This window comes from Notolepis coatsorum (assembly GCF_963971535.1).
Source record: "Notolepis coatsorum genome assembly, chromosome: 19".
Classification (NCBI taxonomy): domain Eukaryota; kingdom Metazoa; phylum Chordata; class Actinopteri; order Aulopiformes; family Paralepididae; genus Notolepis; species Notolepis coatsorum.
Window position 1 is genome coordinate 46,916,092 of NC_140183.1, and position 72,089 is coordinate 46,988,180.

A 72,089-nucleotide genomic window follows, 5' to 3' on the forward strand; every position below is an offset into this window, starting at 1 on the left:
AAATCAATCCGTTTTCAGTTTTAATCCGGGTTCAGTGTCTCAGAGCTGCACAAAGCCTTCAAACTTTTAGACACTAGAAAATTGGCAGGTCCTGATAACCTCGGGCCTTACTAAAGCTAGCAGCTTTTATCTCACACTGATAATGACAAATCTTTTTTATAATAATAATAATGCATTTTATTTAAAGGCGCCTTTCTGCGCACCCAAGGTCGCCTTACAGGGAGGGTTAAAAAAAAATTACACAGTAAAACACAGTATTACAGAGTTACATAGTTACATAGGGGAGCAGTTATAATAAACTTAAAATGAAAGTGAATATGCCAGAATGAACAGATGTGTTTTGAGATGGGAAACAAAGGTGGTAGGGAATTCCAGAGGCGGGGGGCACAGCGGGAGAAGGCTCTGGATCCCATGGTAGTCAGACAGGAAGGGGGAGTGACAAGTTGGAAGGAAGAGGAGGATCTGAGTGACCGAGAGGGAGTGTACTAATCTGGAGCTCCAAGGTAATCAGTCAGCTGGAGCTCCAAGGTAATCAGTCAGCAGACAAAGATCAGACTATTCAAATCCAACATCAAGCCAGTACTCTTATACGGATCAGAGACGTGGAGGACAACCAAGATCACAATGACTAGAGTGCAGTCATTCATCAACAGATGCCTGAGGCGGATCCTGAACACCCACTGGCCAGATACCATCAGTAACAATGATATCTGGCAGAGAACGGGCGAACAACCAGTGGAAGAACAAATCAAGAGAAGAAAGTGGGAATGGATCGGCCACACACTACGCAAACCAAACACCAGCACCACCAGACAGGCCCTTAGATGGAACCCCCAAGGCAAAAGGAAGAGAGGCCGGCCCAAGAACACCTGGCGCAGGGACTTGGAGACAGACATCACACAGAGCGGACTGACATGGAAACAGCTGGAAAGCAAAGCACAGGACAGAGGACCCTGGCGAACTGTTGTCGACATTGAATAGAATAGAATATACTTTTAATTGTCATTGCACAGTATACAACGAAATTTCGGGGGAGCTCCCCACAGACCGTAGTACAATGTATACATACATGAAACACATAACACATATAACACTGTACATAACAGAATATTTTAAATAATAAAGTGCATGATGAGTTGTAACAGTGATTATCAAGTCCAGGTAAGTGCATGGTGCACGTGAGGGGACAGTCAATGAGCGTTTAACAGTCTGACTGCTTGGGGGGAAAAGCTGTTCATAAATCTTGAACTCTTGGCATGTATGGACCGGTATCTCCTCCCTGAGGGAAGGAGCTGAAAGAGGTGATGTGCTGGGTGAGACTGGTCCTTGATGATACACTTGGAGCGGTGGAGGCAGCGGGAGGTGAAGACGGAGGTGATGTTTGTTAGAGTTAAATTATTCCAGTAGAAGGTGGCAATGCAACAATTATGGATGCCAGCCTCTGTTAAACTACAAAAAGAAGATGAAGAAGAAGTACATCCTGTATTTCTTACTTTTGTGCAGTGCCTGAGCCAACTGACACAACACAGACTTGATTTGATTTGACCTGTAGGCCTAGGGGAGTTTGTGGTTACAGTGTAGTAAAGGCCCTCTGTGCGCACTTTGTCTGAGCAGAAGACTTCAAATATAGTTTTGAACGTGTCCCTGGAAAATGACCAGTGTTAATGCATCTAAAAAGGTTAGGTGTAAAGGTGAGTCATATTAAATCTGAAGGTTACTGTGCAAATACTAAGATGATAGATCTGCAGTGGAGAGCCCACGCTGTTTTGCCTACAGTGAGAAGTGCTGTCTGTGAATGAATGAATGAATGAAAACTTTATTTAACAGATTGCAGAATGGGTACAATACAGTACGGCTCAATACATACAATTGTTAAGGGGATGCAGACCTGAGAAAGACGTTTGTCTTGTTTCCATCAGGGTCCCCCATTTTCAATTCATATAGACATTTATGACATACACAACATATATGACATTTATGGCATAGGGACATATAGGTATTTAGTACTGATACATTTGTGACATAAGCGGTATTCAAATATACAGTACTGTTACCCCTAGATCCTAGACAGAGTATATACATATGATGGGGAGGGGACTGTACATTAGGAGGGGGTGGGTGGGTGGGAGGGAAATATACATACGGCGGGGAGGGAATATATACATGCGGTGGGGAGGAGACTGTCTATTAGGAGGTGGTGGGGGTTTTGGGCATTTACGGTGGCCAGTTTCGAATTGCAGCCTCCCGTAGGTGCTCTTTAAGAGCGGTTTTGAATGTGGGCAGGGATTCACATTCCTTTACAGCTTTGGGTAGGGCGTTCCACATTGTTGTGGCATAATTGCGAAACGTGTTTAGTCCCTTGTTTGAGCCGAATCTGGGTTTAACATGATTTGTTGAGCTTCCTCTGGTGTAGTGGTTGTGGTATTCACTGACCTTTGGGAAGTATTTTGACATGTACATGGGCACCCCGTCGTATAGTGCATCTTGTAGACCAGGCCCATTGCAAGTTGCTGTACTCTGTCGTCTACTCTAAGCCATCCTAGGTTGTCAAAGTGGGCAGGGGTGAGGTGGGTTCTGGGGTTGTTTGTGCTTGTTTGTGCTTGTTTAAGACACAGATTACCCATCACAAAGAATGGAGTGTAAGCTATTTCATTTATGTTCTATTCTGTTATTGACACTGAAGTTATTAGATGGAGTTGAGCGCCCTCTTGGGGGTTGTTTTGGGGGGAAACGTGTGTGCACACCTGTCCCTGTTCCTGTTGTGATATTTTGGAGTAGAAGAAGAAGGGCGGAGAAACCGTTATGTTGATGATATCTCAAGTCTCCCGTGTTATTATTTGATTATAGATAAAATTATAGGCGGACTATTCCTCGGATACAGGAGTATTGATTACTTTTTTTTTTTTGTTGTTGTTGTGACAAACGTTCAATATACTGTAAAGATACGTCATTACTGTGATTACCCATCCACCAATGTCCCTACGTAACACGTCATAACGTCAGTGACAGTTCGTACGTAGAAAAATCAACATGGAGGACATCGTAGCTGTAGAAAAGAACCCGGTATGAATTACTAAGATTGTGTCGAACTTTACAATTGAAATAATTGTGTTTTCTAAGATGTCATTATTTAAGATATAGAGTCATAAGAGTGGTCTTGTGTAGTGGTCTTCTGGTATTTGTTCGCTATTATTAGCTTACGCCTCTCAAATCCAAACGTGCCAATTCATTCTCACTTCAAATGCTATGTCATGCAAGCTAATGGACGCTAGCTGCTGGTATTAGCTTGTTGCTAACAAGGGTCAAGGAAAATATTTGTTCCAAAGCTACATTAACATTCAAAGGTTGAATGATTTGACCAATGGTTATTTATCTCCTGCTTGTTTACGTGTTAAATGTTTGCAGTGTGCGTAATGTTGGCCAGTTTAGAAACGGCTAATCTCTTGTTTTTGGTTAACGTTTGTTTAGATAACGCCAGCTAACAAGCTACGAGTCAGCAGACATTCGTTTTTATTTGTAGTTTTGTTTGTATATATATTCGTTATTTTGGTAATTTGTCAACCTCAATCACGGGAATTTTACTCTTTAACGCTCTTACTGTACTTGATTTTGCTCAAGACTGGTGAATGAACTAACCTCGTTCCCAGTTTGATCTCCTCCGTGAGATAAATGAATGAACTAATAAATCGAACGTTGATTGGTCGTTAAATCAGTCATATGACATAGCTACGTGTTTGTTGAAGTAATGTAATCTTGTATGCAGGACGACGCGCCAGCCATGCTGATTTCCAGGCCTCAGACAGGTCTGTCCTTCCTGGCACCAGAACCAGAAGATCAAGAAGACCTTTACAGCAGATACAAGGTTTGATGCCAGTAATTGATTGATTGATTGAAAACTTTATTAACAGATTGCAGAATGGGTACAATACAGTACAGCTCAATACTTTACACAATTGTTAAGATGCAGACCAGAGAGAGACTTTCATCTTGTTTACATCAGGGTCCCCCATTTTCAATTAATCATATAACATATATGACATACACGACATACAGATAGACAGTACTACTACATCTATACATTTGACATACCAGATTTATAAATACAGTACCGTTTGTGATACAAAAAAAAGTATACATTTGACGTAGAAACTGTACATTGGAGGTGGTTTGGTGGGTGGGGCGGGGGTTGGGTAGACTGGGTGGGGGAAACTGTACAACTGTACAAGCAAAACTGTACATTGGAATATCAACAACCTTACTTGGTCCCAAGAAGAGGGTCTCATGTATTATTGGGTTAGGACATTTACTGTACATTTACAGGGGCCAGTTTCGAATTGCAGTCTCCCGTAGGTGCTCTTTGAGAGTGGTTTTGAAAGGGGGTAGTGATTCACATTCCTTTACAGCTTTGGGTAGGGCGTTCCACATTGATGTGGCATAATTGCGAAACGTGTTTAGTCCCTTGTTTGAGACGAATCTGGGTTTAACATGATTTAACATGGTGTTGTGGTCGTGGTATTCACTGACCTTTGGGAAGTATTTTGACATGTACATGGGTACCTTAGTCGTGTAGTGTATCTTGTAGACCAGGCCCAATGCAAGTTGCTGTACTCTGTCGTCTACTCTAAGCCATCCTAGGTAGTCAAAGTGGGCAGGGGTGAGGTGGGTTCTAGGAGTCAAGTTAAAAATAAACTCTAACCCTAACTAACCTTACTGTCATGCACTTGTCCTAATAAACTAACATACACTGTAACACGCAACACTTTGATGAACATTGTTACTCAGCTGATAGAGTTGTACCCTTCCTGATGACTTGTCGTACAGAACTTGTAAGTCGCTTTGGATAAAAGCGTCAGCTAAATGTAAATGTAGGTAGTATTCTGACCAGTTTGTTTTGTGATGTTTGTAATCTTGTTTGTAGTGCCTTTGAGGTGCTTTGGTACCATGAGGTGCAAGCATAGTCGTAGTACCCTTGAATGAGTGCTCCTGCCAGAGTCTTCAGGGTATTCTTGTTTACCAGAGAAGAGATCCGGTACAAGAATCTAGTTTGTTTTGACTTTTTTTGATTATATTGGATGCCATTTTGTCACAGGAAAGATTTGCCTCTAGGATGGAACCTAGGTATGTAATTTCATCTTTCCTTGTGACAATATTGTCACCCACTGTAACTGAGAAGCCGCCGGTCTTGCTGAGTTTGTTATTTGATCCGAAGAGAATGGACTCTGTTTTACCCAGGTGATAGTTTGTTATCAGCGAGCCAGGTGCAGATTCTGCCTAGTTCAGAGCTGAGGGTTTTTTCAACCTGTAACTTGTTCTTGTCAGAGACCAGCAGGGCTGAGTCGTCCGCGAACAAGAACAAGTTGCAGTCCCAAGCTGACGACATCTATTTGCATAAATTAGGAACAGTAGTGGTCTTAGTATGCCTCCTTGTGGAACACAACAGCTCACTTTTTAAGGGTGGGGGGGTAGGGTACCGTTACCTCCACCATCTGTTCTCTCCCCTCAAGGTAGGATTGCATCCAGCTCACTGATAGACTATCAAAACCAATTGCTTTTAGCTTGTCAATCAGAATGGAGTGATTGACAGTGTTGAAGGCCTTTTGTAGGTCCAGCATGACCATGCCGCAGTATTTGCCTGCATCCACCTCTTGTTTGATGTGGTCGTTCAAATAGAGAAGGCATGTGTCAGTGGAGTGATGTTCTGAAGCCAGATTGGAATTCGTAGATTCGATTTTTTCCCGCTAGGTACTTTTCGACCTGTTCGTATACTATTTTTTCCATGACTTTCGAGATGGAGGTAAGAATACAAACAGGGCGGTAGTTGCCTGGGTCTAATTTGCTCCCCTTTTTGTGCAGGGGGGGTTACTCTCGCAATTTTGAAGTCTTTGGGTACGTAATCCCTGTTTTATGGAGAGGTTTATTATTAGAGTTGTACCGATACCAGTATCGGAAATGCCGCCGATACTGCCTAAAATGCTGGTATCGGTATCGGCGAGTACCCTCTAATGTTGCGCTCCGATACCATATGACGTAATTTATCAACAACACTGCGGACGTTGGGCTCTGTAGATATACCCTACTCGCTGAGTGAGCATTATAAAACAAACGTGTGCTTAATCGACCGTGAATTAAAGTGTCAATTGCCATTTGTCATTTTAACAGCAGAGCAGATACTTTCTTAAAATGCCATTGTCCCGACAGAGCGCTGTTGACAGGGAGCTCTGATGAGTTCGCTTGGTGGCTGGTGTTATTAGCATTGAACAGCTAACCGAAAGCTAGCTTTGACGTTACCTTGGCTAAAGTTGGGGCTATTCATAATCCAGCAATAATGGCTGCAGACCTGCAAGCAAAGTACAGCAAGTTGGCAAAGGAGTATTCCAAGTTAAATCACAATGTCACCAGTAACGTTACAGTCTTCTATGGTCTTCCCATATACCGGTAGCTCATGCTAGCTAGCCTAGCTCACGGTAACGTCGTCATTGCACAATTGCACGTCGCGTACACAATTAATGACATGTTGCGGACAGCCATATCGGCGACAATGTTTAGCTTTTAGTGCCAAATGATAAGAGTCTGAGGCGGAGTCTCAAAAGAGAATGTTGAATATTTATTGTGCAAAAATCACAACAGTTCCTCTGCTACTTCAACGGAGCCTTGTAGACTGAGTAGGGTATATCTGCAGAGCCACTGGGTAGCGAGTGCAAAGCGAGTGGATCATTGGAGTAGGGTATATCTGCAGTGCTGCAGCCCCATACTCATTGATTAATGATACTAATACAAATCTATACAATCACCTGTTGAATAAATACCATTACTTTCTAGTTATTACTAAAAAACAGTATATATAAAACAGTATCTGTAAAAAAAAATATATATATATATATAATTTATATAATTTTTTTTATTTATTTTTTTATGTATGCACTGGTATCGGATAAGTATCGGTATCGGCCGATACCCAAAGCTTAGGTATCGGAATCGGATCGGAAAGGAAAAAATGGTATCGGAACATCTCTATTTATTATGTGTGTGATGATGACTGGGGTGATGGCGGCTGCTGAGTCTCTGAGGAATTTGGAGGGGATGTTGTCATGGCCTGTGGCCTTGTTAGGTTGGAGGGCGCTCAGTTTTTTGAGTACCTCATCTGTTGTTACCATTTCCAGTTTGAAGTCGTCTTTGCGGACCCCTAGGTTTTTGTAGTATGCTACTATGTGTTTTACCCCATAATGCCCTGAGTGGGAGGGTAGTTTATTAACCAGTGTTGTGGCAGGGCTCTACGCTAACCTTTTTCCCAAGGAGCACATGTGCTCCTAAATGAAAAAATTTAGGAGCACACAAAGAAATTTAGGAGCACCCAAAAATATTTAGGAGCACAGTGAAAATATTTCAAGTAACAGTTTTTATTTTTTATTTTTTAAATAAATGTATATTTGTACTGTGCGTGCATGTGTGTAAATTAGCTCTTGCTACAACCCTGCATGTTTACATTTTGTATTTTGTACTTGATGTACATGTGCTGTCCCTATCAAATCAAACTACTGCTACAAAAGGTTCAGTCACTTAACTTTAGCTTTTGCCCCTTTTATGCATACAATGCCTATGTTTTGGCTGTGTTGCTCTTCTAGAAAAATAATCCTTTCAGGGTTGCCTATTGAAATACTGTACACCTCCAGTACAGAAACATTGTTTATGAGTTTGCGTGTCAGGTAGACCATTGATTGACAGTCGAGTCTGCCAATTACATCACACCGACCGCTTGCACTCCAGCCGTCCGGCGCTGCAGCTGGACCCTAGCCCATCTCTGCTGTTGATAACGCTAGCCAAGTTATTATACACACAGATACACAGTGGGCCAGTGACTTTGGTGTAGGGGTGTAACAATGCATCGATCCTAAGGGGGAAATTCAACTGCATCGATTTGAAAATGTTAGAATAGATTATCGCAATTTTAATGTGTACACGTTATGTTATTGTCATGTCCGTTACAGCCAACACACCGACATACGCTACTGCATCAACGTTATGATTAACAAAGCCAGGCATTCGTTTTGTTGCATTAACGTTATATTACTATTGCTATCGATAAATCTAGGTGTTCTAAAATCTATTGCTATTGGTAAGAGAGATACTATATAATAAGTTAGTGTCTCGGAAAACGAGAGCCCTGATCGCAATGGCGGAGTTTCAGGAAGTAAACAAGCAAAATGAGAGCTTCCGATTGGTCATTTGCTTTATTTCCCATGAAACCAGTCACTTCACTCTACTGTGATTTGACCGTTGGCTTGAGTGCAATGTGGGACTTGTAGTTTTTTAACGATTCTCAGCGGAGAAATAAAAAGTACTACTGAGGGCTGTAATCTGCAGTCACACACCGTGCGCCTAATTGACTTTTGAGGTTCGCACACAAATATTGTTAGGGGCATATGCAAGCAATATGGTCACACTGTAGAGCCCTGTGTGGCTATGTTTGTAAAGAATATGTTTAGGTATTTGGCCACATCGTTTGTCTGTGATGAGAATGTTTTCTGTCTTTATGTTTATGTTTGTAAATCTGGTTTTTAGTTTTTTGCTGCAGCCTAGTTGGTTGTTGAGTAATTTCCAAAGTTCGCAGGGTTTATTTGTGTTTTCCTCAGTTTTGTCATTGATGAAATCTTTTTTTGCGGTTCTGATCATGGTGTTTACGTCATTTCTTAGTCTGTGTCTTTGAGTTTTTAGTTCAACCATGTGGGCTTGGAGTTCACTGTTTGAGCTTTTGGTAAGCTTTGTCTGACTTTTATGAAGTTCAGAGCATTTTTTGTCTCTGGTTTTCATAGCGGTCAGTATTTCAGTGTGCATCCATAGCTCAGCGTGATTTTTAACCCTGGTGGTTCTTAGGGGTGCCATATTGTTAAGCATTGTTGTGAATTTGGTTTTGAATCCATGCCATGTTTCTTCAACCAGTGTACCACTGAGCTCATCTGACCAGTCCATGCTCTCCAGTTCTTGGTTAAAGGCCTCTAGAGTAGGTTTTGAGGTCCCTAGATGTGACTGTTTTGTGACAGCCAGCCTTTTGTTAATTCATCCACATCCTGTGCTTATCATTAATTGCGCTGTTTTCATCATTTGAAAGCCAATGGCTTATGCTTCAGTTTAAGTGCAGGGCTGTAAGTTAACTTTTTTTGCACATAGCACTGGTGCTACAGAGGTTGATTTTTGTAGCACAGGCCAAAATCTAGTATAAAACGTGTTATATTTGTAACCGTCACAAATGTGCCTATTGTATTTGTGTTATTTAGTTGCAGTGCCATGTTTGGCTGTCATTTTCATGCTGACAAGTTGACGTCACACAGCCAGACACGTTACGTGTAAGGAATTATGGGATTTGGTCTTGGGTGTATGGACTCTACTAGGGGTGGGAATCACCAGTTTCATCACGATACGATATTGATTCTTTGGACAATGATACGATATTTGCCGATATCTGCCACGATACGATACAATGCAGGTGCCTGCAATCGATATGAGATGATATCATAAGCCCATTTAACACAATCGGTAACATTTAGATCAACTCAAAAGGTAACAAATATAATTTGGAAAATTGTTTTTTAGCTCTTCCAGACATTTAAATGAAAAACGATTTATTGTTTTTAATACAAATAGACCTGTTCACTATAAGTATAAAGTGCCACGTTTTGATATATTGAGCTTTAAACTTTAAGTAAAAAAAAATTGGAACACGCAACCTAAAATCCCTTCCTCTCCCAAACCGTTCCTGCAATTGTTTTATGTTGCATGATGATAATGCATACATTTATTATTATGTATTGTATCTGTCCACCCTCAGTACATTTACTATCAATATAATATACTCGTCTGACTTCATGATCATATCTTTTCAAATGCGCACACACACAGAAGGGAGAATGCCCACGTCAAACAGCCTGCAAACTACCTGGCGTTCTATCGCCATGCTCTAAGACAAACTCTAACCTTAACCAACTTCGAAAGAGTGCCTAAGCTTAACCAGTGTAGAAACAGGCGTCGGCCAATCAGAGAGCGTCTTGCCAGAAATGCGGCTAGGTTTAGAAATAAAGCTGCTGTTCTCTGTCACTCTGAACAGGGTTTTAGCTTGTTGTTAGCTTATGCTAACGGGACGTTAATTCCGGTCTTAAACACGACGTGGTCATAAAGGAATGGCGAGGATTGCAAAGCATGTTATATGCATTTGACCCGTTGCGGAATAAAACGGCAGGGATTTGTTTTGGGTCGCGAAATAAGCACACTAGCCCTGCTCTGTTGCAATGTCTGCGTTCCAGACGCTACTGAGACGAGTACTGTTGTGTGCTGTGGAGCGGATATGAGTCACGAGTACGACACACAGGATTTTCAAAATAAGAGTATCGAAACGAACTGAGCGTTGCTAGCTGTCGGAGCCATAGTTATTATAGCTGGAGCTGCGCTTAGGCGGAAATGAGACCCGCAACAGGATTTTCAAAATAAGAGTATCGATATGAACCGAATGCCTATCGCACCGGCACCAGTGCTACTGAAGTAAATCCATTCATCGCACAGACCGCTGTTGCTGTAGCATGTGCGATATATATCTTGCACTTAGGGGTGGACGGTATGGTCTAAAATTTATATCACGGTATAATTTGAAGCATAGACGGTAACGGTATATATCACGGTATCAGTGTTTCCGTTAGAATAATTTCTTTTGCCTGATAGGCAGGCTATATAAAGAATGACATCCTCAAGGCATGTAGATTTATAATATTTTAACTTAAAACTAGGTTACTTTTGCGTATAAAGTCATTATATTCCAAATAAAATAAGTCCCGAGTCGAGACTCCGTGCTGCTCCCATTGCAAACAGCAGGGCTGGATGCTGGATTTTGCTAGAAGCATATGTAGCTGCAGAGCCGCAGAGCCAGTGGCTCTTTCAGGTCAATTCAGCCGTTGGGTGGGGGGGCGCTGTTGAGCGGCCTGTGACCAGACCTGAAAGAGTCCCTGGCTCTGCGGCTCTGCAGCTGCATGCTATTTCGCAAATCCACTGCTGCAGCCTTCCTCCCGCTGCAGCCGTCGTTATCATAACACTACACACGTATCATAATGTTTACAGCAAACTGTAGTTGATCACCAGGTATGTTTTATTAACGTAGAATAATTCATATAAGAAAAACGATAGGTAAGATCTCTTACCTTTCTCCACTGGTTAAAAATGCCAGGAACTGAAATTGAAACTTGCTGTGCGCCGCGGTGATATGTGTTTATTATGAAATGACAATTGCGTGTTGCCCACTGCGCGAAGCCTCCTAAATAACTTTTTCCAGTTTGCACATATCTATTATCTATGACTAATTCTATCTATTTTTAGGGGCAAATGCGATTGATATAGTCGCGCTGTGGTTACATGACGACGACGTCATTGCTATTTTAGAGCTGCTCTACCGGTTACACGGTATAGTCAAAATCCATACCGTAGAGCAAATTCATACCGTTTATCGTTTATACCGTCCACCCCTACTTGCACTGTACAGCCCTGAAGTGGACTGGCCTCGGTGATCAATCCATTAGAGCAGGCTACTTTCAGAGAAATTTCAAAGGTACTCACAGTTGCACAAGGGTTTCGGACAGAGATACGTGATGGTTTGAAAGCTTGGCGTTACTAATAAACATTTTAAATAATTTTTATAAACGTGTAAACATCACAGAGTTGCATCAGAATGGCTTCTTCTCTTATTCTGCATTTGTGACATGCCTGGTGCACCCAGCATGCAACGCTGCCTCTTAGGGCTGTACCGAATGTCATTTAACATTTGAAGCTTCGATTGAAGTATTCGAACGAAGCTTTGAATGTCTATAAAAAAATAAAAAAATAAAAAAAAATATATATATTTTTTTATAAACTAAATCCTCAATTTGAATAAAGTGATTAATCTGATTAAATTTGTATTTTTCTTTTATTAAATCAACTTTCTTTAATGAATATAACTCATCAGTTTCGTCAACATAAATAATCCAATAAGGGCACGGTTGGTATGAAAGTGATGGTGATGTCTTATAGTATAATATTAGTGTGTAGCCTAATATTTAACTGCAACTGTGAAGAAAACCCCCATTGGTTTAAACAGATTGAATAGACACAAAAAAAAATTATTAAAAATAAAAAATTCGAATGTTGATTTAGAATTTGAATGTCAACATTATGATCGAAGCTTCGAAGCATTCGGTACAGCCCTACTGCCTCTGGGATGTTTACACGTTTATAAAAATTATTTTAAATGTTTATTAGCAACACCAAGCTTTCAAACCATCACGTATCTCTGTCCGAAACCCTCGTGCAACTGTGAGTACCTTTGAAATGTCTCTGTGATACTTGTATAATGAACGGTTCGGGCAGAACCAGTCCTTCATGGTAACTCTAGGTTGGTTTGCTACGGACTAGGAAGTGACTGTGGATTCACTCTGCGCATCACAGTCACAAAAGGGGCTAATCCAGGGCTGTACAGTGCAACATATATATCGCACGTGCTACAGCAACAGCGGTCTGTGCGATGAATGGATTTACTTCAGTAGCACTGGTGCGATAGGGATTCGGTTCATATAGATACTCTTATTTTGAAAATCCTGTAGCGGGTCTCATTTCTGCCCACGCGCAGCTCCAGCTATAATAACTAGGCTCCGACAGCTAGCAACGTTCAGGTGCATATGATACTCTTATTTTGAAAAAACTCCGTGACAACTCGACGAGTCATATCCGCCCTATCCGTGCTTCTGCAAGCAGAGCAGCGCGTTGGTCGGTTGGTGCGCACTGCTGCGTTAACACAGCAGTGCGCCTACACGTCCCGAAATAAGTCTGTGGTGTTTTTTTTCTTCTCGCAACGGGTCAAATGCATCTACATGCTTTGCACCGTCGCCATTCCTTTATGCGCACATCGCCCGAAATTAACGTTTATGTACCATTACAATCACTACAACGTTAACAAGCTAATCCTGATCAGAGGCAGAGGCGCAGAGCCAGCAGACAGTGTGGACTGGGGAAAGGGAAATGGGGGGGCACTCTCTCCCCTTCCTTGTGTGTGTGCGTGCGTTTGGAAAGACGATGAAGTCACTAGTCAGGAGTATATTATAGTAAACTGAGGATTACTGAGGATGGACAGATAATGTTGATATTCAAATATAAAAAAGTTTCGAGAGGAGTGGAAGTTTGAAGACAGACTAGACTACAATATGATGCGGGGGTGGTGAGTTGAAACAGTGTGTGTGAATGAATGAAAAACTTTATTTAACAGATTGCAGAATGGGTACAGTACGGCTCAATACACACAATTGTTAATGGGATGCAGACCAGAGAAAGACGTTTGTCTTGTTTACATCAGGGTCCCCCATTGTGTGTGTGTGTGTGTGTGTGTCCCAACCGACCTCACTTCTATGTTTCAATAAATTATTTGCATTTAAAACTATTAACGCTGACTCATTCCTTCAGTCCACTCAAAATTATGCTAATATTCCTTATGTTGTTTATGATATTAATTGAAAATAGCATATGAGAGTATTATAGTAATAATAACACATGGCGATATACTAAATGACAGCCAAACATGGCACTGCAACTAAATAACACAAATACAATAGGCACATTTGTGACTGTTACAAATATAACACGTTTTATACTTGTGCTACAAGATTTTGGCCTGTGCTACAAAACTATCAACCTCTGTAGCACCAGTGCTATGTGCAAAAAAAGTTAACGTACAGCCCTGGGCTAATCTGTTTGTTGCAGCCACCTTTACCTCTGCCTCATACACATTTCTCCTTGTGTTTTGTGGCTGTAGAAGCTGCAGCAGGAGCTGGAGTTCCTGGAGGTGCAGGAGGAGTACATCAAAGATGAACAGAAGAACCTGAAGAAGGAGTTCCTCCACGCCCAGGAGGAGGTCAAGAGGATACAGAGCATCCCGCTGGTCATTGGCCAGTTCCTGGAGGCCGTGGATCAGAACACGGCCATCGTTGGTTCCACCACAGGTATGATTCAAATCAACATCAAATCTGCTAAAGATGATTATTTCCTACTTTTTTTTTTTTTTTTTTATATATATTTTTGCACAAATCTTACAAATATTCAAGAGACATCTTTCAACAGCATACTATGCAAAGTTGTTTTTTTCTTTTTCGTATTGACATATAAAACATACAAAAGACTTATACAGACATACCAAAAACAGACATGGAAATTAAAAAAGTACTTACAAAAAAAAACAAAAAAAATTACTATATGTGCATATATAACCAAGATGCATATACGTTAATGCATATACATACATAATACAATATAAAGTATAGGTACCATCAGGTCGGATCCCATTTTTCACCTTCATCATTGATAATACTGAAACCCCACCTTAATCATTCGTCCCCAAACCGTTCAGTCAGGTGTAGAAAACTGTCCCATACCTCAGCAAAGATATCCTCTCTCCCTGCGACTCTATATGTTACCCTTTCATATGATGCTGTCCGAAACATTAGTTCCATCCATTCTTTAAAAGTAATATCAATGGGTGATTTCCAATGTCGTAAGGCAATTCTACACCCTGATATCATGGCCATTCTATACCACATTCCCTGGTATTTAGGCAGTTTAATCTCTTTCGGTACTATACCCAAAACACATGCCATTGGGGAGTTATTCACCTTTACATTCAAAACTTTACTTAGGAATATCACAATTTGATCCCACATTTTCCGGACTTTCTCACATTCGTATAACATAGTAAAGTGCCTGTCTCCTTCTCACATCTCCAGCAGATGTCACTGTCCCTTAACTTTAGTCTGGCCAGTTTACTAGGCGTCCAATAGCTTCTGTTTAAAACTTTGTAAAAGATAAGTTGTGATTGTGCCTCCCATGAGAATTTACCCCATTTGGATACCAGCTTCTACCATATTTCCTCAGTAATATCCTCACGTACATCGTTCTCCCAGCTCAACCTCAGACCCGCCAACTTGGGTGCATTGTGTTCCCTTATAACATCATAGAATCTTGACGCACCGCCTTTCCTACGCCATCCTTTATAAAATATTTCTTGAATTGCAGTAATCGGGCCACATTTTGGCCCTTCCATTGTTGACGATATACAATGTCTAATCTGTAGGAATTTATAGACGTTTTTATTATCTATACCAAAGTCCTCTCTAATATCCTCAAAAGGTAATGCCCCATCTTCCCCGGCTATATCACCTAGTACATGTATCCCCCTTTTAATCCAGTCATCCCATATGACTGATTTCTTACCAATCTTTAGTTTTTTATTATACCATATAGAGGCTCTTGTAGTCAGATATGGGCTATCACCAGTCAGCCTGTGCGACTGATTCCAAGTTTCCCTGGCAAACGCCATTAGAGGGTTCTTAAAAGGTATAGGTCTGTCTGATTGTGTCAGGAAGGATTCCAGAGATGAGGGATATACCATTTCCTCCTCTATCTTGACCCAAGCAGGTGCCTCCTCAGTCGAGTGATTCAATTTGGAGAGCTGGGAGAGCGAAAACGCATAGTGATACCAGTCTAGCTTAGGCAGGGATAAGCCGCCATTTTCCTTTGCTGCATACATTTTGGCCCGACCAAATAGTGGCCTTTTGCCCCCCCACAAATATACATTAATGACTTTGTCATACTGTTTGAGTAACTGAGTCGGGAGAGTCAGCGGCAGCATATATAGGATATAATTTAATTTGGGAGCCAATATAATTTTTACTAAGTTTATCTTCCCAAGGAGGGACATATAGCGGCACGGTGGTGTAGTGGTTAACACTGTCGCCTCACAGCAAGAAGGTCCAGGGTTCGATTCCCGCTTGGGGACCAGGTTTCCATGATGCCAGTTACCCAGGTGGGGTATCTCCCAGGCCTTTCTGTGTGGAGTTTGCATGTTCTCCCCGTGCTCGCAAGGGTTTCCCCCCGATAAGATAAACCCAATGGAAAAACATGCACAACAACAAGATCGCTAACGCTGTGGCGTCCTTGACGAAGACGGACAGGAGCACTTGGATTGGTTCCCTGGCGCGGCTCACGTTGACGCCTGTCTGCTCCCGGCTGCCCTTGGGGGGGAAGGACGACGGGATGGGTTAATCGCAGATACGAATTGCATGCATGCATCGCATGTGTGCCAATTGATGACCTCGGAGCAGGTCCTAAATTATCCTAAATTATTATTATATTCGATTATTTCCTACTTATATTATTTCTTGAATCAAGAGTATATCACCATCTCAGGGAACAAAATAACTAAGACCCCATCGCCAAATGCGTGTAGATTTACCGTCTGGCATCTGAAAATAATAGTCTGCCCGCCAGCTGGCGTGTAATTCATATCGATACTCTTATTTTGAAAATCCTGTGCGGGTCTCATTGCCGCCCCAAGCGCAGCTCCAGTCATAATATCTGGGCTCCGGCAGCTAGAAACTTTCCGTTCATATGATACTCTTATTTTGAAAAACCCTGTAGCAACTTCGCGAGTCATATCCGCCCCAGTCCGTGCTTCTGCTCCATTAAAGCCGAGCAGAGCAGCGATACACAGCATGCAGCCATAGAGCAGACTATTTGATTCCTTAAGGGCTCGAAGTTGCCTGGGTTTTGGTCATATGCTCCCGAAATGCTAACGCTGCTCCGCATAAACACAGAGAGAGAGAGAGAGAGAGAAAGAGACCGAGAACAGCAGGCTGACTAGAAGAGGGTGGGGGCTAGCGGGGGAGGAGCCGTCTGTGTGTGTGGTGTGTGCGCGCTGACAGAGAGGAAAGACAGAGGAATAACGACCAGTTGACTGACTCATTCCTTCAGTCTACTCAAAATTATGCTAATATTCCTTATGTTGTTTATGATATTAATTGAAAATAGCATATGAGAGTATTATATAGTAATAATAACACATGGCGATATACTAAAAAGCTATTTATAATTTTTGGCTAGTAAAAAATCTGCCCGGCTGGTAGTTTTTTTTAAATCTACCAGCCAAATGGCTGGTAAGTCAAAAAGTTAAGTTTGTTCCCTGTTCTCCCCAGGGTTTTGTTATTAGAATGTGCTAAGACGCTGTTGACAGTTTCACACGGTGGTGGAGCACCACCACCACCAGTGGTGCCTTGGCGATTTCATACCTGGTTGCACTGTGTTTTAATGACGTCGCGTGCACGCATGCTCCCGGGCACATCCGTGCATGTGCGTGCGCATGCTCCTGTGTGCTCCTGCTCACAGACCTGGTTGAACGGCGTGCAACTCCGTCCCATGACCAACGCACCACTGACCACCACCACTGTGAACTCTGTTTGGAGTAGGGATAGGTGTTATTACCTCTTATGACCTCTATTAGGCCTGGTGAAGGTGAAGCCTGTTATCGTTTCATCCCGTTCCCACCTCAGGGGACTATGCTATTTTCACTCTGGGTGAAAGATCTATTGGTGTAGATTTAGGAATAAAAAGTTCTCCATTTAGAATAGGGCTGGGCGTTATGGCCAAAAATTTTATCACGATAACTATATGATAATGTTATCATATCACTCGATATCGATAATTATCGATATTGTTATAAGTATTAAAAAAACAACAGATGTATGTTTATTTTGCAGCAATTCTTTGTCGTTGCCGCCATCTTTAGTCTTACAGCCCCTCACACTCCAGTTCTCAGGCTGCAGCTGGTTTGAAAGCGAAAGTAAACAGGCTTCTCTGCTGGCTGTGGCTCCAGGGGAGTTGAATAGTTCTGGCTCTGCTAGTTTCTTTTCTATCTTCTGGTGCTTTTTTGGTGGACAAACCACTGCACATGTGCACGTGACTCGGGACTGGAGACTAGCTCTGCTAGCATACATAGCCTACTGTGTACAGACGGTTTCAAACTGTATTTTAAATTAGAAAGCAAACAAAATAAATGGACAAGAGAAAAATAAATCTCAATTTGATCAGTATTGTCATTTAGACAAGCAAAGCCATTACTTTAAGTTGCAGGCAAGAAAGACAAGTCTGTCCACTGTCCCTGTTGCAGGTAAAAAAAAAGAAAAAAAATTATCGTTATCGTTTTATCGATCAGGGCATCCCTAGTAACATGTCATCTGTTCTCTAGTCTTTAGTCTCGGCTTCACGTGCAGTTAAAATCCTCTCTACAAGTGAAACAAGTTGTTAAGGGGGCAGTAGGCAATTAATTTACTCAGTGGATGCCTGAACACAGAATGACACCAGTATCACTGACTACCACGGCAAGCCTATAGAAAATTATTCTATTTAATAATAATAATAATTATAAATATTTTTTTCCTGTTGTACCGAACCGTGACCCCAATACCGAGGTACACTGAACCGTGGCTTCTGTGTACCGTTACACCCCTACTGTACAGTGCCTGCAACCCTCTGACAATCTGACAATGATATTTTGTTGAAAATTCTCTTTGTGGTAGCTGTTGTTACCCTAACCCTATATTTAAAAATTTTGTAAATTGAAAAGACAGTTTTCAGGGCACAAGACCAATGGTTTGTTGATATTTACAAATCAAGACTTGATGACCTTAAAATCAAAAGTAAAATTTAATCGTGCATTTGGAGAATCGTGACACCCCAAATTAGTGATTTTCCGATACAATGGAAGCCTATGGCAGAGGTGAATCGGCTGAAAATAATTTAGTCGAAAATATTTTAGTAACGGTAAACGATTATGAAAAAAGAATGGGTGCTTTTTTTGTATGTAGGCAAAGACTTGGAACCCACATGTCAAAAAGACTATGGTCCTTTAATTTGGTTAAACAATCCTTTTACAGTTTATGTAGGCCGTTATTAAAAAACCTGGCTATTGTGCACACTCAAGTGTATTGAAGCTATTTCCTTGGACATTGAGTTTTTAGACACAAGTTCCATAGACCAACGTCTTGCGTCTCAAAACAATTTCACAATATCTATGCAGCATCTGCAACTTATGTTAGTCCTCCTTGGAAACAACCGGTATGACGGGTCAGAGTAGGGTTGAAGCGGTTGCTGGGCACCGATAGTGTCCTGTTATATCGTTGACTTCTGCAATCCATGGCATACTTTTGATTTTGAATTGCGAGTCTGAAAGAATAGCCTACCTCTATGTATCCACATCCTCATGACCCCCCCCCCCCCCCCCAAATTAATTAAGATTATTTTAGTTGATATTTATTTGAACTGTGTTGCCATCAGTGTCGTCGTGTGTTTCAAGTAGTGTTGTTAATTCTCTGGTATAATTATCTGAAAGGTGCACTATTCACAGAAGGTGCACCGGTCATAGAAGTTAAAACATTCATGAGCTATATATCCTCCGTGGAAAATTGGGTCCCTGGAACACTGAAGCTAGAAAGCCATCAGAAAAGTTGTCGTTTCACTCTTGTTGTTCTTATTATTGTTGTTTTATAATTTTTATTGCAATTTTCTTTGCAAATATATTCTAGGCTTCTTTGTTTCACAGTACCTATAATTTATAATGTCACAAGATAGAATAATTGTAAGAATTACACAAATATTAAATGTTTTATAAACAAATTGCAGGCTCTGCAAAGTGTAAACAAATCATCCACCTCTGAAATTGCTCAGTACACCATTTTAATGCCTATTATGTATGAAATGGGTATTTAATCTATCGTGCATTAATTTCCCCCCTTTGTCCTCTTTCCTTTTCTCAGGGTCCAACTACTATGTGCGCATCCTGAGCACCATAGACAGAGAGCTGCTGAAGCCCAATGCCTCTGTAGCCTTGCACAAGCACAGCAACGCCCTGGTTGACGTGCTCCCTCCAGAGGCCGACAGTAGCATCATGATGCTCACATCAGGTAGCACTCGCACAAATTCTGTAGATTTACTTGACATTATTCATTAATTGGTTACTTTCCTACTATTCCCTCATATGCCTGTGGTTTTATTGCTGGCTACACTGTCTCTTTTAGTGCCTTATGTGTTTAGTTTTATGTAAACCACTGAATCTGTCTTTAAAAAATGGATTCTGACATCAACACGGATTGACATGGACTTGCATCCAAAGCTCTTGTTCTTTTATGAGTTGTTAATACTATGAGTAGATGAACGGAAAGATATTCTAACACTGAACGGCCATGTGAAATGATAGCGGCGCTATGATGCTGTGTGCGTGTAATTTGTAGGGCTGACCTTCGAAGCTTTTTTGGCAATCGAAGCTTCGGGGCTGAGCTTCGATTTTAATTCGAAGCTTCGAGATTTTTTTTTAATTAAAACATTTATTATATTATTTTTTATTATAATAATTTTTTTATCTTATGTTGTGGGACCTGTACAGCACGTCCATCCCGTCGCATTATCAATGACCTATTTCCAGTCAACATTGTCGAGGCAGATTGTTTTTTTTATCGTTTCATTTCCATTTCATAGCATTTAGAAAACCCCTCGTTTTCACGGAGAAAAAAGAGGTTTCCATGATAATCGCCTTTTACTGGAATATTATAGAACGTTGTCATTGTTCGGCCTATTTATGAATCGTTTTCAAATAAACGCTAGATTATCGATAGTATATGTGTACGCATGCACGCTCGTGGCGCGCGCTGAAAATCGATTCTCCTATTTCCTGACGGCGCGCATAGTCAAACAGCGATATCACATAATCACATAAAAGCTTATATATCCGTGAAAACGGGTCTGATTATCCTTAGACTTGTAACATAAATTCCTTACCTGAGATCAGATGGTATCCAAATGGATTATTCCAATTCCTGATCGCCATTCGAAAAAAATCGATATTTTTATTGATTCACCGTGTATACAGTAAAACACATATTCCCCGCGGCTCCGAGAGTCCAGCATGAAGCTGGTAGATGCCGGCTGCGTGAGTGAGAAGTAAAATGTGGAGTGCAGGGTTTTTTTTCTCAATCATTTGCATTGAGTTCAATCCAAAAGGGTGAATTACCACCTGGGAGATGATAGGGGGCGCTTTTTTCACATCTGAGCGCCTGAGGTAGCTGAATTTCCAACGGTAGACATGGTTGATGAAATATGATTTCAGATCGCTAAAAAAAAAATACAAGAATTCTCGTGAGTGGGCATTCAACCCGCGGGGGGGTAAACCCGAGAAATCTCGGGCGTGGCATGCAAAGTGTTAAGAGCGGTTTTGAATGTGGGTAGGGTCGTAGGGATTCACATTCCTTTACAGCTTTGGGTAGGGCGTTCCACATTGATGTGGCATAATTGCTAAACGTGTTTAGTCCCTTGTTTGAGCTGAATCTGAGTTTAACATGATTTGTTGAGCTCCCTCTGGTGTTGTGGTCGTGGTATTCACTGACCTTTGGGAAGTATTTTGACATGTACATGGGTACAGGGTACAAAATAGTTACACGCCCAGCGCCACAGGCGTGTAGATTTCATGTTTGGCCGTCATAAATTAAGGCCTGGGCGCCATCTGGCGGCCAACAAAATCCACTGCATGAGTCGGCATTAATATGATGCAGGGAGTAGCCTCCAGCTGAGCGAGAGAAATGTCGTGGGAGCGGGTGGAAGTTGCCCAATCTGGAACAATCTCCGGGGCTGCAGCTGGACCCTATTGGATGCGGGCGTGGTGAGTTGAAACGAAAGTGAAACTGTGTGTGTGTGTGTGAGATGCGCTCTGCTCACGAGATCAAGTTTGTAACATGAGACGCACATGAGATCTGTCTTCATCCGTTCTTTAGCCTACAAAAAAAAACCTGCAATCGCGTTTTTGATTGTGCTCTGATATTTAATTTTGCATTTGATTTGACCAAATATGTGGAGGCATATTCCCGGAGTAGCTCCCCCGGGTCCCCCCTCAAAATTAAGAAAAACAGGCGACAACATTAACGTTGACGAGTCCGTTGCTACCACCAGCTTGGCTTAAATTTGAGGGGGGGGGTAATGTTTTGTATACCATGTCGTGCCAAAGCAACGGATAAAAGAAAACGAATTTTATTTGTCATCGGGACGTCAGTGATGAAACTGGAAGCCATCAAAAGCCACGAGACGTCACGCTGTCACAGGGACTGCTCTGTTAGATGCAAAGCACAGTCTACTCCGCTCCTGGCTGCTCCGACTGTACGACTGTTGACCAAGCTGTCAGAGTCGACTCTGGCTAAAATGCGGATACTATTCCGTAACGCCCACGCTATAGCGAAAAAATCAAGACCATACAGGGACTTCGCCTGGATGTGCGAGTAAGTTTATTGTGTTTTTTTTATAACGTTAGTCCAGCATGTTCATATAGGTGTGTCGGCTTTCACTTTCAGCTAATTATTTATTGTTGTAAAGCCTACCCAGTGGAATGCATGATCACCAAGACAAAAACATTTCTCAATTAAATTATGTTGTTTATGATATTAATTGAAAATAGCATACAAGAGTATTATATAGTAATAATAACACATGGCGATATACTAAAAAGCTATTTATAATTTTTGGCTGGTAAAAAATCTGGATGGCTAGTAGTTTTTAAAATCTACCAGCCAAATGGCTGGTAAGTCAAAAAGTTAAGTTTGTTCCCTGCATGGGTACCTTAGTCGTATAGTGTATCTTGTAGACCAGGCCCATTGCAAGTTGCTGTACTCTGTCGTCTACTCTAAGCCATCCTAGGTAGCCAAAGTGGGCAGGGGTGATGAGGTGGGTTCTAGGAGTGAGGTCAAGTAGTACTCTGACCAGTTTGTTTTGTGATGTTTGTAATTTTGTTTTTAGCGCCTTTGAGGTGCTTTGGTACCATGAGGTGCAAGCATAGTCATTAGGGATGTCCCGATAAATTTCTTTTGCTCCCGATCATGTGATTTTGAGTATCTACCGATACCGATCTTTCACATTAGTAACTGATTAAAAATAATAATAATTTATTAAAAAATGATTTATTTTTCTCCCATCCCAATTTCACCTCGCCAATTCTTCCTTCAATTCTCCCCTCCCCTGTCTCGAACGTTGCTAGACTATGCCTCCCACTGATTCTGCTGTACAGGCGCACCAACCGACCTGTAGGAGTAGCTGGTCACAACGTCCAATCCCCACCCACTGGCTTTCCCACCCCTAACACTGCCAATTGTGTTAGTATGAATGACCAGCCAAGCCAGTAGCAACGCTGAGAGCTGGGCTCGAACCCAGCATCTCCTGCATTAGTGGCGAGCGCCTTGCCATTAGTAACCGATTTGACGCATTTGTCAGAAACTGGCAAAGCGAGACTGTTGCCTCAATAGTCCCTCGAGGGGCTTGAGGTGGCTCGAGCGCCGGTGGCTCACATTACATTCACCCTGAATGTTGACGTTATCCAGGTGAAAAGTTAACTTCATTCAAGCGAGGCATTGCAACCGGAGTAATCTAAAAACTCCGCCTCCAACCTGCTGCTTCATGAGAGCAATGGCGCCATCGTCTGTAAAAATCAGTTGACTGCAAGTTCTGCAACTAGTGGATGTCCCTCATCCTTGACATAAATCATTTGATGTATAATTAAATCAAAGGAAATGCGTTTGTTTTGGCTAAATTCTTCTGCTCTGTGTGACAATAAATAAATGAATGATGATATGCAATTTAAAACCAAAACTAAGGCTTCAGTATGAGTTTAAAACGTGAACATGGTCATGTTTGTTGAATAAAAAGCAATTTTTTTTTTTTTTATCCCGATCTTCTGAAAATCACGATCGGATCGTGACATCCCTAATAGTCGTAGTACCCTTGAATGAGTGCTCCTGCCAGAGTCTTCAGGGTATTCTTGTTTACCAGAGAGGAGATCCGGTACAAGAATCGAGTTCGTTGGTTGACTTTTTTTATTACCTTGGATGCCATTTTGTCACAGGAAAGATTTGCCTCTAGGATGGAACCTAGGTATGTAATTTCATCTTTCCTTGTGACAATATTGTCACCCACTGTAACTGAGAAGCCGTCGGTCTTGCCGAGTTTGTTATTTGATCCGAAGAGAATGTACTCTGTTTTACCCATGTGTAATGATAGTTTGTTATCAGCGAGCCAGGTGCAGAGTTCTGAGCTGAGGGTTTTTTCAACCTGTAACTTGTTCTTGTCAGAGACCAGCAGGGCTGAGTCGTCCGCGAACAGGAACAAGTTGCAGTCACAAGCTGACGACATTTGCATAAATTAGGAACAGTAGCGGTCCTAGTATGCTTCCTTGTGGAACACCACAGCTCACTGTGAGGGGGGGGGGGCGATAGGGTACCGTTTACTTCCACCATCTGTTCTCTCCCCTCAAGGTAGGATTGCATCCAGCTCACTGATAAGCTCAAAACCAATTGCTTTTAGCTTGTCAATCAGAATGGAGTGATTGACCGTGTCGAAGGCCTTTTGTAGGTCCAGCATGACCATGCCGCAGTATTTGCCCACGTCCACCTCTTGTTTGATGTGGTCGTTCAAATAGAGAAGGCATGTGTCAGTTAGTGTTGTCACGATACTGGAATTTCGATACGATACCTTGAAAAGTATTGATACTTCGATATTATTTCGATATAAAAAAAAAATATATATATATATATAATTTTTTTCTTTTCTTTTTTAAACAAATTTAGCTTCAAATTTAGCTTCTCTCTGGTATTGATTGATTGAAAAGTTTATTAACAGATTTCAGAATGGGTACAGTACAGCTCAATACATACAATTGTTAAGGGGATGCAGACCAGAGAAAGACTTTCGTCTTGTTTACATCAGGGTCCCCCATTTTCAATTCATCATAGTATACTATAAGATACAATAAGAGAAGATAAATATAACTATTTTAAAACCCTTTGTTTATCTTTAGATCACACATTTAAAAATAACTGTTCATCTCACTTCAGAGAGAGAGAGAGAGAGAGAGAGAGAGAGAGAGAATATGCTCGGAGCATTTTAGTAACGTTACATTTTCAACAAGATTGCTGCTATTTAAACACTTGATGGAAACGGGGTAACGTTAACCTTATGTCGACTGTAGTATTGTATGACCTCGACATAACGTGTTAACGTTACTCCGTTACCATGCAGTAATTATACAAGTAGCCAGCTAAGCTAACGGAGCTAGCAGTAGCTAACGTTAGCTGGTAGCTGTAACGTTACAACGATTCAGCTGTTGATATTATGCGCCATCAGTAGACAACGTATCATGTATTAAACTAGAGTTAATGCTTCAGTCACAGTGACACAGCAGCTGTCACAAACCTCTTTCATTTCTTTATGGAGATCGGCGCTGGCACTGCTCTAACACCGCTTGCAAATAGCATTGGGGCATTTGTAGCTTGTCCTTCGTTGTTTACTTGAAACCCGAAGTACCTCCAAACAGCACTTCTGCTGTTTTCTTTATCCACAAGCACAAGTTGCGGAGGCTCTGCATTTACCATCTTCAGCTAAAATGTTTGTTTACTAACTGAAGAAGACGGCTCTCTGTGAGTGGGAGGGCTGGACTCGGAGGAGCCGGGGGGCAAGCGTGCTCTGAACAGCGAGTCAACAACTTGCGGTAGAACACTCGCCAGCTGGTACCGATACTGCAGAAAGTATCGGTACTTCGGGAAATGAGTATCGAAGCCGTTTTAAATATTCAGTATCGATATGTATCGATACTTCGATATTTTTGACAACACTAGTGTCAGTGGAGTGGGATGTTCTGAAGCCAGATTGGAATTCGTAGATTCGATTTTTCTCCGCTAGGTACTTTTCGACCTGTTCGTAGACTATTTTTTCCATGACTTTCGAGATGGAGGTAAGAATAGAAACAGGGCGGTAGTTGCCTGGGTCTAATTTGCTGCCCTTTTTGTGCAGAGGGGTTACTCGCAATTTTGAAGTCCTTGGGGACGTGTTTATGGAGATGTTTATTATGTCCCCTCCATACTCATAGCCAAGCTCAGGGACCTGGGCTTGGGCTATGACCTCTGCCAGTGGGTCTTGGACTTCCTGACTGGCAGACCCCAGGTGGTGAGAGCAGGCAACTGCACCTCCTCATCCATCACCCTCAACATAGGGGCCCCCCAGGGCTGTGTTCTGAGTCCCCTCCTCTACTCCCTGTACACACACGACTGTGTGGCTCAGCGGAGTAGCAATACAATCGTCAAATTTGCTGACGACACAGTGGTGGTGGGCCTGATCTCTGCCAACGACGAGAGGGCCTACCTGGAAGAGGTCAAGGTCCTGGCGGGATGGTGCCAGGAAAACAGCCTCTCCCTGAACGTCAGCAAAACAAAGGAGATGATTGTGGACTTCAGGAGGTCGGGGGTCAAGGACTACAGCCCCCTCAGCATCGACGGGGCACCGGTTGAGAGAGTCAACAGCTTCAAGTACCTCGGAGCCTACATATCCGAGGACTTGACATGGACCACACACATTGACAGTGTTGTGAAGAAGGCACGACAACGCCTCTACTTCCTCAGGCGCCTAAGGAAGTTCCAAGTCAGCCAGAAGATCCTTAAGAACTTCTACTCATGTACAATAGAGAGCATCTTGACCGGCAACATCACCTCCTGGTTTGGGAATAGCACTGCACAAGACCGAAGCAGACTACAAAGAGTGACACGTTCAGCCGAACGCACAATTGGAGGGGGGCTCCCCACCCTCCAGAACATTTACTACAAGCGTTGCAAGGGCAAGGCTAAGAGAATCATTAAAGACTCCAGTCACCCGAACAACTGCCTCTTTGAACTGCTGCGGTCAGGCAAGCGATACCGGAGTCTCAAGGCGAGCACAGAAAGACTCAGAAGAAGCTTCTATCCCTAGGCCATCAGGCTGCTAAACGAACAATGAATGAACACTACACAACAACAACCACCAAACGCACATAGCACACACATCCACACGCACACACCCACTTTAAACAAACACACTGTAGCACCCACTCCACACACTTTATAGCACACACCCACTTTAAACAAACACACTGTAGCACCCACTCCCCACACTTTATATTTATATTTATGGATGAAGGATTGCACTACAACTCGTACACCTTACTGTAAATTGTACCTAAAATTGTACCTCATCCCATTTCTGCTTTGCACTAGATAGTACTGTACATTAGTACACTGCATAGTATTGTGTATTGTATATTATATGGTAACTCAGAACATTGTACATATGTCTATACCGAACACTGTGACCTCATTTTCTTCTTCTAAATTCATGCTATATTATGTTATTATGTTATTTGATACTATCTTGTCTAGCACAGTCTCTGGAGCGTAACAGTAAGAAGCATTTTGTATGAAAGTATTATGTACTTCTGTATGACAACTATTAAAGAACTTGAACTTGAACTTGGGGTGATGGCGGCTGCTGAGTCTCTGAGGAATTTGGAGGGGATGTTGTCATGGCCAGTGGCCTTGTTAGGTTGGAGGGCGCTCAGTTTTTTGAGTACCTCATCTGTTGTTACCATTTCCAGTTTGAAGTCGTCTTTGCGGACCCTTAGGTTTTTGTAGTATGCTACTATGTGTTCTACCCCATACTGCCCTGAGTGGGTATGGGTATATATTCAGATTCTAAGTGTTATTGACCATATTTATAACGTATAACTGATGGGGCATACAGACCCTCATCTGCACCTTTGATCACACTACCTACTTGCTCATATGCTTATATTCAGAGTTAATTATATTGTTTACACTGCTTATTTTTATGTGTACTATAATTGTATTGCCTATATTTATGTCTTCTACTATTACCATGCCCATACCTGTACCCCCCCCCCCCCCCATGCTGCTATGACGCCTGAATTTCCCCAAGAGGATCAATAAAGGAATGTCTTATCTTATGCTGATTCAGATAATCGTTCATTGTGGAACTATGAATCCAAAATGCCAAAGTGAAGCTAAATGGGGAAAAGAAAAATACTAAAGAAGGCTGACTTGCGAACAAGAGGCGCTGTTGTAAAGGATAGGTCTACTTGTAATTATCAAGTCCAAACAACACATCAAAAACTAAGAAAAGTTTAGTTGCTTTATCAACTTAATTTCCATACTTACTGATAGTAAAAACAAAACCTTCAATTCAAATTCATAGGTTTGTTCTGTTTGTGAGCAGTAATATCCTGTTTATGCTGGGTGTTTATTGGGGGTGGGGGGGAAAAATCGATACGTAGTAGTATCGCGATACTTTGCGTGGCGATACTTTATCGATACAGGGATGCCAAGTATTGATATTTAATTATTAATAAATTATTATTTCTTTTAATAATTTTTTTATTATAAGGACGTTGCATTGTAAGGAAGTTGCATTGTTCATTTCAATACCTGTAATAGTACAGTAGTCCACACACGCACACATGTGCATTCAGTTAAGTTGGAATATGACTGTAATACAAACAGTTCAGTTTGTCAGGTACATGCAACACAGATTACAGTGTTTACATCTGTCTGCTTGAGAAAATACCATGTTCTGCAATAAAAATGATTGAAGTGAGATGAACAGACTGAACTTTATTTTATTAGATAAAACATGTTGACAGTTTTACTTTGCAGTTGAAAAAAGGTAATATATCGCAATATATCACAATATTAATATCGCAATACTCAGCATATCGCAATATATTTAGTATCGCAATACTATCGTATCGTGACTCAAGTATCGTGATAGTATCGTATGTATCGTGAGGCCTCTGGTGATTCCCACCCCTAGTGTTTATAATTCCCCTGTGCTCCTTCTTCCAGACCAGAAACCAGATGTGATGTATGCTGACATCGGAGGGATGGACATCCAGAAGCAGGAAGTTAGGGAAGCTGTGGAGCTGCCCCTCACACACTTTGAGCTCTATAAACAGGTGTGTTCAAGTTACCGTAGCCCTTTCTTTGTTAACTAGAACTAGAACATTTGCAAAGTACCATACCATAAATACATTGTCGTGATGAACCAACTGTCAATTTGAGTTATTTTCACCTATTTGGTCCTCAGATTGGCATTGACCCACCCAGGGGTGTCCTCATGTATGGACCTCCAGGCTGCGGCAAGACCATGTTGGCCAAGGCTGTTGCTCACCACACCACCGGTAGGCTCAGTGCTCCACAGAGGCACTGGAATATGTACAGTCATGAATTAAATCTATGCTTATTTCTAGGGTTGGGCACCGAAAACCGGTTCTAATCTAACATATTTGCATTTCGATTCTTAATTTCTATTCTAATTTATTATTATTATTATTTTTTTTACTTTGTTAATTAATACCCTAGTTACAGTACAGCAACCAAATTAAACTGTATCAAGTCAACTGACAATGTGAATAGTATGACATTTTCAAAAATAAATAATCCTGCGAAATAATCTGTGACCTGTTTTGACCTGCACCTCAAATAATCTGAATCGAGAATAGTTTAGAACAGGAATCGAAATGGAGAATCGGAACCGGAATAGTTTAGATCCAAACGATGCCCAACCCTACTTATTTCCTAAGTGAGATTTGGGAGCACAAGCGGATCAGTGATGATTTGATTAGTGATGTCAACCGTAGTTTATGTATTGATTTCTTTATTGTCTTTCCCTTCCTCTCCCAGCGGCGTTCATTCGGGTCGTAGGCTCTGAGTTTGTTCAGAAGTACTTGGGCGAGGGCCCTCGTATGGTGCGTGATGTCTTCAGGCTGGCGAAGGAGAATGCGCCTGCCATCATCTTCATTGATGAGATTGACGCCATCGCCACCAAGCGTTTTGACGCACAGACTGGAGGTACTAATTCATCACATTGCAGCTCTGTGTGTGTGTGTGCGCACATCAATGACCTCCCACAAGTAGACTGTAATACTGTACACTGACTCTGTAAAGCAAGCCGTAATCATCGTCTGAAAACTATTTAGTGGCAAATGTTTTTAAAGAGACAAAATAAACATTCTTTCCCCTAGGCTGATGGATGTTGTCTCCAATGGGGCACATTCCATTAATTGTTTGCTTTCACAGTGGGCAAGCCAAGTTAAATAGTGCTCAACTTCCTTGGGTGACAAGTTAAGAGTTGAATCGTGTAATTGATTAATGTACAAACAAGGACCCAACTGGCTTGATGTCCTTGTGTTTGTCAGCTTGTTTAGAGGGATGGAAGCGAGCAGCCATGGGGTTTTCTTCTCTGTTGCTCGTCTATGCCAGGGGTTCTCAAACTTGTTCATACCGCAACCCCATTTTATTTAGGAATTTTTTTGGCGACCCCCGCCCCACACGTGTATCGCGTAATTTCAACATGGAAATAATAAATATCAAAATAAAAGCACACGTTGGAACTTGATCATTTATTAGCAAATGAAATTGCAGCACAATGTTATTAATGAAATTAATGAATATGATCAAACGGAATTGTTTCTGTATACACATTTATAAAACGATCGAGGCATATTTAGCCAAAATATGTTTGCAGAACTTTTTTTTTTTCATAAATGTGTTCACATTTGCTTTTCAAGAATAAACAAAAACGAGACTTTCAGAGCCCAAGCTTAATTCCTTTTTACCCCCTTGAATGCCCAGCACCACTTCAATGTTGGCGTTAATATCGCCTAATCTATGTTTTAAATTATGGTTATGTGTCTAATCTACCCGTCGCTTATCAAAGACTCATTTTCCAGTCAACATTGTCAAAGCGGATCATCGGATTATCGGTTAATTTCCGTTTTCTAGCATTTTGAAAAGCACTCGTTTTCACGGAAAAAATAAGACTTTCTATGATAATCGCCCTTTACTGGAATATTCTAGAACGTTGTAATTTTTCGGCCTATTTATTAATCGTTTTCAAATAAACGCTGATTATCGATAGTATATGTGTACGCATACACGCTCGTGCCGCGAGCTGAAAATCGATTCTCCTAGTTCCTGACCGCTCGCACAGTCAAACAGCCTGGGGGACACATATGGGAAACGCTTACCGTATATCTCCGTGAAAACGAGTCTGATTATCCTAAGACTGGTAACATAGATTCCTTACCTGAGATCAGATGGTATCCAAATAGATTATTCCAATTCCTGATCGCCATTCGAAAAAATCGATCCTTTTATTGATCCGCGTATACTGTAAAAACACATAATCCCCGCTGCTCTGAGGCTCCAGAGTGAAGCGATCGACGCCGGTTGCATGAGTGAGAAGTAAAATGTGGAGTCCGTTTTTTTTTTTCATTGAGTTCAATCCAAAAGGGTGAATTACCATCTGGGAGACGATAGGGGGCACTTTTTTCACATCTGAGCACCTGGGGTAGCTGAATTTCCAACGGTAGACTCGGTTGATTCTCCTCAGCTTCTCTCTGGTACTATAAGAGAAGATAAATATAACACTTTTAAAACCATTTGTTTATCTTTAGATCAGACATTTAAAAATAACTAAATTATTTAATCTAAATCAAACTCCTCTTAATAACAAAAACCTGTTTAACCTAGCCATCTATAAAACATCATGCTAAAACTGTGAAACAAACTCTCCTAAAGAAAGAAATACATAGCAAACATGACTCAGTTATGCAATAGTGCTGCTGCTTTTTATTTGGTTAAAACAACAACTACAACCATTTTCATGACGGCGAGAGAGCGAGAGAGAGATCTCCGGAGCTATGCTCGGACTCGGAGCATTTATTAACGTTACATTTTCAACAAGATTTCTGCTAATTAAACACTTCATGGAAACGGGGTAACGTTATGTCGAGTTCATACGTGTACTAGTGTAGTATGAATGAACTCGACTTAACGTTACTCCGTTTCCATGAAGTAATTATAAAGGTGGCCAGCTAGCTAGCATAAGCTAATGGAGGAATGACTAGCTAACGTTAGCTAATAGTAGGGCTGTCTTAAATACTTCGAAGCTTCGAAGCTTCGTTCGATGGCACAAGCTTCGAACATTATAAAATAAATCGAAGTTAAAAAAATAATAATAATAATTTTTTTCAAAGATTTTTATTTTTTATTTTTATTTTTATATTTACTTCTGTGTGTGTGCATGGGGCCATTGGGTGGGGCCGGGGGACAAATACATTGGAGGAAAGGAACCCAGCTCAGCACTGCCCAAATTATATCATCACTATTGCCTGTTTGAAGGATATCATCCTCAAACACATATACACCACCTACACGCCTATTCTCAGTCCTTGCCCCACAATGGTGGAATGAACTACCCACCCCAGTTAGGACAGCCGAATCCCGTCCAATCTTTCGCCGTCGACTAAAGACGCACTTCTTCAACCATTATCTGAAATAAAATAAAAAAAATCTCACCCTAACTAACCTTATTTATTGCACTTGTCCTAATAAACTAACCTACACTGTAACACGCAACACTTTGATGAATATTGTTACTCAGCTGATAGAGTTGTATCCTTCCTGATGACCTGTCGTACAGAACTTGTAAGTCGCTTTGGATAAAAGCGTCAGCTAAATGACTAAATGTAAATGTGAATGTAAATGCCTTGTAGAATTCCACACATAAGAAAGAAAGATCCTGGGATGAATAAACAAAATAGGAAATAAAATGTAGAAATGCATGCAATACATAAATAAATATGAATCTCCATATATGAAATAGAACATTTAGATAAGGTGCTACTGAGATGTTTTGGTGAGTTCTTTGTTTTTTTGTGGAAGTAGCCCTTCTTAAAAATGCATGAACATTCACTGATAATTGGTCTGTAGTGGAGTCTACAAGGTCTACATTGCCGGACCATGTAGAATCCGGACCTTGTAGACTGACTTAATTCTGTGCATAGTTTAGTCTACACAGGCCATATTTCAAATAATCAAAATCTTACTTCATTCATCTTAAACATTCTTGATTTGGGGGATTGGTAGTTCCCATGAAATCTGAAGTTGTTCAAACGACAACAGCGGTCCACCTTGAATTAAATCACACAGCCGTGTTGGCTGTGTCACAGTCACGAAAGGGGCTACTTAATTCATTAATCCAATCCACTTTATTTATAGAGCACATTTAAAAACAACAAAGTTTACCAAAGTGCTGTACAAGTCCCACAACATAAGATAAAAAAAAAAAAAAAAGATTATATATAAAAAAAAAAAGATTAATAGATTTTTTTTTAATTCGAAGCTTCGAATTAAAATCGAAGCTCGGCCCCGAAGCTTCGATTGCCAAAAAAAAATTCGAAGGTCAGCCCTAGCTAATAGCTGTATCGTTGGCACTGCTCTGTAACAACGCTTGCAAATGGGCATCGTGGCATCTTTAGCTTTTCCTTCGTCATTTACTTCAAACCCGAAGTACTTCCAAACAGCACTTCTGCTGTTTTCTTTATCCACAAGCACAAGTTGCAGAGGCTCTGCACTTGCCATATTCGGAGCTAAAATCTTTGTTGATAAAACTGAGGTCTGTGAGGGGGAGGGCTGCAGCAGCGTGTGTCTGTTGGTCTCTGAGGGGGAGGAGGAGGAGGGGCAAGTGTGCTCTGAAACAGCGTGTGTCTGTCTGTCAACAACTTGCGGTACAACACTGCGAGCAAGCCAGCTGGTATCGATACTGCAGAAAGTATAGATATTTCGGGAAATGAGTATTGAAACCGTTTTAAATATTCAGAATCGATATGTATAGATTTTTCGATATTTTTGACAACACTACTGGGTAGTCATTCCGGACTGATATCCAAAACTTCGCGAGGGCCTGTCCAGTGAACTTGACTTTCAGTAGCTCGTCACAAGAAAGATCGATCAACGCCTCCTGCTCAGACAGTGGGAGGCCTGTTGCGTCATGCGCAATGAACGGATCTTGGATCCAGTTGTTAAAATTGTCCGTGCTCTTTCTTTCGGGGAAATAATTCCGAAATGTATCAATGAGCCCTTCTATGTGGCTACAGATGATGGGCTTCAAATCACCGTTTTAAATTCAGGATGCTTAGTTTCCAAGTGCCGCTGTAATTTACTTGGTTTAAAGCTCTCATTAGCAAGGATCTCATGTACATATACCGATATGCCCTACTTTGTTTACTTGTTTTATTGCACAATGTCGTTCTATTGGATTCTTATTATATATTACTATTGTATTATGCACATCATTGCGGGCAAGACCCCCCACATTTCATTGTATACTTGTATGCCGTGACAAATAAAACTCTTGACTTGACTCTTGTAACACAAAACGCGCTGTGGTGTCGGGTCATCTTTTTGACCAGTCCAAGTAAATCCATATGCCAAGTATTTAGGATCATAACTTCTTTTACTCCGTTTCATAGTAGTGCTGGTATCGCTACTACTAAATTCTGCCTTTCTCTTGCCAGCATTTGGAACACACGCACGTGACGCGCCGCTTCTGACAACAAACCTATCCATTGCGAGTGTCCAGGTTAAATTAATCAAATCGGCTTTATATGCTTGGCCTGGAAAGTGTGGGACTTATCAATTTGAACGTGTGCTTGAGATTGTACATATATCTACGCACAGCTCAGACCGTGCGTATATGGCGCCAAGCGGTAGAATAAGAAAACTGCAAGCTTACGCGCATTAGTTTCAACACTGACGTGTTCGGTATGACCTGTAATTCATTATAGTTAATTGTAAAATAGCGACATTAGTGTAATTATTGTCAAACCCTATAAATAGCATTTGGAATAGGTTTTTCCGAATGAATGCATCATGGTTTATCGTTGCATTTGGCTGATAAGTCATTGCCGGTGGCCGGGAGGAACGCACGGCCCAGGCCTAATTTTATTTAATTAAATTGTAATGTTATTGCGGTCAGGTGGCGTAGCGGAGATTGCGCTCGTCACCAACGCGGGAGACACTGGGTTCGAGCCCAGCTCTCGGCGTTGCTACCAGCTTGGCTGGCCGTTCATACTAATACAATTGGCAGTATTAGGGGGTGGGAAAGCTGGCGGGTGGAAATCTGGCATTGTGGACAGCAACGCCTACAGGTCAGGTCTCGGCGCTTGCTAAGCGGGGCAGGACTTGGTGGAGATAGCGTGCCCTTCCACGCGTTACACTCCACCAATGAGAGTCCTCGCTGCCAAGTGAAAAGAGCGTCACTGGCTTGACGGCGCACGTCTCGGAGGAAGCGTGCGTTCGACATCAGGACACCCTTGTACCGACTCGTGGGAGAACATGCGTACAACAACCAGGTAGGGGAGGGGGGGAATTGGCACAACGACAAAATTGGGACGGAGAGAAAATCGGAGAAAAATAGGAGAAAGAGGTTAAAAAAAAAATAAAAAATTGTAATGTTATTACTGGGGTATCTGCAATTAAAATATCACTTAAATGCAGTGGATCGGGGCTATCTACTGAAGCCATGGATGACTCCTCTGATCAACCCCAACAGGAGCGCATCTACACCGGGCACACTCGCGCACAAGAAAGAGTCACATGGAGCGTGCAATTTGCTTTTTTTCCAGGCCAAGTCATATTCTTATTTTAACCTCAGCTGTATATTTTTATTTAATAGCGTTAGCGTTTAAGGGAACTCGATTTTTTTTTTTTTTTTTTAAGATTTATTTTTTTGCGTTTATCGCTTTTTCATGGTCAGACGTGACCGACAGATGAGGAGAGGATGAACGGGAGAAGAGGCGGGGAAGACATGCGACAAATGGAAGTCACCGGGAGTGGGAAGCGAACCCGGGACGGCCGCTTCGCGACGCAGCGCGGTACATGGTGTACTACTAGAGCGCCCCGAACTAGATTATTTTAAACATATTTTCTATTTTCTCGGACCGCAAATGACATCTGGTCATAAATCAATTTTTTTTTATGTTGTATAAAAGTAGCTTTAGATTAGATTCTTTAATGACCACCCAGCCAGGCTGGTAGAATTTAGTTTTCAGTTTAGCATTGTTCCAACATAGAACATATAACATCACTTACAATACGTACATACTACATGCAGTTAAATACATAATTACAAAGACCACAATATCAAAGTTTATGTCCATGTCCATAGCAACAGAGGTAGGGGGGGGGGAATGTCCGTATGGCAGTTGGGGAAGAAGCTGTTTTTAAAGCGGGATGTTTTGGTGGTCGGGGATCTGTAGCGCCTCCCGGAGGGCAGCAGCTGGAAGATGTAGTGTACTGGGTGAGGGGGGTCAGAGATAATTTTTCTTGCTCTTATTGTACTTTGGTGGTGGAGCGATTCGAGTGATGGGAGGGGGGTGCGGATTATTTGAGGATTTATTTATTATTCTTTGCAGTTTGTTTTTGGAGTGAATGTCAAGAATGCTGTACCAAACTGTTATGGAGAAGGTGAGGATGCTTTGAATGATGGCCTGGTAGAAACGGAGCAGGAGATGTTATCTGATTCTGTATTTTTTTTTAGCTGGCGGAGGAAGAAGAGTCTTTGATTGGCTTTTTTGTGGATGTGGTCTGTGTTGGTTTTCCATTTGAGGTTATTGCTTATGTGGGTGCTGAGAAATTTGAAGGAGTCTGTGGTGATTATGGGTTTGCTGGAGATGGATATGGGGGTTTTGGGGTTTGGCTGGCGTCTGAAGTCGATGATGAGTTCTTGGGTTTTTGATGAGTTGATGCATTTGAAAACGTCTCACTTAGTGCCCTCTCTAAACTGGTTGGCGCGGCTAAACCCTCAACCTGTCTGTTTGACCCTCTTCCAGCAACTCTCATCAAAAAGCTCTTCCCAACTCTAGGCCCTGCCCTACTCAATATCTTCAACACCTCCTTGTCTACTGGCGTGGTGCCCCTGGCTTTTAAATCAGCCGTCATTAAGGCTGCGGTTAGACTTTCGTTTCATTTTCGTTTCATTTTCAGATGAGTTTCGCGGCAATGTAGCGGGAGGCGAGTCACACTTTCGTTTGCAACCCGAGTACTTTGTTTTTGTCAGAACGAGGCGTGGTCAGACCGCAACGGATCTCGCCTCGAATTCAGCACTGAGCATGCGCGGGGAGGTAGTTACACTCCCTCCCTGTACATTGTAACATTAACACAGCCCAGCTGTCAACTGTACTTTGTAATGTTGTTATTTCGCGCATTCATAACATTATTTCGCGGGACTGTACATTGTAACTTTAACACAGCCCAGCTGTCAACTGTACTTTGTAATGCTATGTTATTTCGGGCATTCATAATGTTATTTCGCCCGACTGTACATTGTAACGTTAACACAGCCCAGCTGTCAACTGTAGGCTACTTTGTAACTTTCGGGCGTTTTATTCATAACAAACATTGACGCGATTCCGCCAACACATATGTAATATTAATAGGTTTTGCTCACAGAGAGATAGATAAATAAATAAACATAATCACGGTTATCTACCAACAACTGCATGTACTGTAGAAATGTATGTTTCAGTGCAGATAAAGATACTGTACAAAATAACCTCTAAAACACTGCTAGAATACACAAGCAGTTAGGTAGGGTGCACTGTGTTAACGTTACAATGTACAGTTTCTGACAGCTGGGCTCGCGGAATAACATTATGGCATTATGCTCGGTGCTGCTCGAGGCAGGAGAGATGAGGCGGGGCTAGGGATGGGTACCGAATTCGGTACTTTTGAGGTACCGAACCGAAACACGTCGGTACTACCGAGTATCGAATCAAGTGAGAAACCGAAAAAAAAATTAAAAAAAATATTTTTTATTAATTTTTTTTTAACTTTTTAACCGGTATCGGTTCAAATGTGAAAGGTACCCATCCCTAGGCGGGGCATGGGGGCTGCTGCTGCTCGGTGCTGCTCGGGCTGCTGCTCGAGACAGACAGACAGACAGCCCAGACAGGAGAGATACACGGTGCTGCGAGCGGGCTGCTCCTCGGCCACTGCTCGGTGCTGCTCCCCGGGCTCGAGACAGACAGCCAGACAGGAGGGATATACATGGTGCTGCGCGCGGGCTGTAGGTTACACTGCAGTCTGACAGTCTACTGCGCATGGGTGTTGAGCAACAACGGCTCCGCGCAGATTACACAACTGTTGTCGGCGAGTTTTGGCGCTACTCCAAAACGGAAAACACAATTTAGCGTTTTCAGTAGGGCCACAACGTATCCGCCAAAAATGGCATTTCTATGTAAAAGGGACAGCAAACGTATTCAAAAACGTATAAAAACTAGCACAAAAACACTGAGTGTAACAAGCGCCTAAACCACTACTTAAAAAACCGAACCTCGACCCTCTAATCTTAAAAAATTACAGACTCATCTCCAATCTTCCGTTCCTATCCAAAATATTAGAACGGATTGTCGCAACGCAACTTACTGACCATCTATCAAACAATAATCTTAATGAATCTTTTCAATCTGGCTTTAGAGCCTTACACTCCACCGAAACGGCGGTTACCAAAGTGTAAGATTCTGATCAAACTGGCCAGTATCACGTCTTCATCTGTTTTGGCCCTCCATCCAATTCCTCTGCGTTGTGTCATTTTAATGGTCCTGACGTCTCCGATACTGGCAGATAAGATCCTTATCTCCCCCGTTAGTGCAATCCATAAACCATAATAATTCTCCACTTCCGTAAGAATTCGACACTCCGACACCGTGAGATACCTTATGAGGAAAAGCGTTGTTTTATTGCTATAAACAGAACCTCATAATCAGATGTTATCAGATGTTATCAAATTGTATCGTCCTTGAAGAGTCTATTTTTTTTTTTTATTGATATTTTTGTACAAATCTTACAAATATTCAAGAAATATCTTTCAACAGCATAACATGCAAAGTCCAAGATTTGTTTTTTTCTTTTTCGTATTGACATATAAAACATACAAAAGACTTATACAGACATACCAAAAACAGACATGGAAATTAAAAAGTACTTACAAAAAAAAACATTACTATACGTGCGTATATAACTAAGATGCATATACGTTAATGCATATACATATATAATACAATATAAAGTATAGGTACCATCAAGTCAGATCCCATTTTTCACCTTCATCATTGATAATACTGAAACCCCACCTTAATCATTCATCCCCAGACCGTTCAGTCAGGTGTAGAAAACTGTCCCACACCTCAGCGAAGATATCCTCTCTTCCTGCGACTCTATATGTCACCCTTTCATATGATGCTGTCCGGAACATTAGTTCCATCCATTCTTTAAAAGTAATATCAACAGGTGATTTCCAATGTCGTAATGCAATTCTACATCCTGATATCATGGCCATTCTATACCACATTCCCCGGTATTTAGGCAGTTTAATCCCTTTCGGTACTATACCCAAAACACATGCCATTGGGGCGTTATTTATCTTCACATTCAGAACTTTACTTAGGAATATCACAATTTGATCCCACATTTTCCGGACCTTCTCACATTCGTACAACATGTGCAGTAAGGTGCCTGTCTCCTTCTCACATCTCCAGCAGATGTCACTGTCCCTTAATTTCAGTCTGGCCAGCTTACTAGGCGTCCAATAGCTTCTGTTCAGTACTTTGTAAAAAATAAGTTGTGATTGCGCCTCCCTAGAGAATTTACTCCATTTGGATACCAGTTTCTCCCACATTTCCTCAGTAATCTCCTCATGTACATCGTTTTCCCAGCTCAATCTCAAACCCGCCAATTTGGGTGCATTGTATTCTCTTATAACATCATAAAATCTTGACGCACCGCCTTTCCTGCGCCATCCTTTATAGAATATTTCTTGAATTGCAGTAATTGGGCCGCACTTTGGTCCTCCTATTGATGACGATATACAATGTCTAATCTGTAGGAATTTATAAAAGTTTTTATTATCTATATCAAAATCCTCCTTAATATCCTCAAAAGGCAAAACCCCATCCTCCCCGGCTATATCACCCAGTACATGTATCCCCCTTTTAACCCAATCGTCCCATATGACTGATTTCTTCCCAATCTTTAGTTTCTTATTATACCATATAGAGGCTCTCGTAGTTAAGTATGGGCTATCACCAGTCATTTTGTGCGATTGATTCCAAGTTTCCCTGATAAATGCCATCAAAGGGTTTTTAAGAGGTGTAGGTCTGTCTGATTGTGTCAGGAAGGATTCCAGAGATGAGGGATATATCATTTCCTCCTCCATCCTGACCCAAGCAGGTGCCTCCTCAGACGAGTGATTCAGTTTGGAGAGCTGGGAGAGCGAGAATGCATAGTGATACCAGTCTAGTTTAGGCAGGGATAAACCGCCATTTTCCTTTGCTGCATACATTTTGGTCCGTCCAAACAGCGGCCTTTTGCCCCCCCACAGATATACATTAATGACTTTGTCATACTGTTTGAGTAACTGGGTCGGGAGAGTCAGCGGCAACATATATAGGATATAGTTTAACTTGGGAGCTAATATCATTTTCACTAGGTTTATCTTTCCCAGGAGGGACATATTCATTTTGGCCCAATTCTGGGTCAGAGCACTAATGTGTTCGATTATAGGGGCAATATTGGCTTGCATCAACTCTTTCAGACCTGGGATCAGCTTTATTCCTAGGTATATCAATCCTGACGGCATCCATCTGTATTGCCACCCCCTTCTGATATCAGGGGGACAGCATTTAGAGAGAGGCATTGCTTCTGACTTGCTCCAGTTGATTGTGTATCCAGATATTTCGGAGAAGGACTCGATAACATTTCCAATGATCCCAACTGCTGTTCGGGGATTGCTGGATACCAATAAGATATCGTCCGCATATAAAAATAATTTATGTTCTACCTGCCCCGCTATTATCCCTTTGATGTCCTGATTATTCCTCAGTGCGATAGCAAGTGGTTCGAGGAAAAGCGCAAACATTTGGGGAGAAAGCGGGGAACCTTGCCTCGTCCCCCGCCCTAGGTTAAAGGGCGAGGACACGATCCCGTTGGTCAATACTAATGCCATCGGATTTGTGTATAACAGTTTTACCCACCCAGTAAACGATGGACCAAACCCGAAGCGCTCTAGCGTGTGAAATAAGAATGCAACTTCCACCTTATCAAAGGCCTTTTCGGCATCCAATGAGAAGGCCACTGTAGGTTCTATATCATTCCTTACCTTCCACATTATGTGTAGGAGTCTGCGGATATTATCAGCTGAGTTTCTCCCCTTCACAAAGCCCACTTGATCTGAATGCACCAAGGTTGGTAATACATCTTCTATTCTATTCGCAAGTATCTTTGCCAATACTTTTTCTTCCAAGTTGCTCAGGGATATAGGTCTATAGCTTCCACAGCATTGAGGGTCTTTGCCCTTTTTCTGTAGTAATGTAATAGTGGCAGATCTCAGGCTAGTGGGCAATCCCCCCTTTATCAGTGAGTCCTCATATACTTTTAATAATCTCGGAGCGATTATATCACTGAATTGTTTGTAGAAATCGGGAGTAAACCCGTCGTCTCCTGGTGCTTTACCCAATTTAAGGCTGTTGATTGCCGCGTGTATTTCTTCTATCGAGACCCCCCCCTCCATTGATTTTACCTGCTGTTTCGATAATGACGGTAATTTGATTTTGTCGAAGAACGCGTCCATTTTTAGCTGATCCACCGCCTTCTGTGGGGTATATAAGTCCTGGTAGAAGCACCTGAAGACATTATTAATTTCCTTTTTGTCTGTAATAATCTTGTCATCTTTATTACGAATCGAGGATATAATATTCTGATTATGCATTTGTTTAACCCGATTCGCTAATATTTTACCCGCTCTCTCCCCTTGTTCATAATATTTTCGGTTGGTCCTAAATAACGCATATTCAGCCTTCTTTTGATATATGTTGTTCAATTCGTATTTGGATTTGCTTAGGTTCCTCCACGTTTCTGGGTCTGGTCTTTGGCTGTGCTGTTTCGAAAGTATTTTAATTTCCCCATCTAACATTGTCATTTTTTGTTTCTCCGCCCTTTTTAGTATCGCACCGTATTGTATGAGTCGTCCTCTCATGTAAGCTTTACATGTGTCCCACATTATGCCACTATCATCTATTGACCCTTCATTAAGTTCCCAAAATTCCTTAAATATAGTTCTAATGTATGTACACGATCCTTCATCATTTAACATTAGGTTATTGAATCGCCATCTCCGAGATCGTTGCCCTTCTTCCATGGATGTGATCACTAAATCAACCGGAGCATGGTCAGATATTACAATGTTCCCTATCCCAGTACTTGCAACCTGTTCTACAAGTGCGCTAGAGATCAGGAAATAATCTATTCTAGAGTATGAGGAATGTGGGTGAGAGTAAAACGTGTAGTCTCTTTCTTGTGGGTTCATAACCCTCCAAACATCCACTAGACCCAATTCCTCTATCAGAACACCAACCGCCAGTCTCCCTGTGTTGTCAGCGGTTTTGGGTTGGTATGATCTGTCTATCAAGGTGTTTCCAACCAAGTTGAAGTCCCCCCCTATGATTACGTTGCTATTCCCTATTTTCCTGATCACCTCACACACCTCATGGAAAAAGTCTGAGGACGACCCGTTGGGCGCATATATATTAGCTAAAGTAGTCCTCTGTCCCTCTAGATCAGCATCCAGTATAACCCATCTTCCCTCATCATGTGAGAAACTATTGTGTACCTTTAGGTCTAAGTTTTTTCTCACCAATATTGCCACCCCCCTCTTCCTAGAAGAGAACGTGCTATAGTATATTTGTCCCACTCCCACCCAATCCCTTTTAAGCTTGGCCGACTCTTCTTCATCCAGGTGTGATTCCTGAATTAGTGCAATATCTGCCTTTTTTTGTTTCAAGAACGTCAATATCTTCTTTCTCTTAATGGGATGATGACATCCGTCTATATTCCACGATATTATTTTAATCAGCCCCATATTTCTCGTAGTGCATCTCCCCTGTGCAATCCATGACGTAGTCTAGTGCCTGAGAGTGTGAAGATATATATACAGTAGTATAGTATACAATGAAATAAAAAAGAACATATAAAAACATAAATACACTTCCCCCCCCACATTTACCCAAGCTACGTTCGATATGACCCCAGATAGAACAGTCGTACCGAGGGTGAAATCGATACTCACCCATGCACCTTGGTCCCCCTCGACTAACAGAGGAGTGCATACAGCACGAGGCAGATTGCCCAAAACTGTGCCCCTATTATCTTGTAAACCCTGACGTAACGTATGGCTCACACTGTAATCTATATACAGTGCGATCAATTCAACTGAACTTGACAAAACGGTAACGTTTCCAAGCATTAACATTTGTATATCTTTCAGATATATCTTGGTACATTGTAACTTCTATGACATAGCCATGATGGCCTGTGGTTCATTTCGTTATATTTTTCCTGTATCCATCTGGGATATTTCCCCTCCCATACTTTTATTATATTCTTCTAACCATTGCCCTCTATTTTCATTTCACGTCTTTTTCTTCTCTTTTTTTTTTTTTTTTTTCTTCCCTTCCAACCACTTTTTTTTTTTTTTTTTTTTCTATATACATATTGAATTTTTTTTTTGATGTTATTTACTTTATGACGATGCCCCCGTGACTTATCTGTATTCATGCGCTTCATGAACTTTATCTCAATTGTCCGCCTCCGACTGTCCCCGTCTGAATCCCTGCAGTCTCTCCCGGTATCCGTGATGACCATTGCCCTGCTGTGTGGGGCGCTCAGTCCCCGTCGTCTGCATGTCGTCCCCCGGTCCCCGTTTTCCTCCCATTGTCTGCCAGGTAGACAGCCGCATTATCTCCTCTCGGTCCGGGTCGGTAGTCGGGTTCACCACGGTGATCTTGAATCCACGCTTTGCCATATCCGCCGTTGCCTCCGCCGCGTTCTGGTACAGGCGGGTGCCATCTTCGTAGAATACCCTCATCTTCGCTGGATACGGTGTCTGGAACTTGAGATTCTTCTCTTTCATTATTCTCTTGGCCTCGGCATATTCTCCTCGCTTCTTCAGTATTTCGGTGGGGAAGTCATGGTCGACATATAAGCGATCGTTGCCACATGAGACGTTCTTCTTCTGCCATGTTCGGCGTATTATCTCTTCCTTCATTTTGTAACTCCCAAACTTAACCACGATTGACCGTGGCTTCAGCTGTGGGTTGTTAGGCCTCGGGGCCAGTGCCCGGTGTGCTCTTTCGATACGAAGGTCCATGTCCTGAGGCAGACCGAGGGCATTTTTAAACAAGCCGTCTAGAAATCCATGCATGTCTTTCCCCTCTTTTTCCTCCGGGATACCATACACCCGCAGGTTCTCTCTCCTCGTCCTGCCCTCCTGGTCGAGTAGTTTAGCCTCCACGTCGGCCTGCCTCTGCATTAGCTTTTTTATTAGAGCCGTCGCCGCACCAAGCACGTTTTCATTTTCTCCGATTCTCCCCTCAGTTTCATCGAGCCTGTCGTTCATTTTGTTCATGTCATTTCTTATCTCCCGAAATTGACGCTCATTGTCTTTTCTGAAGTCTTTGAGCTCGTTGAATATGTTCAGCAGCGTGGCTTCTTGTTCACAGTCATCGTCGCCATCTTTTTCTCCCGTTACGTCTTCATTCTCTGCCATTCCTTCGTCCTTTTCAGTTGGAATCGTGTGCGCCATACGTCTCGTGATAGCCCCTTTTTTCATCCCTATTAAATATGTACCCTGGTGTTGTTAATAAATGTTTTCCGGGGCTAAGTCATTTTGCTGTCGGGGAGCTCGCGAGTTAAGCAGCCATGTTCTTCCGCGGTCAAACCGGAAGTCTTGAAGAGTCTATTCTAATGATCTTTCGGCGTGTTCGTCTATCGTCCTTTTGTGATTCAGTCCAATAGTGTTCAGGCCTGTTCGTTAGCCTAAGACCATCCTCGTGGTAGCCGAAGCTACTGGTGATGTGGCATTCTCCCCCCCCCCCCCCCCTCTCAATGAGAGGAGAGAGTGTCTTCGTGTGATCTCAGTCCTACTCGCTCTTGGTCAGATTCTGGTCTGCCTTACACCCGGAAACACCGTTCGACTCATAGATGTTCGTCGTCGCAACGACGGCCCCGCCTTCTGGTTGTCATGCGACGTGTTGTCATGACAACTGCATAACCTTTAACACTAATAAACTCACGTTTCATTAAGATGAACCTCTCTCCCTCCTGCCCTGGGAGACAGTACACTCTAATCTCAGATGTTCTTCCAAGGAATTCATAACAAAACCCTCGCTGACTCGGCCTGTGCCTGTGAAACCACTGGTTCCACCACGTCAATATCACCGTCTTCCATGCACATTTCAATCACCGTTTTAGCTGTGGTCACCTCCCCCCAAACTATACATCACATACATTGAAAAAGCACCCCAAATCTCTCAAAAGTCACAAATGACTTACTGCTCTCTCTTGACTCAAACCTAACTTCTGTGCTCTTATTGCTTGATCTCAGTGCAGCCTTTCATACTATCGATCATTCGATTCTTCTAGGTCGGCTTGAGAATCATGTCGGCATTCGGGGTCACACACTTGCTTGGTTTAAATCTTATTTAACTGATAGAACACACTGCATGGTCTATAATGATTTAACATCTGAGACCCTCCCAGTGCAATGTGGGGTCCCACAAGGCTCTGTCCTGGGCCCTTTACTATTTTCGATTTACATGCTACCCCTCTGCAATATCATACGCAAATTTGGCATAAACTTTCATTTTTTTTTACGCTGACTACACCCAATTATATATACCTATTAAGCCAAATGATTCCTCCCAATTACAAAATCTTGAGGTTTGCCTGCTTGCCGTCAAAAAGTGGATGTCGCAAAACTTTTTTACTCCTTAATGCAGATAAAACTGAGATGTTAATTGTTGGCCCCCCAAACCACAGAGGCTTGTTTCAGGACATCTCCCTCAACTTTGATACTTGTCATGTATCCCAGAGCTCCACCATAAAAAACCTCTGAGTAATTTTTTATTCCTTCCTCTCATTTAATGCACATATAAAAAATGTCACAAATTGCCTTCTTCCATCTTCGTAATATCGCAAAAATTCGCTCCATTTTAACTCTGGCTGATGCTGAAACCCTAATTCATGCTTTTGTCTCATCACGTCTAGACTACTGTAATGCACTTTTTTCAGGCCTACCTAATTCAAGCATAAAAAATCTTCAACTCGTGCAAAATGCGGCTGCACGGATACTAACTAAAACTAGAAAATTTTATCACATCACACCAGTTTTGTCCGCCCTACACTGGCTTCCTATTCAAGCCCGATCTGACTTTAAAGTGCTACTCCTCACCTACAAAATTTTAAATGGGCTTGCACCGCTCTATCTATCCGATCTCATCTCTCGATACTCGCCCGCTCTTGCTCTGCACTCACAAAATGCGGGGCTTCTATCAATTCCTAGGGTTACAAATAAATCCGCCGGCCACAGAGCCTTTGTCTACCTCGCTCCCTACCTGTGGAACAAATTACCTGCCGTCGTCAGGGGCGCCTGCTCTGTCGAAGCTTTTAAATCCCTGCTTAAGACCCATCTTTTCTCTCTCCTTCAACCTACCCTGATCTCACCTGATCGGGGTCTGACCCTTAGATTAATCTGTCTAGTTTAGTTAGGATGTCTATTTGCTCCCATGTCTGGTAACCCCCTCCTATTGCTAGCTTTTAGTGAGTTTTTCCTTTTCCTTACCTTCGCGTGGGGTATGTCTGGGAGTGTTGCTTTTTTAATTTAAAATTTAAAATTTAAATTTAAAATTTTATTTGTTTGGACCTTGTGGTGTTCTTGTGATGTTTCTTCTTGACTTGTTTGGGCAGGACGTGTACGGCCCATGGGGACATTGACGTGTGTTGTCGCGCCTTATAAATAAATTTGATTTGATTTGATTTATGGTAGTCTACATTCAAAACAATGCATCACAATGGGTGACTTGTTTTACACCCCTACACCTAATGCCATCCTCTCCCCTGCTCTCCATCAACAGCTGACCGAGAGGTACAGAGAATCCTGCTGGAGCTGCTCAACCAAATGGACGGCTTCGACCAGAATGTCAACGTCAAGGTGAGTTAAGTCAAGCTATTCTGAGACCCCCCCCCCCCCCCCCCCCAAGGCTGTTCTCTCCCAATGACTGCACCGTCGTCTCCTTACATGTTGACTCCGGGTCTCGCAGTCTGGACCACAGCTGAGACCCCCTCCTGGCCGCGTCTATGCTTTTACCAACGTGTTCGTGTTTCCGGGTTCCCGTTTTGCGCTCTGATTGGCCACTGACCTACGCTAGTACGCCCCCCTCGCTATGAGCGTAGCAGGACGCTGAAATGCAAATGCACATCGCAGTACTGCCTCCAGGAACGGCTGTTTCCGCGTGACTTTATGTGCGGGCTCGCTCTGAGGGAAGGAGGCCGTTCATATTCATCGAGGTGCACACAAGCGGCCGCGCGTCTCACATCACCAGCCACACCTGAACGAATCTATCCCCCCCAAATCGGCAGCCCCTCTCGGCTAGATACATTCGCCCTATATTGTGCCATGCAGTGCATGTGTGCACTACCTACTATCTGTTGATACAATTATATAGAAAACGATATATTGTATATAATATATTTTAGGCAGTTTCGTGGCATGAATTGCATTTCGCTGTAGACCGCAGCAGCTGGTGATAGAAATATAGGCTATATTTCTATCACCAGCTGCTGCAGTCTACAGCGAAATACAGCTAAATGCAATTCATGCCACGAAACTGCCTAAAATATATTGTATACAATATATCGTTTTCTATATAATTGTATCAACAGATAGTAGGTAGAGTCTGGGCCGCATCAAATATTCCACAAAAAAAGGGTTTCAAGTATTCAAAAAAAAGTACAACTGATCCAATCTTCTCACAAACTCACTAAAACCTCACAAACACCAGCAACTGAGCATTCTTAGTGGTGTCAGTGGACTAATCCACAGCTATGGAAATGCACTGTGCATTTTTTTTTCTATCACAAAGCTGTTTAATCAAATCACCAGCCAGTATTTCAGTTATTCTGGTTGCTTTGCTATCTGAGGGGGATTTGCTTTTGTTTGCCTTCAAACATGGTCTCCATCACTTCAGTCATACATTATTTTATTATGTATGCATCAGAGAATGGCTTCTTGTGTTTCGCCAACACCCATGCCACTGAGTGAGGACTTGGTTGATTTTTCTCGTTGTGACATAGCTTTAACAATATTTCTGCTTGCAGCTTGATATGATGATTTCATTCCATTTATTTTTGTGGTTCTTAGCACTGAATTTTGAGGAAAGGCTGCATCAAAATAACTTTTGTTTCGTAGTGGCGTTTTCAAATATGCCACTCTTCACAAGAGCTACCGTTTCTTGGCATATTAGGCACATTGGTTTGGTGCTGGGAGGATGCACGCATATTTTTCAGTCCATTCAGCATGAGCATGCCATATTTTTCTACTAACTGCCTGCTGGCGAAACTAGGCTACTAACTAGCTACATTTATCTCACGGAGATACTGTAAACTGGGAACGAGGTTACTAGGTACAGTACCTGCAGATTAGCCTACCAGTAGATGCACGGTCAACTCTCGTTCTGACTCGGACACGCTGAAAGAGACAACACTCATTCCTTGAAAACCCGCCCTACTCTGCTCTGATTCGCAGACTGTGGGTGGGGGGGGGGAAACGCTGACGGGACGCTGAATGTGATTGGATCAGAGTAGCCAGACAGACACAGACAGGCAGAGCACTGCTTGCAGAGGAGACGGCAGAGAATTTCGAGAATGCCTGCCATACGCACTGGATATATTTTCCTTCCACTTGGTATCACTCTGGAATCACGTTTCAACCAAGTCACTAACGTAACGTTGCTGTCATGAGCCTGCGCTATGGTAGCCTACAAGTGATCAAATAAATAAAACATCCAACTCGCACAACGACTCTGCAAAAGGTTGCCCACGGGCCGCACTAACACTAAACTTTGATGTCAAGTAGGGGGCCGCAAAATATCATCCCGCGGGCCGCGAGTTTGAGACCCCTGCTCTAGTGGTAGAAGATTTGCACTTTGTTCTAATGGACCATTTGCCCCTGAGCTATTTGCAGATAAAGTGCCACTTGGGCTCATATGATGATAGGCTGTTGTGAATAAGGAGGTTGACTGCTTCTTCTTCCTAGGAAAAAAAATGTCCTGCCTAGAATCAGGTTTATTGTGCAACAGTGCGAGTGATTTCATTATCTGATATTTATTGGTATAATAATAATAATAATAATAACTTAATTTTATATAATGCCTTTCATGAGACCCAAGGTTGCTTTACATAGGGCAATAACAGACGAGAGACAAACATGGTAGACAGACGCACAACATTAACTCATTGACTGCCGGAGATTAGCCGTGGCCCTGTGGTAGCACTGCCACGCTTTAAAAGATAGGACTGCATCACCTTGTTTGTAGAGCTATAACTATATTCTATATTCTAGCTATGGATACAATACTATGGCCCATTTGACATCACCTATCTATCGTTCAATATGTGAAAAAGAATGAATTTTTCCATCCATACGTTCCCGTGTTCTACTGTGGTGAATATAAGTTATAGCCCTATATAGCTAGTCTATAGAGCTATAGGGGGGTGTAGTGGTTACGTCATTTTCGTTTTTTCCTGTTCCACCCTCTGTTCCACTTAACTCTGAAGTCGGAACCCGTTTTTGAACCCGTCGGCGGAGAACAAAAGAATTAGAATGTCTTCTAAATGCTCAAAGTACATCTTTTCAGAAATCGATCAAAATAGAAAAATGACCATTTCTAGTGCTTTGACATGTAATGTATGTCTTTTTACTTGCTAAACGTAATATGACTTGTAAATACTTTTTTTTTTTTTTTTTTTTTTTTTTATGATCTTTTTCCCCCTCCATTTTCCTCCGATTTTCTCCCATCCCAATGTTAGTCGTATGCCAATTCCCAGTCCCTTCCTGGTCGCTGCGCACTTACCCCCCACAGTCAGATCATCTGGGAGAGTGGAGGCTACCACATGCTTCCTCCGACACACGTCCAGCCAATCACCGCTTCTTTTCACCTGGCAGCGCGGATTTTCCTTGAGAGGGCGTAGCGTGTGGGAGGATCACACTATCCCCCTCAAGTCCTATCCGCGCTTAGCAGGCGCCCCGACCGAACTGTAGGAGTCGCTGTTTACAACGACCCGGACCCACCCCGCCAGCTTCTCCCACCCTCTAATACAGCCAATTGTATTAGTGTGGACGGCCAGCCAAGCTGGTGACAACCCCGGAGCTGTGTGTCCAGCTCACAGCTCCGGGGTTGGTGACAAACGCAATCTCCGCTCGGCCACCTAACCGCCCAATACGTTTAATTCTTGCTAGATGGTATGATTGTAATTATCTCCGTTTGCCAGAGAACTACAGCGCGTCACGAAACGCACATACACGCACGCGCGCACACACACAAGAGCTGCGTGTGCGCTGTGAAAGGGTGTTAGACCCCGCAGATGTGAGAGGTATCAGAGACTCGCTACCCCCCATCCAAATTCTAAACAGATTGGCTTTTCATAATATGTATGAATTATCTCTTGCAATAATATCCACGGGACTCGACTTTTTGCAGTCGTTTCTCCTGCGTGAGGACATTCGCGGACATTCTCTCATATAGAGGAAAAAAAAGCTTTATACTTTTCTGCCTTTTCATTTTTGGGCAGTTGTCATTTCATAATAGCAGCGTGGACCAGCTCTGTAACAACGCATCTCGAGCTGCTTTTTATGTGCAAGGAAGGAAGGAAGGAAGGAAGAGGTCCTGCATTATTATTATCATTCTCGAGAATACACAGACCCGACCGAACATTATGAATTAAAAGTAGTCTCCCGTGTATAAAGCGTCGCGCTAAAACGTTAACTACTGTCTGTATGGCAGAGACTGAGTGCGTGTGTGTATGAGTTATAAATGATCTCTCGCAGTTTATTCAGGCGGGCTACGTGATGACAGCTCTCTCTGTTATTTTTCAACCTCGGCCGTGAGAGAAATAGAAAGGAGCGCTCAGTAACTACATGATCTCCACCAGGCCACAGCCTCTCTCTCTCTCTCTCTCTCTCTCTATATATATATATTACTATACTATTATATCTAATGTGTTCAGGTAAACCTCTATCTTAGCACATTGAGTGCCACGCCCCTTCCGGGAAGTGACCACTTCCGTGCCGCCCATTAACCCCATGTAAACGTAGTTGTAGTTTGTAGAACTAAACCTATATTTTATAGTATCGATATGGGTATAATAGCGCCCTCGAGTCTCATTGAGCCGCTTCTGGTCAACGTGCAAAAAACAGATTATTTTTTCATCCGTACATTTCCGTTTTATACCATTTTGAATATGAACATAGTCCGGCCGCTTCTGAGCAATTCCAGGGAAAACACAAAAACAGCATTTTTGTGTAATTCAATAAACACGTTGTCATTTTTCGCCTGATTATCGGATCTTCCTGAAATCAACGCTAAATCATCACTATTATCCTTTGTCGTGCACGCATCCATTTCTAAATCGGCTCGTTTTAGATAAATAAAGCATTAACGTTGGCATGGTGTACCTTTTCTGTGCGTATTTATCCACAATCTATAGCTCAACATGAAAATATTCGCAATTAATCGTAAAGGTAGCAAAATAACAACGTTTATGTTTTCGTTCTCTGGGAAACTACACTGCTATTTGGCGCTGCTGACTGACGTCACCACAGCGTAGCCTCCTGCCTGTAGTCACAGACCTAGGATCAGATTTCCCTTACATTCCATAAGCTTAAAGGAAAACTCCCAACATTTTGGGAAATTAGCTTATTTAACATCTTCCCTGGAGTTAGACAAGAAGATACATACCTTTTTTTGTCTCTGTGCGTGCATTTAGCTTTGGGAACAGTCGCTCCGTTAGCGTAGCTTAGCTTCATCACTGGAAGTGGGGGATATCAGGAGCCTGATGTTCCCTTACACTGTATAGTCACGAAATACACTCCAAATACAACTCCAAAACGTTCATGTAAACATGTTGTGACCTGTGTATTCACCACGTGGAGAAATAAAAAATTATTGAATTAGACAATTACGTTTTATAAGCAAATATACTCGGAACTATTTTTTGCCTAACCACTCCTCTCTGAGCGCAGCCAGTGATTTCAACGTGTCGTCGTGATTGTTGACATTCTCATTCATTCAAAGGATCCGAACCGATTGAAGTTTATGGATACCATGACTTAAAATCCTCTTACCTTGACGATTAAAAGCCTCCCCAATTTAGAAAACAGTAATCCAATGGCTGGTATTGTTATACCGGACGCTCTGAGCTAACCGGAGCTAACACAGATCAGGATGGTAAAGCATATATCAGGGCTGTACGTTAACTTTTTTTGCACATAGCACTGGTGCTACAGAGGTTGATAGTTTTGTAGCACAGGCCAAAATCTTGTAGCACAAGTATAAAACATGTTATATTTGTAACAGTCACAAATGTGCCTATTGTATTTGTGTTATTTAGTTGCAGTGCCATGTTTGGCTGTCATTTAGTATATCGCCATGTGTTATTATTACTATAATAGTAATACTCTCATATGCTATTTTCAATTAATATCATAAACAACATAAGGAATATTAGCATAATTTTGAGTGGACTGAAGGAATGAGTCAGCGTTAATAGTTTTAAATGCAAATAATTTATTGAAACATAGAAGTGGGGTCGGTTGGGACACACACACACAATGGGGGACCCTGATGTAAACAAGACAAACGTCTTTCTCTGGTCTGCATCCCCTTAACAATTGTGTGTATTGAGCCGTACTGTACTGTACCCATTCTGCAATCTGTTAAATAAAGTTTACATTCATTCATTCACACACACTGTTTCAACTCACCACCCCTGCATCATATTGTAGTCTAGTCTGTCTTCAAACTTCCACTCCTCTCGAAATTTTTTATATTTGAATATCAACATTATCTGTCCATCCTCAGTTTACTATAATATACTCCTGTCCTGAGTCCTGACTAGTGACTTCATCGTCTTTCCAAACGCACGCACGCACACACACACACACACACAGGGAAGGGGAGAGAGTGCCCCCCCATTTCCCTTTCCACACTGTGTCTGCTGGCTCTGCCTGTGATCAGGATTAGCTTGTTAGCTTGCTAACGTTGTAGTGATTGTAATGGTACATAAACGTTAATTTCGGGCGATGTGCGCATAAAGGAATGGCGACGGTGCAAAGCATGTAGATGCATTTGACCCGTTGCGAGAAAAAAAAAACACCACGGACTTATTTCGGGACGTGTAGGCGCACTGCTGTGTTACGCAGCAGCAGTGCGCACCAACACGCTGCTCTGCTTGCAAGCACGGATAGGGCGGATATGACTCGTCGAGTTGTCACGGAGTTTTTTCAAAATAAGAGTATCATATGCACCTGAATGTTGCTAGCTGTCGAGCCTAGTTATTATAGCTGGAGCTGCGCGTGGGCAGAAATGAGACCCGCTACAGGATTTTCAAAATAAGAGTATCTATATGAACCGAATCCCTATCGCACCAGTGCTAGTGAAGTAAATCCATTCATCGCACAGACCGCTGTTGCTGTAGCACGTGCGAGATATATCTCGCACTGTACAGGCCTGATATATAATGACTTCCTTTCTGGGGTTTTCAAAATAAAAGGGCAACGTTTATAGCAGCGGAAAACGTTTATTTTGTACATTATCTAACGTTAACACGAACCTAAACTAACTTTAGGTTAGTTGTAACGTTATTTACAACTAACCTAAAGTTAGTTTAGGTTTGTGTTAATCCACCACAACATATGCATCGGGAATATTTGACGCGCTTCAATGGAACCGAGAGAACCGTTCGCCTCGCCCGAGAAGGAAAAATTAAACCAGAGACATTTGGCCATCCCACAGACCAGGATACATGGTTACAAAGGGTGCTTGATACCGCCGTCTAGCGTGATGCGGCCGGTATTGCACTTTTACATTCTCAGGCTGATTCACCATGTTAACCCCGAGTCCGTGTGCCTGTAATGAATAGAAATATCGAATAGAAATAACGATCAAATGGCGTTCAACGATTGGCGCCCAATAACGCATATACTCGCCGTTGGTGGGGAATGAGTTAAGTATCAGAAGCTAAGGTCAAAGGCCATGTTAAAGAGGTGAGTTTTGAGGAGTTTCTTTTTTTTTATCTACTTTTTCTCCCATTTTTCTATTTTTCTCCCATCCCAATTTCGTATCGTCCAATTCTACCCTCCCCTGTCTCGAACGCTGTTTCATGCCTCCCACCCAGCTCGAACCCAGCGTCTCCTGCATTGGTGGTGAGCACCTTGCCCACTGCACCACCTAGAGGAGTTTCTTGAAGCATTCCAGAGTTGGGGTGTTGCAGAGTTCTGCTGGGAGGGAGTTCCAGAGGGTGGGAGCTGCCACGCTGAAAGCTCTAGCACATTTCACTATTATTCATTTAACAGTTAACTAATTAAGAGAGGCAATTTTCCTCTGTGCTTGTATCTCTCTACAGGCAGCAGTTTACACATAGGATGTTCTCTCTCCAGTTAGCAGTTTACACATAGGATGTTCTCTATACAGTTAGCAGTTTACACATAGGATGTTCTCTATACAGTTAGCAGTTTACACATAGGATGCAGGGCTCTACCCTATCCTTTTTCCCAAGGAGCACATGTGTAAAAATTAGGAGCAAACAAAGAAATTTAGGAGCAGTGAAAATGTTTCAAGTAACAGAGTTTATTAACAAACGATTTATTACATGCATATTATACTGTGTGTGTGCATACTAACGGACAAACATCTGTGCAAATAGCACATACCACCAAAATCACACATTGGCCCATGCCTACTAGACGCAAAGGATATCTGTTGTCAAGCTGCTTTTTGTATGTTGTAGTGTTGTCATGATATCAACATTTTGACATTGATACAGATGGGAAAGGTAATGGAATATATTATTAGATTACAGAACATGGACAATTCTTTAATTCATTATAATTTAAACGCTAATTAATACAATTATTCTGTTGCAGCTACTGAGCTATATACTATAGCTATTGTCCATCAATATCTTCCTTTTGAATGAAATCGGTTCAGGAGAGAGGGATTTATGGAGAGGGAGAGAGAGCGAGACACATACTAGGGCTGTCACTTTAACAAAAAATCGAATTCTAAATTCGTTGCAGAATTGTAGACAAGTTTGAATTCGAATTTCAGTGTTAAAACAAAAGTAAGCTTTTTTCAACGTCTTGGCAACTTTTTTTTTTACCCTGGTGGTATGTTTGGTATCATTCTTTTCAGCACAATCTCACCTATATGACCTGACCGTTTGTTTTTGTGTTGACGTTTACGGTATTTCTTTAGAAAATAAAGATATATACTGGATTACTATTACGACTACTACCACTGCCAATACTACTGATACATCCCTATTGGCAAACTTTATATTTAAAAAATATATATATATAGAATTTTTTTTTAATACTAAAATAAATATTTTTGGTTCATTATAAAACTGTGGCGGGCTGCCACAGTCTAGGTAATTAATGGAAAACACTGGTACATACTGCATACTGTACAACACAAAAACGATTTTAGAAGTGTTTTTCTACTATGAGGCTGAGCAAATGTAAACATGCTCCTGAAGCATTAGAAACAATGAAAATGCGCCCTCAGGTTGCCTATGTAGAAACAATTATAAACAATTATTTTATTTTATGTAATTATTATATGATCTATTTTTAGGGGCAAATGCGAGTGAAATGCTCGCACTGTAGAGCCCTGGGATGTTCTCTCTCCAGTTAGCAGTTTACACATAGGCTGTTCTCTCTCCAGTTAGCAGTTTACACATAGGATGTTCTCTCTACAGTTAGCAGTTTACACATGGGATGTATTGTTCTCTCTCCAGTTACCAGTTTACACATAGGCTGTTCTCTCTCCAGTTAGCAGTTTACACATAGGCTGTTCTCTCTCCAGTTAGCAGTTTACGCATAGGATGTATTGTTCTCTCTCCAGTTAGCAGTTTACACATATGCTGTTCTCTCTCCAGTTAGCAGTTTACACATAGGATGTTCTCTACAGTTCTCTCTGCAGGCAGTAGTTTACACATAAATGGTAAATGGCTGCATTTATATAGTGCTTTTATCCAAAGCGCTTTACAATTTGTTGCTCACATTTTACCCATTCACACACCGACGGCGGAGGCAACCATGCAAGGTGCCAACCTGCTCATCAGGAGCAATTAGGGGTTAAGTGTCTTGCTCAAGGACACTTCGACTCACTACCTGGGAGGAGCGGGAATCAAACTGGGAACCTCTGGATTACCAGACGACTGCTCTACCCCCCGAGCCCTGTCGCACACATAGACTGTTCTCTCTACAGGCAGCCGTTTACATGGGACTGATGGATAAATGGGGGTTCCTGGCCTAAGGGTCCTTCTCAACAAATCGTTTGAGAACCCCTACCTTAGATAACAACTCATAATGCCTCGAGTTTACTGTCATGATTGCAGGACCTCCGCTGACCTCTCTCTCTCTCCTGGTCAGGTGATCATGGCCACCAACAGGGCGGACACACTGGACCCGGCCCTGCTGCGTCCTGGTCGTCTGGACAGGAAGATAGAGTTCCCCCTGCCTGATCGCAGGCAGAAACGCCTCGTCTTCTCTACTATCACCAGCAAGATGAACCTGTCTGAGGAGGTTGACTTGGAGGACTGTATCCTTATGGCCCTACAAAGGCGTGTGTGTGTGTGTGTGTGTGTGTGTGTGTGTGTGTGTGTGCACGCATGCATGTTTTCTAGTCAAGCCGGATGATTTAATCTCTTCCAGCTCAGATCAAGGAAGTGGGAGGGAGAAAGTCAGAGGTTGTAGTTTTATTAAATATTTACATCCTTGTTCTCTGCTTTTGGCCACCACACCAAAATTAGCTAAGGTGTTGCTTTGCTTTTACTCGGCTTAGTGAGTCATTGTCAGGCCACTTTGTGCAAACAGAGTTGGGTGCCTTGGAGCTACATCCTGACCTGTGATGTTGAATCTATTTTGGTGTAATGGTTAACGTTGTCATTCATCCAAACGAATGAGAGCGCCACCGTGTAACTGTATGAGTCTGAAGCCGATGAACGAATGTGCTCAAGTCAATCTTCCCTAAATAAACAAATGCAAGAGTAAACTGTTAACTAGTATTACGCTTTGGCTGGGCATGTGTGGTATAGCCGTCCTTGACTAACATGCAGATGTGGCCAGACCGGACAAGATTTCAGGAGCTGATATCAACTCAATCTGCCAGGAGGTGAGTGGGGGTCTTGAGCATTCACATGAATGTCTGGGTTTCTCTTTTTAGATGGGGCGAGGAAAAAAGAAAATGTTAAAGGGCATTGTTTGTAGGATTATGACTATAGCCATGTATTCATGATTCATTCTCTTCTCTCTCGTTTCTTTTTCATCTGTCTCTTCCTACTTGTCCATGACTCCTGCTTCTGCTTTTTCAGGCTGGCATGTTGGCAGTGCGTGAGAACCGGTACATCGTCCTGGGGAAAGACTTTGAGAAAGCTTACAAAACTGTTATCAAGAAGGACGAACAGGAGCATGAATTCTACAAGTAGACAAAGTACCCCACTGGTTCCATTTTCCCTCCTTAAGAAGAAAAAGAAGAAGAGAAAAAAAGCAAGGCCGTTTAGATAGTTTGTTTTGATTGATGTACATGTCTGTAACCATAATGTGTTTTTCTAGAAGCCCAGACCCTGACTTACATTGACCTTGGACTGAGTTTGATCTCAGTACTTCACAAGGCCCAATACCAACCATGGGGCCTGTGATTCTAACATACATACATACATACATACATACATACATACATACATACATACATACATACATACATACATACATACATACATACATACAGTCATAAATACAGTCATACATAATACAGTCATACATAATACAGTCATACATACAAATGATTGGAGTGTTTTTCATAGAGTTGTATGTACTCAATTGAGAAAAAAATAAAACCTCATAACCATTAAAGATCTTTTCCATAAAAAGTAAATGGTGTGCGTCTCCTCTGTGGACTGCAAGAACATCTCACTCTCTCTGGGTCTGCCCAACAGTCAAATCAGCTCAGTGTGAGCTTGCAGTTCTCCCTTTAGGCCACAAGGTGGGGGAAGGCCGTTTGACTGCACACAGCCTCCTAAGTAGATAATTGGCAAATCTACTAATCTTAACACCTTAAATGGATGAGATGCAGACCCTTAATGATGTTAAACATGGTTATTGGTAACGTGGAGAGTAAACTATTGTCTTATCAATGTGTAGTACCCACTGGTATCCCTCTGTGACCAGTAAGCATATGTTCAGTGACTTGGTCAACAAGTTGACCGGCCAGAATGGCAAGGTTACATATTCTTGGTATTTTGACATCCTGGCAAAAATGGCATCCAGCTTGTGACTTGATCCAATATGATTGTCAGGCAGATTGTTTGCCACAGGGCTAGGCTCACACCACTGCATCCAGGTTGGGATGGGTTCTGAGGAGATGGACGGTAGTGGGATGGCTGCTCATGTGGCATTATGGAGAAGGATGGGGAAATCTGTAACTCTTGAATTAAAGTTCAGTGGAAAGATAAATCAAGTATAACATGCTGCTTATGACCCAGTTTTTTTTTATTTATTTTTTTACAACTCAGAATATGTTTTGTTTAATATCTATAAAAATGTATCAAGAAGGCTTTAGGAATATGCACTTAACATTTCTGTATTTAGGAAATACATGTAGGAAAATGCCACACAATAGGTATGAAAATAGCTGCAAATGATCTTACCTTGATTAAAAGTAAAGAATCTGTGAAATGACAGTTTCGTTAAAAAGAATGTCCAGCAGAATACTAATTGCACTATATTATCATCGCCTCTCAGTCTCTGGTAAACAAGAATACCCTGAAGACTCTAGCAGGAGCACTCATTCAAGGGTACTACGACTATGCTTGCACCTCATGGTACCAAAGCACCTCAAAGGCACTAAAAAACAAATTACAAACATCTCAAAACAAGCTAGTCAGACTACTGCTTGACCTGACTCCTAGAACCCACCTCACCCCTGCCCACTTTGACAACCTAGGATGGCTTAGAGTAGAGTACAGCAACTTGCAATGGGCCTGGTCTACAAGATACACTACGCGACCAAGGTACCCATGTACATGTCAAAATACTTCCCAAAGGTCAGTGAATACCACGATCACAACACCAGAGGGAGCTCCACAAATCATGTAAAACCCAGATTCGGCTCAAACAAGGGACTAAACACGTTTCGCAATTATGCCACATCAATGTGGAACGCCCTACCTAAAGCTGTAAAGGAATGTGAATCACTACCCACTTTCAAAAAACACCTACGTGAGACTGCAATTCGAAACTGGCCCCTACAAATGTCCTAACCTAGTTGTACAGTAAATGACCAAGTAAGGCTTTGTCAGTATTCCAATGTACAGTGTAAAATGTGTGTGTCCCCTACCCAACCCCCCCCCCCCACCTCCAATGTACAGCCCTCACCCACCCACCCAACCCCACCCACCCAACCTCCTCCAATGTACAGTTTCTATGCCAAATGTATATACTCTTTTTCTGGACACTTTTGTATCACAAACAGTACTGTATTTGCAAATCTGATATGTCATAAATGTATAGATGTAGCAGTACTGTATCTGTGTCATATATGTTATGATGAATTGAAAATGGGGGACCCTGATGTAAACAAGACGAAAGTCTTTCTCTGGTCTGCATCCCCTTAACAATTGTATGTATTGAGCTGTACTGTACTGTACCCATTCTGCAATCTGTTAATAAACTTTTCAATCAATCAAAGCCTAAACGTGTATCCCCCCCCCCCCCCCCCCATATGGGCAAAAAAGTTTAAATTGTCTGAGATGTCAATCTTATCCATCTAAATTGTATTAGTATTCTCAGGTTTAGTCACCGTTGTGTTGTGGCATGTGTGGAAAGAGGGTGGAGATAATACACTGCCTGGTGGTGGTGGTGAGGAGGTGCGTGGCGCCCCACCAGACCATGCAGCTAGTCAGTCGATCAACAAGAATCACACTCACCATTTCCAGCAACCTAGCAGCGTCAACTTCAAAACATATCGAAACCACGAAGAATTAGGTGTCATCGCGAATATCGAGTACTTCACAGCCATGGAATAAAATCAGCTATTCGGGTAAGCATGAAACGACTAGACACGGTGACAACGTTACATTAACGAGATCACGATACAAAAAACCCCGTCCCGTGTGTATACAGCTAACCACGCTAGCTGCCGTCCCGTTATTACCGTTAGCCGGGGCTAACTAGCTAGTTCACGTTAGCTCATCTGTCCGTCTCACAGCTGGAAGGAACACTTCTCTGCGGTCGAGACATGCGAGATGATACGTTTGTCTCTGTATAGTTAATTATTAAAACGAGCTGCTTAGCTGGTTACCAGTATTCGTATTTGATGTTTAATATTAATAAGCTAACTAATTATCTAACCAATGTTAGCTAATGATATCAACATACCCAATGTTAGTTGGCTTCACAGTTCACACTGGCGTCAATTGGTTGCTACTTGCTAACATCTAGATTGACAAACTAAACGCATTAACGCTAGTTTGCGTGAACATTGCGAACTATAAACATAACACGAACGCGATGAGGGTAATACATGCTCTGAATGTTATGTATACACAATACTCACTTAGCAAGATATCATCGTTTAGTCTAGTGGTAGTGGGTGTGGAGGTTTGAGAAGAAGTGACGTTACAAGTTGATCAATACTAATGGCTAACTGACTACGTTAACTAACAGTTGGCTTATAACTTTTACGAGTTTGCAGGGACTAGCATATCTTCCCCGCTGAACGTTACGTCAAGGCCGAGGACATCAAGTAAAAATAAATAAATAACATTAGCAAATAAGTTGTTCTTTTCAATTCCATTTCTGACACATTCTGCCAATTTTAATGCCTCTGCATTTTGGTTCCTTCCTGGAAGATAACGTTATAAAGGCGATCCTCCCCCTCTGCTAAACTGTCAGTTAAATCGACACTTGTAACCAGAGCTTACAGTACTATGAGCGAGGACTCCACTTTGTCAAAGGGAGATAACTTGATAGCTTCTCGACGGTCTGTAGAAACGAAGTAACTTTCTATGACTCATGCACAATTTCTGTACATAGATATAGAATGGAGTAGGCTGTGAATGAATGAATGAATGAGAACTTTATTTAACAGATTGCAGAATGGGTACAATACAGTACGGCTCAATACACACAATTGTTAAGGGGATGCAGACCTGAGAAAGACGTTTGTCTTGTTTCCATCAGGGTCCCCCATTTTCAATTCATATAGACATTTATGACATACACAACATACATGACATTTATGGCATAGGGACATATAGGTATTTAGTACTGATACATTTGTGACAAACGGTATTCAAATATACAGTACTGTTACCCTTAGATCCTGACGGAGTATATACATATGATGGGGAGGGGACTGTACATTAGGAGGGGGTGGGTGGGTGGGAGAGAGATATACATACGGCGGGGAGGGAATATATACATGCGGTGGGGAGGAGACTGTCTATTAGGAGGTGGTGGGGGTTTTGGGCATTTACGGTGGCCAGTTTCGAATTGCAGCCTCCCGTAGGTGCTCTTTAAGAGCGGTTTTGAATGTGGGTAGGGATTCACATTCCTTTACAGCTTTGGGTAGGGCGTTCCACATTGATGTGGCATAATTGCGAAACGTATTTTGGCCCTTGTTTGAGCCGAATCTGGGTTTAACATGATTTGTTGAGCTTCCTCTGGTGTAGTGGTTGTGGTATTCACTGACCTTTGGGAAGTATTTTGACATGTACATGGGTACCTTAGTCGTATAGTGTATCTTGTAGACCAGGCCCATTGCAAGTTGCTGTACTCTGTCGTCTACTCTAAGCCATCCTAGGTTGTCAAAGTGGGCAGGGGTGAGGTGGGTTCTGGGGGTAAGGTCAAGTAGTAGTCTGACCAGTTTGTTTTGTGATGTTTGTAATTTTGTTTTAAGCGCCTTTGAGGTGCTTTGGTACCATGAGGTGCACGCATAGTCGTAGTATGTTGTGATGTTTTGTGTAACGGTATGTTACCATTCACACAGCTGTTCAAACCAGTTAGATGAGCGTTGGTGGGTTCAAAATAGGAGAGTACCCCACTTCCCAGTCAGGGCACAAGAATTCCAAGCTAAGTTCTGGCTAGGATCTGATGGAGTACATTCCCTGCTCTTGAGGAATGTCTCTTCCAAGGCAATACGTTTTGCCAAGTGTTTTAACGTGGGACTGATGTTACTAGTTTTGTTTTCATACCCCAGCTTAGTCCTTCCATCAACCTCTTCTGTTCTGTTATTTGGCCAGCAGGTTAGGCATCAATACAATTTGTGAACATCAATTATGAACAGCACTGTGCTTTTTTCATGTCTGAGCATACAGACGACATGGTTTGCATTTTCTGGCTCACTGCTCTGTTCTCCTGCTCCCCTTTTATCTGCGAAAGTAAACATGCGATGCATTCCCTCTGAACAATCATTGTTAACCACCTCAGGCGTAATCAGTCGCAGCTGCTGTTTTGTTTAGATTAAATAAACTAACTTAACAATTGAGGCAGAGCTCCTGCTGAATCATCTGTTTCAATATAAGCCATTGCCCCAGTTTTGTAATGGGTTTGTAATGCATGTACTCTGTTGTTTTCTTGTCTCTGTGGTTCGTTGTCATTGCTAAGTTACTGAGGCGCTGTGAGTTGTCATCAGGGTTGCGTAGCAGGCTGTCCCTGAGGGGTTTGCTTTAGCCAGGAGTGAACTCACTGCTCCATGGAAACACCATGAGCTGCAGAGGGAAGAGAAAGTAAGAGGCAGAAGGGGCATGTCTCTTTCTCTCCCTCTCCCCCTCAAGTAGCCTGTTCCAAAGGAGTTGGACCTAAGGGAATGGCCATAGAGACACGTACCAGCTGCACCGGGTCATGAATGGGCAGGGTGCAGCGTGCAGGAGGGGTTGCCATGACAAGGACGTTGGCACTTGTTGTTCTGCAGACACCTCTTTTCTCTGAGTGTTTGCTCATGATTTGATTGCCTGCTCTTGCTCAGTTGATGGATAAGAGCATTGGACCTATACTTGTGAATCCAGCCATTGAAATCTCCCCCCCCCCCTCCATAGAGTTTGATAGCCTTTTCGACACAGCAAGTGGCACTGCAGATAAGGAGCCATCCCCCTAACCCCGCAGCAGTCAAGTAGAGTAAGATGATGTTGTGTAACACATTTTCTAGTATTGATGCTTAGGGCAGTCAGCTGGTTGCTGAATGCTGACCCAAGTCTCTTGTCATCCACAAAACCAAGGACTCAGGATTGGAGATGTGATGCATATCACCATATCAGTGAGCTATCATGGGAGGGCCATCAACGAGTGTATGACAACAGTAGTAGTAGGGATGTCCCAATAAAGACATTTTGGGCTTCAAAGTTTCAGTAGTAATTATCATTGAAATCATCAAAGCACAACGTTTCAATGCTGTGGGTAAATGATAGCTCTGGCAACAGAGGTTCTTACAATTCACCTCATTGTCTGAGAAGGACTCATTCTCAAAATAAATGTTGGATTATTATTTGCGGCCGCCTAATAGGAAATGCGCTGCAGTCGGCTTCTTTTTTCAGGTGAAAATGTTAGATAGGTGGACCCGGGCCCTAAGTGTCTCACAGTTAGAACAGACCTCAAGTGTTGTCATCGTTTTTACCAAAAGTCACAGAGGCTTCATTTCTTTTTTTTTTTTTTTTACCAAATGGCAAAAATGAACAGTGTTTTTCTTTCCTGTTTTACCAGTAATTTTGCGCATTAAACTGTATTTGAGTTCTTTCTTTACCTCTTTTTATCTAAATATTTGTGCACAATGCAGATGGGTCTGATTGATATTGTTGTTGTTTTTTGTTTTTCTTTCCCAGCAGCATCTATGCTGTGTGTTTGAATATTTTGTCGATGTGTTTTTCAACAACCTCGGTGTGGGGGGGATGGGGTGGGAATGAGGGAGGGGAAGGGGAAATGAGAGGGAAAAAAAGAAAAAAGATGGAAAATGTACGATATTGACAATTGTAAATGTTAAATTTTTTTTCCTGCAATAAAGAAAAAAAATGTATTTGAGGTGAGAGGTAAAGTGACATTACAGGAGCATTATGTTTTGCTTAACTAGCCTAATTTTAAGAGACGCATTGCTAACACTAATGGGCAGATGTTGCAATTTCATTACACCCCCCACTATGAGAATGCACTGGACCTGGTGATGTCGGGTGACCTCAGGTGCGATGCTAAGCTAGTTTTTTCTAGCGAGTTTTCCCTTTTTTAAACTACCGCTTCGGACAGAGAGAGAAATCACTGTTAGAAGACCTTGTTCATGGTAAAGAGCCTCAGTCTGAACCACATGTAGCTAGTTTTAATAACGCATTCATTTTCCCATGTCGAAGGAGCTGCCCTCCCTTCTTTGGGCAGAAATGTTATGACATGTGTGAGAGGTCTATTAAGGCCAGCCTATATGTCTACGACCTTCCCAAAGGTCACATTATTCCCAGAAAGAACACATGGTTCATGTAACAGGTGAAAATAGACAAGGTAACAAAGAATGGCTCTTATAATTTGTATACATGCTGGCATGGTGGTGCAGTGGTTAGCACTGTTGTCTCACAGCAGTCCTCGGTTCAAACCCCAGCAGGGGGCCTTTCTGTGTGAAGTTTGCATGTTCTCCCCGTGTTTGGGTGGGTTTCCTCCCACACCAAAAGACAAAAGACATGCATGCTGCTAGGTTTCCTGCCATTGCCCTTGACCAAGGTACTGGCATTACAACTGGAGTTGGTCCCCAGGCGCTGCACTGTGTGTGGCTGCCCACTACTCCTAAATAGTTAGGATGGATCAAATGCACAGTAGGAATTTCCCCAAGGGAATTCATAAAGGTACAACTTAACTTAACAGGCCTGACCTGAAACTGACCTAGGGGTCTGGGTTTAAGGCCTTCAGGCTGCAGCCAGAATACCCATTGCTGACCAATTTTAGAGGTTGAGTCTGTAAAACCTTGCTATTCTTTCAAAGCATAAGAGGCTGGAGTCAAATCAGGAAGAAATAAACCAGAAGGCCCTGCAGCGGGTAGTTAAAGGAACACGCCAACATTTGGGGAAATTAGCTTACCGTCTTCTCCAGAGAGAAAGAAGATAGATACCAGCCAGATAGCTTTCTACTGAACGCACAGAGAGAAAACTGGTATCTATCTTCTTGTCTCTCTATGCCATAGAGAGACAAGAAGATAGATACCAGTTTTCTCTAGAGTCTATGGAGAAGACGATAAGCTAATTTCCCAAAATGTTGGCGTGTTCATCGTTTAACTCATTCAGAGCCACGCCCATATGACCAAATTAGGTAGCGTGCCAGCACTGAAGTCAATGGGAGGACAGGGATATTTGCGAACGCTTAAACTATATCTTAAATTATGGGTCTAATACACCTGTTGCTTATCAATGACTTGCTTGCAGTCAACATGTACGAAACGGATTGTTTTTTCATCTGTACATTTCCGTTTTATACCGTTTTGAATACGAGTATAGTTTTGGAGATTTCTAGTAATTCGAGAGAAATCCGCGATAATAGCCCTTTAGTGGAATACACAAAACACGTTGTCATTTTTCAGCTGATTTATGAATAGTTTTCAAATAAACGCTAGATTATAGATTACGTCATCACAACAACACGTTAGGTAGGTTACGAACGTCCCTGTTCTTTGACATTCTGTGATATTTTTTCGGTGCTAAAACCCTTTTGGCCGAAAGTGCCTTTTTAACCATTTCCGGCCGATAATTTTCGGTGGCCGAATATTCGGTGCATCCCTATTATTGTATAGCAATAAGGTTGGATGAATTCGGCAATTGTATAAAGATGTAAGATGTATTTTTTCGATTAGTCGACTAATCTAACGATTATTTCTGTCATACCCTCCATCTCTGCTTCCTGTGGGCACGGCTCATTTTCAGGGCTCCAGTGCATGTTTTACCTCACATGCTCAAGTCTGCACACCTGTGAATGTCACCCTCCCTCTGCCTTAACATGATCCCATAGCAAATTTAATTAAGGACTGTCATGAAAACATTTGAATTTGGATCTTAATTAAGCTACTTGCTTAATCAAATGTATTTTAATAACAAATACAATAATCAATCATAATAAACAAATTAAATAATACAGTGCAAGTTTAAATGTAAAGATAATGTTTTAAAAGTAGCAGCCTCTGCCCCAGCACTGTGGTTCTGATGGGGCTGTAAACCTGGTCCAAGAGGGTGACGTGGATCCACTCACTAGGCTCCACCATCTCCGCTGTAAGGGGAGAGGAGAGGAGGTGGATGAGTCAGATCAGACAGACTTCTAGGTCTTTTGTTTGCTGTGTGTGAGTGAGAGGAGCTGTGTGTGTATGTGTGTGTCTTACTCTGATCTCCTGCAGACGAACACACCATTTACAAATGACAGCATCCATAAAGGAACCTGTGATTGCATTGCTATAGCAAACTTATAAATCATCAGATATAAGATAGCCCTGTCTCTGCAGTCTTAGCCCAAAAAGTTCAACTTTTTTCAACTGAGAAAAAAAAGCGTTACATAGTAGTTGGTGGACACGCTTAGCAAGCATTATCCATGAGTCATTCTGTTTTCCAACATGTAAGCTAAAACTTACCCATGATCCGAGTAGCTGTCATCACGGTTCAAGAGTGCTCACTGCTGCTTTCTTCTTCTTTGTCGTTATTACACAGAATGCAGTCATGGCAGACAAGGGAAATGATACTGCCCCTGCCCTTCCTGTGGTGCATTTGCGCAGTTTTGAATGAACGTTACCGGCTCTGTTTACTTTTTATATGACTCATCGACACTAAAATTCTGTGTCGATGAATTTTTATGATCGACGTCGTAGATTATGTCGACTAATCGTTGCAGCCCTACAATCCAATAACACACGCTCACTTCATTCTTAGGCCATGGTTAGATTAGTGTATTTGTGGCGTTTTTTTATACGTTTTTGAATACGTTTCATGTCCCTATTACACAGAAATGCGTTTTTTGGCGTTTTTTTGTGGATACGGCTGAAACGCAAAATTGTGTTTGCGTTTTGGAGAAACGCTAAAAACGCACAGACAACAGCGTGTAGTCTGCATGAGCCGTTGTTGCGAAAACGCCCATGCGCAGTAGATACCATCTGCGTGCCCTTCCGGTGACAGAGAGCTGTCCCAAACCAAATAGCTGCAGCTACTATGTGTTGTCAAGTTATTGTTATAAGGACCCCAGTCCAAGCTACAACAGTCTGCATTCCCTTAACAATTGTTTGTATTGAGCCGTATTGTATTGTACCCATATGCAATATGTTAAATAAAGTTTACATCCATTCATTCTGCTAGCATTACCGATTGGCACTGCCACTGGATAACATGAGCTAGTGTTAGCTATCAAACCCTGTTGGCTCAAAGCTCCTCTTTCAACTTAACAAGCATTAAACAAAATGGCCCAGTCATCTATTCACCTTTGTTTAATACACACAGCGTTGTCTCTAATGTTATCTAACCACTGATAGCTCCCGATATCATCAGTTTGGTGCTGGCTAAGTAGCGTGAGCTAACGTTAGCTTCTAGCCACAATGCTATACTGTTATAATGGCAAATTCCATTGACGTTAGCATGCAGCTAACAATGCTACCGATCGTTTTTTAGACTAAACTATCCGCTCTTGGTGGTCACTTGTGTTGATGTTAGTTTTGTTTCATCAACAAATGACAGGCAGAACACACAGTGAATGTATCCGTTTTGTTTATTGCACTTTTATTAGGCTTTGCTGAAAAATAATTGCTGCATTGAGTAAATAGGCAAGATGGTGGCGCGGCATAGGCGCCTGCCTTATTGACATTTTCTTTGCTGGAGCTTCCAGGAAGTGTATTGGCACATTCAAGTTCTGATTGGTTGAAATTGCCTTCATGTTTGCCACCTACTGCCACCTACTGCTTTGGCAGTGTACTACATCAGTGTGCTCGGGTGACAAAAACGAAAAAAAAACGAAAGTGTGACTCGAGGCGCACAACGTCGCGGCGAAACGCATATGACAATGATACGAAAATGAAACGAAAGGTGTAACCGCACCCTTAGATGCCATGCCTTGAAACAGCGCACCTCCGAGCTGCTTACTACACACAGAGGCAACTTCTCTTTTTTTTTTTGGAACAACTTTTTCTGCTGATGGTTTTGTCAATAAATCTTCAATTAATGTGTGTTTATTGTATAGCAATAAGGTTGGATGAATGCGCCAATTGTATAAAAGCCATTACACCACTTGTAGTCGTGTGTTATGAGAATTAGAGCATGCCTAGGGGGGTCTAACTAGGGGGGACCTTTCTCGTGATTGGCGCTGAACGTTTGGCGAGTTAACCCGACTTTTCTCGTGACTGGCACATAATGAGTTAAGGGGGGACAGCACCCCCTAATAGGGAAAAAAAATACTTGAAATAGATATCACTATGAAACTTTCCCAGTTTGTTATATATAAACTAAGAAAAAAAATATTACAAGTTTTCGGAATTTTATGTTTATATATGCAAATGAGGCACTTCCACCATTAAATATGCACATATTTGCATGTATCGCCAAGACTCGCATCACCAAAATGGATAATGCCAGATTCAAAAACTTGGTTTAATTTTGTTGATACATTCAAAACGAAACTTTGTATAGAAAGACTTTGTTGCTATGTCCTCTTATCAGCCCATACATCAGGAAATACTGTCTACTGTTCATAAAAAAACGATTTTTCGCCTAGTTTTGGTATAAAATGTACTATAAACCTGGCTATGAATGATATATATCAACAAAACTTTCTATAGAAAGAAGCATAATATGGATGGGAAGAAATGTGGAAAGCTTGGTGTGTGTAGGTACTAGGGAAATGGAGTTCCCACTTTTTGTGTGCAAGTAAAATGCATAAAAACTAGTTTTTCAGAAAACGACCTCAACGTTTTGTATTGTAAAATGCCATAATTCTTTTTTGAAACAGCTATTTACAAACACAACACCCAATCAAACTAGTAATAGACAACCTAAACACATGCCTGATAACTGAATAATAATAATAATGATGTTATTGAACTGAACAGAACTACTACACACAGGCTACAAACAGTGTAGTAAGTGTAGTACCCTCTAATAGGCAAACAAATAATTGAATAGATATCACTATGAAACTTTCCCAGTTTGTTATGTACATATAAACTAAGAAAAAATATATTGCAAGTTTCCTGAATTTTATGTTTATATATGCAAATGAGGCACTTCCCCATTAAATATGTGCACATTTATGGATGCAATCAGGCAAAATGAAGTCAAATAAACAACTAAATGTGTGTTATTGACATTTTATTGTCAATAGCTGATCCTATGCTGAGGAAATCTCCATCTCTGCTTATTTTTAAAGCAAACTACAAAGAAATTCTCATCCAAAAGTAGTAGATAGATAACAGGTCATACATGTAGGTATGCATTTGGTTATGTGGGTGGGTAGGTTTATAGGCAGGTGGGTGGGTTGTTATATATTATTATGTACACAGTATATCCATGTATGTACTGTGTGTATGTATGTTTGTATTAACACGAATCTTTTAATGTATTCTGGTATTTTATAATATGCATATTCTTGTATTTTTGTATGTTTGATTTTATAAAACGGGGGACGTTCTTGATAAGCCTCTAGGCTTCTAACTTCTCCTTCACAATCGTTATAACTTATTATGTATTGTTTTTACTTCTGTTTAACTGTGTTAATAAACAAACAAACAAACAAACAAATATGTGCACATTTATGGATGCAATCAGGCAAAATGAAGTCAAATAAACAACTAAATGTGTGTTATTGACATTTTATTGTCACTAGTTTCATAGAAGACATGTTTAGGAAGCAAAATATAACAAAATCTCTATTGTCGAAAGCAAAAAGGCAATTTTGGGGGTGCTGTCTCGCCTTAACACATCTACCGCCGGAAACGCTGTACAGCGTTATTGCCCGCCATGCGTTGACCGCCAGACCTCGCTGTACAGCGTTATTGAGATCAATATTAATTTTTTTATAATTCATATATACAGCCGCGACGCTGCAGCTGGACCCTACAGGTGAAGGCAACAACGGCTCAATACCGCCGCCTGGTGGATAGTCGGGCGAGTTACACTCACCTACAGGAAATGGGGGCTGTGCGTCGATTAAATTCATCCGGCCGTCAGATATAGTTTCATGACTCCCGACAGACACAATGTACATAATGGATCGCTTTCTAAACTTAATAATCGATATGATTTCGGCGTTTATTGCGACATACAAACTGGAAATGGACCTAGGCGATCGGCGTCGTATACCTGGGATCTTTCACCGCCAGTCTCTTTGACCCACGGTAAGAGGAATATAACGTTATTTTCAACCCAATTGTGAGTTTCCTTGTTTGCAAACCATCTGATCAATATATCCACCCATACTACATAAAGTATTTACTGATGATCGGGGAATTATAAACGACCCCCCCCCCCTTTCCTCCACGCATGATGAAGCATAACGTATACCGATCATATACAGTTTAATTTTTTAATATAGCGTGTATAGGGGGGAAACGGCAATCGATAATCTATATATGCGTTTAGGCCTATAACTCACGTTCTAGGAATTACTGCAGAAAACGATAAAAACATACTTATATTCTAGAAGGTATTTTTGTATGAATGAAAAAGTATAACGTTCCCACATCCTGAACGATAGATAATCGATGTTGAATGGGCCATAGTAATGTCAATATAGCAATAACATTTTAAAAGTTATAGCCCTGCAAAGAAGGTGAGCCACTCCATAGACTTATAGCGCTGGCAGACTGGGTACAATGATGGGTACAATGCCCGGCGGGCAATGTGTTAAGATGCAAAAAATAGATAATTTTTTTCCATTCATACATTCCCGTTTTATACCGTCGTGAATATGCGTGTAGTTTCAGGGCGGTCTGGTGTCATTTCCAAAATGCTCCGTAATGGCCGGCAACGTGTATTCGACTAAAAGCGTTAAAACACACCACACACACACACGCCCCGATCAGCATGAAGGAATCTTTGGATCAACGCAATATTGATACTATATAGTCCTTACCATGACCAGGATCTGTCCCGAAAAGAATATTCCAATTATCTGATCGCCATTCCAAGTGCTGATCACGATCGTGTTTCCAACGTAATCCAGCAATGAACATGAACCGCGACTGCTTGATTCTCGTTGATGCATGTGTTATAAGCGCTTGCCATGCCCGAGTAGTTAGATCCCGCCCGCTGGCTGCAGATCGGCCCAGACACTAAGCTTCATCGTTTCAAATGGAGTGCAATAGCGGCCGCAAGGCGTTAGGCGGCGGTATTGGACTTTTGAGATCTCAGACCCATCCCCAGTGATAACACACAGCTGCCTGCATGTTTATGAATGGAAATAGCGAATAAAAGAAATAACGATCATAATAACGAGTACACTTGTTGTTGGCAATTAAAGAGTTAAGAGAGAAAAAAAGAATAAGGTTAAAAAACAACAAGACAACCATCATGATGTATGCTCAGTAGGGGAGGGGTGTAACGATGCAACCTCACAACGATTAATTTCGATTACGATTATTCAGGCAACGATTCAATTAGGGATGCACGATAATTATCGGGCCGATATCAGCAATTATGACGTCATCCCGATAAACCCGATAACGTTATTGATAGCTCCGATAATATATAATATATTCTTTAGTAAAAAAAAATGCGGTGTGTGCAGGGACCGAAACTAAAGCCCGCCGCCCGCCAGGGGCGCTCAGTTTTTACCTTTGGCGCTTGACACTTAGAGGGCTGCCCGCCGTGTGGCGTGTAGTTCATAACGATACTCTTATTTTGATTGTGCGAGTACAGATTATAGCCTCTCTCGTCTTTTTTTTCTCCGCCGCGAGATCGTTAAAAAACTACAAGTCCCACATTGCACTCAAGTCAACGGTCCAATCACAGTAGAGTGACGTGACTGGTTTCATGAGAAAGAAAGCAAATGACCAATCGGAAGCTCTCATTTGGCTTGTTTACTTCCTGAAACGCCACCATTGCGATATGCGGGCAGTCTGCTCTAGTCTATATCGGACCTCCATGAGCTACCGTTACTGTTTAAACAATGACCCAGTCAACTATTCACTTTTAGTTTAATACATGACAAGGCATTGTCTAACGGTATCTAGCTGGCTAGCTACTGATAGCTGCTGATATCAACAAATGCTCCAGCAATAGTCGACTCGAGTGCATAATACCTCCGTTCCCTCGTTAGCTAGCTTAGCTAGCTCACGTTAGATCCATCTGTCCCAGTAAACTAAATTGTCTTAACGTTATCTACCGGGCTAGCAGTAGCTACAGATAGCTCCTGATATC

The 72,089-nt window shown here is 41.9% G+C and overlaps 1 protein-coding gene across 1 annotated transcript; it reads left to right on the top strand.

The window, feature by feature from the left end:
- Positions 1-2,955: 2,955 nt before the first annotated feature.
- psmc4 (proteasome 26S subunit, ATPase 4) lies at positions 2,956-59,035 on the top strand. The gene is made up of 11 exons (XM_084335729.1): positions 2,956-3,063; positions 3,764-3,862; positions 13,817-14,003; positions 19,644-19,790; positions 28,578-28,687; positions 28,819-28,912; positions 29,415-29,582; positions 46,544-46,620; positions 56,122-56,290; positions 56,808-56,863; positions 57,063-59,035. Exons 1-11 carry the CDS (start codon positions 3,031-3,033, stop codon positions 57,174-57,176), a joined length of 1,254 nt encoding a protein of 417 aa, XP_084191855.1. The 5' UTR covers positions 2,956-3,030; the 3' UTR covers positions 57,177-59,035.
- Positions 59,036-72,089: the final 13,054 nt, after the last annotated feature.

Bases quoted from the DNA above. Each gene is read 5' to 3' on its own strand.
- psmc4 (XM_084335729.1), top strand. From the start codon at position 3,031: ATGGAGGACATCGTAGCTGTAGAAAAGAACCCG. The intron at 28,913-29,414 runs GTAGGCTCAGTG...TTCCTCTCCCAG, and splicing joins TGTTGCTCACCACACCACCG to CGGCGTTCATTCGGGTCGTA. The intron at 46,621-56,121 runs GTGAGTTAAGTC...TCTCCTGGTCAG, and splicing joins ACCAGAATGTCAACGTCAAG to GTGATCATGGCCACCAACAG.